General features: G+C 51.5%; 1 protein-coding gene and 1 long non-coding RNA gene across 2 annotated transcripts; both read left to right on the top strand.

Annotated features, from left to right (window-relative positions):
* The first annotated feature begins 5,151 nt into the window (after positions 1 to 5,151).
* Positions 5,152 to 6,468, top strand: LOC133353344 (uncharacterized). The gene is made up of 3 exons (XR_009756368.1): positions 5,152 to 5,257; positions 5,630 to 5,684; positions 6,416 to 6,468. It is a non-coding gene; the product is annotated as an uncharacterized LOC133353344 (long non-coding RNA).
* Positions 6,469 to 19,532: 13,064 nt separating this feature from the next.
* LOC133353241 (dual specificity tyrosine-phosphorylation-regulated kinase 2-like) lies at positions 19,533 to 49,503 on the top strand. The gene is made up of 8 exons (XM_061569327.1): positions 19,533 to 19,550; positions 20,284 to 20,420; positions 36,282 to 36,428; positions 37,753 to 37,891; positions 44,045 to 44,126; positions 47,029 to 47,201; positions 47,972 to 48,032; positions 49,382 to 49,503. The coding sequence occupies exons 1-8, from the start codon at positions 19,533 to 19,535 to the stop codon at positions 49,501 to 49,503; spliced, it is 879 nt and encodes a 292-aa protein (XP_061425311.1).
* Positions 49,504 to 72,089: the final 22,586 nt, after the last annotated feature.

Raw genomic sequence — 72,089 nt, 5'->3', positions numbered from 1 at the left:
CTTCCCAGCTTTGATAAAGGTCATTGACAGTTTCCCACAGGACATCGGTGCGCAAATGAAGCGTTATGCAACAGCTGAGGAATTTAACAAACGCTTTCGGGACTTCGCAGTTATAAGGACATGTTGCTTTTCTCTTCTCCCTTCTCCGTGGACCCTGATGATGCTCCTCCACAGCTGCAGCTGGAGCTCATTGAGCTGCAGTTTGACGATGAGTGCCGCGGGAAACACCAGCAGTGTTCTCTTGTTAACTTTTACCGGCAGCTGGACAAAAGCAGGTTTCCAGAAATGCGGTCATTTGCTAAGAAAATGCTGAGCTTATTCGGCTCCACATATTTGTGTGAGCAAACATTCTCAGTCATGAACTTAAACAAGAACCGATTGAGGTCAAGGATGAGTGACTCCCACTTGCGTGGCATTTTACGCATCTCAACCACTGCCCTCAAGCCAGAACTGGTCTCTTTACTGAAATCTAGATCTCAGTATCACCCTTCTCATTAGTGTCAGCAAGTTATCTGTTCCTTGATCAATCTGAAATTGAGTGTTTTGAACGGTAACATGTCACTATTAACAGTGAAAAGCCTAAAGCACCCTAATGCACTTGGACTTATGGCACTTGTTTTTATGAAACTCTTGAATAAGATTTGGTTATAACTGTTGATGTTATGTACCTGTAGATGTGACACAAACTCTTGCTTTCTGAAAGATCTTGTAAAAGACAAGGGCAAAATTCACTTGTTTTAAAGTTTAATGATAACAGACCACTTTGCATTACTTATAACTCCTGTTTAAAATGTTCATGAGGCAAATATATTTAACTCATGGAATTTTAAGGTATTCTATACAGTTTGTTCAATGTTATCTGACTGAATGAAAGGCAGAATTGTGTTTTTAGAGTTGTTCACGTCTGCCTGAGTGGCTTATATTTGTATACATTGTCATTTGAAAAATAAAGGTAATTGTGACAATGATAATTGTTTTATAACAGTGTGTTTTCACGTAACTTTAGTGGTAAAAATGTCAGAGGGAACTATTGGCATTTTCACTTTATCAAATTGGGCCCTCTTTGCAAAAAGTTTATACACCCCTGCCGTACGAGGTACTCATTTGAGGCCGAGTCAACCTAGGGGAGGTCCAGTACCGGTTCATATAATCGTCACCGGTGTTGGCGGCCGTGAGCGGGAATCGAACTCGGGTTGCCGGGTTCGTAGCGCAGCGTAGCGCTAACCACTGCACTATTGTGCACATGCAGGCAGATACACACAAACACCCTTACATATGTAGAGGTGTTACGGAGGGCAAACAAACACACTGGGCGTGGTTATGCCCGTACGCCGAGAGGTGCTTACATCCACGTCCGCACCGTTTAGCATGGGGGGCTAACACGGCGCTGGGATCCCCCACGGCCCCACCCCTCAGTGGGGGAGTTGCTATATAAGGCGGTGAGCCGGAGGGCTCGGGGCAGTGGCGGCTCCTGCAAAATCTCTCAGGGGGGGCAAATTTCTGGATGATTGATAACGATAAGGTCCACCCATGCAATGGATAAATTAACAGCTTAAGCATGTAAAGGCAACTTCACTTCTTTAATATTAATGAAAAATAAAGTGACTCTTACAATACATCTTGTTTGTTTCTATACTCACTATTAAAACAAACCACTCAAGTTTATTTTATTAAAGATTCCACTAGATTTTGATTTAAAACTTTCGTGACTGCAGGGATTCATCTTCTTGGTTATTTCGGTAAAGTCACGTAAAAGGGAAGTAATAAAATAATAAAAATAAAACATAATTAAATTATTCTCACGACGTTTCGGCCACAACGCAAGCAGCCGTCCTCAGGTGAAAACCAGGTCCGTCGAGGTGACAGAGTCTGAATGAAACAGCACACGAGCTTGGAGCATATATATAAGCTGGGCGCCTTGACAAAGGAATTTGCATATCAAGAGGAATTTAGCATATTTATGGGAAATGCAGGAATGTGATTAGTACTGCATATGCATGTGCATTATGCAGGATTAACAGCATCAAAGGGAGCTGCAGTTGCTGCTGCTGCTGCAGTTGCTGCTGCTGCAGTTGCTGCTGCTGCTGCTGCTGCTGCAGTTGCTGCCTTATCCATTTTAATATAACACTATGTATTATTCTACCGACCCTAATGTGTATCACACTGCTATATATTTACTATACAATTACGACACCATACATTACTCTGCACACTGCACCATGCCAGTGAGTGGAACGTTGTGGCCGAAACGTCGTGAGAATAACTTGCGTTGTGGCCGAAACGTCGTGAGAATAATTTTATTATGTTTTATTTTTATTATTTTATTACTTCTCTTCTACGTGACTTTACCGAAAGAACCAAGAAGAAGATTCCACTAAGTGGCGATAAATTATATTGTTGGATGAAACGTGCTTACGTATGATGACGTTAGCACGTATGATGACGTAAGCACGTTAGGGCTTGCCCTCCCGGAAGCCATAGAGAATGCATTGGAGCGCCCACCGTTCGAAAAAAACATCTTTCAATGTAAGTCTATGGGGCTACTCGGGGCGATTCTCAGCCGGAGTGAAATCGCCCAAAAAGAGGCGGTACTCCACAGAACGTGACATGACGCTGATTGGACTATATCCAGAGGCTGACAGTGACGGCTAGCGTGACTCTGTGGTTCAATGACATTGGTGGTGCGTCGCCCAATCGCCCTAATGAAGAAACCGCCCCTGGCTCGGGGTTCAGTGTTCAGCCTTAACCAGAGAAGCAAGAAGACCTGCTAGATAGGCCCTGGGACTCCCCTGGATCGCTGTCCTTCTCAAGACCGACCAGGGCAAGCCAGTGGCGTGGCCCCAAGAGCCCAGAGCCGATGCTCTTGTAAGAGCCGGTCTGGGGACTCGGGGTGCCGTAATCCCAGCTTAACCAGAGCTGGGTTAGCTAGCCTCCCCTAGCCCTGTAGTGGAGGACCTAGGAGTAAGGCTAGCTGTGACATAGAGTGTTGATTTCCCTGTTAGATGGGTGAAGGTGCCGATACCCCTTCGAGTGTTGTACATCTCGGCCTGTTATGTACTTTGTGCTTAATAAATGTGCCTCCAACTACGTCGTCCAAGTCTCCTGGAACTTACTACACATACACTCGTACGCGCGTGTGCACATAACGTGGCCATACGGTTGTCGTAGTTGTACCTTGCAGGTCGGGCACACAAACTCGCAGCCCGCGCGTGTGCCTTTGTCCTGCAGGCATGCTCCACACAAGACGCGTGTCCGCACACCAGCAGGTAGGGGTGGCTGTGTAACGTCCCAGGCTCCACTGGGAAACAGACAAATTTAAAATCCCAACCAAGGCATGGGATCAGAACAAGTGCTAAGGCAGCACCTGACGCGCAAAGACAGCGTCGACTTTTCCCATTTGAAAGCGACGACTCCTCGTCATCATCACAGATTAAGGACTTATGACGATAGACCTGATTTTCATTCAATCAGGTCTACGATTGAATGACAATCGTAGACCTGATTTTCATTCATTTAAGATTTTCTTTGGACGTCAGCTAATAAAGTACAGTAGATTATCGATTATCCGTGCTAATGACGGGGAGGACAGCCGCGGATAATTCAAAATCGCGGACATTAGATTAAAACATTTGAACTATAAACTTCATACATTAATAGTACATCTAGCAACTAATTTACCCGGTGGTATTGAAACAATTCTTACCTGCGTGTGTTGAACCAATGCTGCTTGAAATGATACAATAGCAGGCTTTGACGATGAGAAGCGTAAAAAACTATTCTGAGTTTATTGTCCGCTTATTTTATGGCCTACTCAGATCTTCTTTCGGGGACTCAATTCGCTACTTTTAGCTCTGAACATCAAGCGTAGCGGAGTGAGCCTCTATGAAGGCCAGCAGCGTGCTGTTAGTGGCCGTGTAAGCAGCAACACATCCGTCTTTGTCTCCCGTATCTACACTCGTAATGAACCGAGCACTCATTTAAGGTCGAGCTGACCTAAGGGAGGCTCCCAAGAATGGTTCATATTCGAGTTGCCGCTGTTTCTCCCCGTCAGAAATTAAATTCCCTTCACGCATCTTCATGTGGCGTCTCCTTGAGACGACTGTAACTGCACGAGCTAAAGGCGTGTCTTTCTGTAATCGCCACACTGCCTTACGCGAGACTTCAGTTTTACATTTTCCATCATCGACTCCTTTAACGGATGTAGAAACTTGAACTTATTTCGCACCGTACGTAGCCAACGGTGCTAATCCGATGTGCGGAGCAAGGACACTAAAACACAAAACGCGCGCGCATGGAGGCCGTGCTATAAACAATGACCTTTGATTTCCTGTGCGGGCAAGGACGATACAGTCCACTAAAACTACGAGCACGCGGCACACCACCAGTGGACCGTCTCCTGCCGCGTGTGCAGGCGGTGCAACTGCACGGGCCCACACGGGTGGGGAGTTGCTGCGGTGCCATGCCACGTGAGCAGAGGGCTGAGGTGTGGACTCGAGTCATGTGACTTGGACTCGAGTCAGACTCGAGTCATGAATTTGATGACTTCAGACTCGACTTGGACTTGCATAACAATGACTTTGTCCCACCTCTGAGGTGTGGACTCGAGTCATGTGACTTGGACTCGAGTCAGACTCGAGTCATGAATTTGATGACTTCAGACTCGACTTGGACTTGCATAACAATGACTTTGTCCCACCTCTGGCAGAGGGGGACATTGGCAGGTTTCATTCTTGTGTTTCTTGCACCAGGCCCAGACTCTCACACAGAGACCCAGAGACTCTCACAGAGATCCACAGACTCACCACACAGAGAGACCCACAGACTTACCACACAGAGACTCACCACACAGAGACCCACAGACTCACCACACAGAGAGTCCCGTGTAGGTACCTTCAGGCTGCGTCGACCTAGAGGAAGACCAAATAGGATTCAGATTTTCCCGCCACCGCCTCCAATCGCCCCGACCCGGAAGTAGAAGCGGGGGTGGTGGGTGGGTGCCCAGGGGAGAAGCTGTCGGTTGGGCGTGGTCGCGTTGTATGACGTCACTCGACGGGGCGTGGCTATAGGGGGCGTGGCTATAAGGGGGCGTGGTCACGTCATTCACGCTATTACGTCACCTGTGACGTTGCTTCAGAATTTGAGACGGGTGTGAAGGAGACGGCTGCTTCTGAATCTTCAGCTGCTTCATCTTCATCATCTTCATCATCAACTTTCGAACGGCTTCTGCCGAAGCCATCCAATCGAAAATCTTTACGAGGTGAGCTGTGTGGGTTCGTGGTGAGTATGTGGGTCCGTGTTGTGGGTTCGTGGTGAGTGTGTGGATCCGTGTTGCGGGTTCGTGATGAGTGTGTGGGTCTGTGTTGTGGGTTCTCGGTGAGGGTGTGAGTCCGTAGTGAGGATGCGGGTTCGTGGTGAGGTTACAAGTTCGTGATGAGGATGTGGGTTCATAGTGAGTGTGTGGGTCCGTAGTGAGAATGTGGGTCCGTAGTGAGGATGTGGGTTGGTGGTGAGGATGTGAGTTTGTGGTGAATGTGTGAGTCCGTGTTGACGATGTGAGTCCACTTGTGATAGCGGTGACATCGCCCTCCACTGACTCTCTCCTCCGTCCCCCTCTCCACTCTCCACGCAGAGACGCTGAGAGATTTACGGAGCACAACAACGCTACTCTCAGAATTAGCGCCATGGTATGCGTGACCCCCTTCACTCAATATATGAACCACACCAGGACTTACAAACACCACCCACACTGATGAACACCCTCACTTACAAACACCACACCAACACCCTCACTGACGAGCACCTCACTGACGAACATCCTCACTTACGAACACCACCCACACCTACAAACACCACCCACACCTACAAACACCACCGACACTTACGAACACCAACACTTACGAACACTACCCACACTTACGAACATTACCCACCTACGAACACCCACAATTACGAACACTACTCACACTTATGAACACCCACACTTACAAACACCCACACCTATGAACACATTTTTGTTACAGCCTCAAGGGGACCGTTGTCTTTGTGTGTGTGTTGACGAGTCTACTGCACCTTTGTCTATGTGTGTGTATGTGGGGAGCGGTAGTGTAGCGGTTAGCGCGCTGCGCTATGAACCTGGCGACCCGGGTTCGATTCCCGCTCACGGCTAACACCAGTGACGATTATCTGAACCGGTCCTGGGCCTCCCCTAGGTCGACTCAGCCTTAAATGAGTACCTGGTGCGGTGTGTAAACATCGCCACTAGGGAGACAAAGGCGGTCGGGCGTGGTGCTGGCCACCCACCCCCTCGTGTACCGTTCCGGCCTTCATAGGTGCTCGCTAACAGCACTTGCCCCTACAGTCTGTTCAGGCTATACCGGGGATCTTTGTCTTTATCTTTGTATATGTATGTGTGTAGACGAGTCGAGCTGGAGCGAGTGGGAGGCAGCCTCCGTCTATCACCACGTGGAGTGCGTTCACCTCCGGGACCGGATTAATCCGCAGCAAATCACCCAAAGGTGAGAGAGAGGAGCAGGAACATCATCAAAGTCTAAGAATGATAGCAGCTCAAATAGCAGCAGCTCAACCAAGTGGCCTGATATCAAATCATCATCATTGTAATCGCTTGGAAATGCACAGCAGCAGCGAAAAACATATTCTTGGTTCTTTCGGTAAAGCCACGTAGAATGGAAATAATAAAATAATGAAAATTGAACATTAATAAAATTTAATTCTCACGAAGTTTCGGCCACAAAGCAAGCAGCCATCCTCAGGTGAAGAACAGAGCTGTTGGAAAGACAGCGTCCTAATGAACACTGATAAGTTTCGATTTAAAGCTTTCGTGACTGCAGGGATTCATCTTCTTGGTTCTTTCGGTAAAGTCACGTAGAAGGAAAATAATAAAATAATAAAAATAAAACAATAAAATAATTCTCACGACGTTTCGGCCCCAACGCAAGCAGCCGTCTTCAGGTGGAGAACAGGTCTGTCAAGTAGACAGAGTCTGAAGACGGCTGCTTGCGTTGTGGCCGAAACGTCGTGAGAATTATTTTATTATGTTTTATTTTTATTATTTTATTATTTTCCTTCTACGTGACTTTACCGAAAGAACCAAGAATATGAATCCCTGCAGTCACAAAAGCTTTAAAGCGAAAAAACACTTTGATAAAAGCGTGGCGATGGTGATCCCTCAAAATGTGAAGGGGAACAAATCCACGCAATGACCACCACAGAGACCCACAGAGACACCCATATACACAGAGACCCACAGACACCCACAGAGACACACATAGAGACCCTTAGACCCACAGAGACACCTATAGACACATCAAGACCCACAGATATACCCATAGATACAGAGACACCCATAGAGACCCATAGACACAGAGATACCCAAGGAGACCCCAAAGACACATAGAGACACCCTAAGAGACCCATAAACACACAGAGACACCCCACAAAGAACTAGCTACGTGCAGTGTGAACGAAGTTCATTATCCGTACATGCATCCTGTACCGCTCAGTGGGTCTCTGAGTATCAGTCTCTGTGGGTCTATATGGTTTTATACGAGTATGGGTCTCTGTGGGTCTCTGAGGATCTTTGTGGTTCTCTGAGTCTCTACGAGTCTGTATCAACGTGCACTTAGAGCATATGGCTGCCACATGGCGATGACGATGATGACGACGACAATGATACTGATGATGACGATGATGATGACGATGATGATGACGATGATGATGATGATGACGGTGATGATGATGACGACGACGATGACGTTGATGATGTTGATGATAATGATGATGACGATGACGACGACCACGATGATGACAACAATGATGATGACAACGATGATCATTACGACGATGATGACAATGATGACAATATTGACAATGATGATGACGATGACAGTGATGACGATGACGACGATAATGATGATGATGACGACGACGATTACGATGATTATACCAGCCACTTCGGTGGGGGGCTTAACCTGGTGTGTGCGTAAACAAAATTAGTTTAAAGTTTAAGTTGTTGTTGTCACGTGTGCAGCGATCCTTAGTCTCTTCAAGCCTCACCTGACTGAGCGCCAGAAGCTGGAGCTGGCCACCATGCAGGAAGTTTGGTTCTTCACTCTGGATGGGGAAGGAAGCTCACGAGGGGGAGTGAAGAACGGAGAATTTGATGACGACGACAAAAACTACATCCTTGTGAGACTCACACACAGACACACACAAAGATACAGACACACAGACAATAACAACAACCGCCATTCGCCACTAAGTGGCGGTGATGCCACCACGACGCTTGTGCCAGGCCATGTGCACCTTGAGGCCACGTGAAGTGTCGAACGCCCGCTGGCAGGAGGTCACGGGACAGACCCAGGTGCCACGGGTTGACTGACTGAGACGACTGACTGATGTACCACCTGTGCCCCCTACTGTGCCAACTTGCTGTGCTCTAGCCACCCGGCGCTCCGCTCGTTGTTGTGAGCGTCGCTCCTCCGCCCTCTGTTGTTGTTAGAGGGCAACTGCGTCCAACTGCCCAGTAGCATCCTTCACGAGCCTCCTCCACGAGCCTCCTCCACAGAGGCCGATCTTGACACCGCTGGTACCAGTCATTGGCAAGTCCACTCAGTTCCACGTCCTCCTGTACCACATCACTCCATCTCTTTTCTAGCCCGTGCCGCGCCCGTTTAGCCCCCTCGATCCGGCCAAACAAAAGCTGTTTGGGCATGCGGTGATTGGGCATGCGGGCTACATGGCCCAGCCAACGCAGCCTTGCCTGCCGGAGGAGCTCACCGATGGGACTTTGTCCAGATCTTTCGAGGAATTGTGAGCTCCTCACACAATGCAGCCTGGTTAAACCCAGGATTGATTGTAGGTAGGCCAGCCTAAATGTTTCTAACCGGTGGAGATGTTCCATTAGGGGGGTCTACGTTTTGCAAGCGTAGAGAAGGGAGGGAATGACTGTGGCCGAGAAAACCCGAAGCTTCGTACAGAGCGATAGACCAGGTAGCTTCCACACAGCGTTAAGCAACCGATAAAAAGATAATGCCGCTCGACTGATTCGGAGTGAGACCTCTACTGTTAAACCGGAGTCGGTCATTAGCACACTGCCCAGGTATGGGAAACTCTCCACTCTTTCCACAACTGCCCTATCACCGATTGGGAGTTGTGGGGGTGGAGTGCCCGATGTTACAAAATATCCAGGCAGGTGCTTCGTTTTGGTGGGGCTGATGGTAAGACCCCACCTCTTAGTGGCACACTCCAGTTTCAGCAGCAGCGCCTACAACTCCTCCTCTGAGTGAGCCGCAATTACCAGGTCGTCGGCATACATAACGTGGTTGACCAATAGGGAGCCATCCCTTGACCGCATCCGGGCATCGATCAGCCTCCCATTGTATCTGTACCAGATGGAAATTCCTCCAGTACAGCTACTGAAGGCTTTACGAACTACGTGGTCGAAATGGATGTTAAATAATGTTGGAGCCAGAGGACATCCCTGTCGCACCTAAGGTGTACAGGGAATGGCTCTGACTCCCGGCCACGTAGTTTTACCCAGGCCTGCTCACCATCATGAAGGTCCTTAATGAGCGTGATCAGAGGGTCAGGGACTCTGAAAGCACGAAGAACAACCCAGAGCCCAGCCCTACTGATGGTATCATAGGCCTTGACTAGGTCAATAAAAGCAGAGATGTAAGTCTTGTTGGAATTCCCTACACCTCTGATGTAGCAGACAGACAGAAAATATGGCATCTGTGCAGGACCGCCCTTTCCTGAAACCGCAATGGGGCTCCGCAAGCCTCTCCTCAGCGTGCCTAGCAAGGTGATGTTGAATAATCCTTGCCAGGACCTTTCCCGGCACACTTAGGATTGAGATGCTCCTGTAGTCCCCCTTCTTGAAGAGGGGGACCACCAGGGCATCCTTCCAATCCTGCGGAACCCATCCAGTGGCCCAGACTGTTGTGATGATGTCATGTAGGGCAGTCTGCGCACAAACGCCACCCTCCCTCAGCATTTCGCTTGGGAGATCATCTCTGCCCGGTGCCTTTCCTGGTCTCAGACTCTGGATCGCCTTCAGTACTTCCTCAACGGATGACACCTCAGCCAGCCACTCACAGGGGGTGACTTCCTCCTTCAATATTTGAGGCACCGCAGCCTCAGCAGGGTCATCCCCACTTTGTCCCATGATGTTTTCCAGACTGAGGGATTCCCCCTCCCCCAGGACCTCACGGTAATGCTCAGCAAATCTGCAAACCTGTTCCTGGGAGTCACAGATTGGATCACCATTCTTTCCCCATTCTTTCCCCATTCATTCCCCTAATAAGGTGTGGCACTGCAGGTTACTTTTTTGATGGGAGTTAAATAGGGATTTGTGATCGCGGGCCATTGAGGCAGACTCCATCTCCTCAGCAACCCGCGACACCACCCATCCTTGCAGCGCCTCACGGCTCTCCGAACCTCCGAGCGAAGGCTGCGGTAAGCCTCCTCATTCTCTGACGTGGGATGCTGTAGACAATTAGAGTGGGCCTGTCGCTTTTTCTCAACCATCCGGAACACCTCCTCTGTCAGCCAGGGTCTCTGGGGAGGTCTGGACCGCGTACCCAAAGCAGCCATTGCATCTGCATGAGTCACCGTCCTAAACCTCGCCCATTTACCCTCGACATCAGGAGGAGTGGGGGACGATGTGTTGTACTTGTTGGGTTATGAAATTTTTATGAAAATAATAAAAATTAATAATTTTCCGAAAAATGCGCAAATCGCATTAATTATGTTAATGTGTGTATTAATATGCATAAATTATGATAATGAGTGTGATTATATGCATAACTTATGATAGTCGTAGTAATTTATGCGGAGGCTTGCGATTATGTTAATGTGTGCAGTTATGATAATTTGCTTAGTTTCGTTTATCCAGAGTTATCAATCAGGATAACACGATTATCATAGATTCATTTACCGATTATCCTAGTGTGTGTTATAATATTTTAGGTCTCCATTTTCATATCTCATCACAGGATACAGTTGTCAAGAATAAGACAGTTTTGCATGGACTTGGAAGGAACACTCGATATGCTTCTGTGATAACAATTTTATTCTAACAAGCACGTGACATTCTATCATGCAGGTCAAACATGCGTCAATAATTCATGGGCAAGATTATGCAATTAACTAATATGAACGACAAAAACTTATGCAGTTGCGAAATTATGCAATTATGCAATATGAATAACGAAAACTCTTATGCATTTATGTAACTCGACGGCAGCAACTGCTTTGCACGATCAGTTGATATTGAACGCACCACCTCGAAATGGCAACCCTTTTTGAAACGCAAAGATCACTTTTTGAAAGTCTTATTCGTGTGCGTGCTGTGTGTGCGTTGTCCCCTCGTAATATTAATTGTGTCGTTAGCTTGTGTGGTGTGGGAGGATACGAACAGCTCCTGCTGCTCCCTCGCTCGGCGTGTCGCTCGGCTTTTGCTCTCTCTCTCTCTCTCCACTGCTGGATTGAGCGGCGTTGGCACGATGTTCCTTGAAGAAACTTGCTTGCTTGGCGCTTGATGGTTCCGGGGGCTTGGTGCTGCTCGTGCGCTCTCTCTTTCTACTGCTAGATGACGAGTTGGCACGATGCTGTCCTTGAAGATGCTCGGTCGCTCGTGTCGCTCGGTGTCGCTCGGTGGCGCAAGGTGTCGCTCGTTGTCGCTCGATGGCGCGCGGTGGCGCACGGTGGCGCACGGCGGCGCACGGTGGCGCAAGGTGGCGCACGGTGGCGCAAGGTTGTTGCTCGTTGGCGCTTGTTCAGCGATCTCCGCCTTTCCTGCGGGTTGTTCGCTGGTCGTCACTCTGACGAGGAGCGATGCTTCGTTCGTGGCAGGGTGGACGTTGGCGTCTTTGTTGGCTTCACTCGCAGCTCTGCGACTCAGGGTAGCGATTCTTCTCAGGTGGTGCAGACCTCGGCTTGTAGCTACGCGTCGCTACTCCGCAAACCTCGTCATTCTGAATGACAGGAGCTTCTTCGTTGGCGGCGACGAGGAGAGATGGAGCCACAGCCCTGGAGATCTGTGATGGGGGCCAGAGCCCCTGTCGATCTGAGTTGTATGGATTTTCCTTCGGTTTATATCGGAAAATTCCACTCGGCTTCCCGAGTTGTTCAAAAGCTGTGTCATAAAACCTTCCTGTGGGGGTGGACCATCTGCGTCCGTGTGTGTGTCCGTCCGTGTGTTTCGCGTGCGTGTTTGTCCGTGTGTTTATTAGCTTTGAAGACACAGCTGTGTGTGTCGTTCTGGAAGAAAGGGGGTGGGGGTGGGGGCCTCGTGTCGGCTGCTTCAGAAGTTATCCATTAGCCAGACCGATGATTCGCGTTGAGTTAAAAAAAAAACATTCGAATCCATGTTTTGTTACTGAATAATATTTGTCGCGAAAACCTACGCGTTAAGCGAGCTTAACTATTCACTCCCTTGCTCTGGGATCACATCCTTTGTCTCACACAGCTTAAGTTGGTTTGGTTTGGAAGTTGAAATGCGACTTATTTGCTGCTTGGTTATGCCGAAACCGTGTTCACGATGTTTCATCGTGACCCAACCTTTATGGGTGTCATTTCCTGGCTTGGTGCCTGTGTGTGGAGATCCTCTCGGAAAGACAAAGGCGGTCGTGTTGCTCGCTTCCCATGGGTGTTGTGTTTGGTTAATTTTGAGAGCCTTCTCCGCCCTTGATTCCTCTTCTATTTTAATTCTGTACTTATTATTCGACTTCTTGTGATTATTTGATCTGATATCCCGGCTAGGAATTTGTTTTGGAGCGAAATAGATGCCCTAATTATTCTTTGATGCTTCGGCCCGGCCGTGTAGATATTCTTTAAAGGTAAATAATGTCAGTACTTAATTAACAATGATGGGTCGCGATTCTGGTGCAATTTTTGTCTGGTTTTCAATTGGAGTGAGGATGGATACTGTTTGCTTAATCTTTATGGTTAAGTTGGTAACTTGTGTATTTAACATGGTTCAAAGACCCATCTGTGCTTTTTGTCGTCGATGCTGTTTCTTTGTTAAGAATATAATTATCTCTTCCTCCGTGTCTCCTGGTTCTGTGGGGTTTTTTTTTTCAAAAGGGCGTCCTGCTGACCCCCCCCCCCCCCGCCTGCAATTCCCCCCTCCCTTGTTCCTCTTGTGTGAATTTAGGGGAGTTTATTACCTTATTGCCCCCCTTTCATGTCCTCTTTCCTTTGAAATGAGGTATGCGTGCATCTGTGGAAGTGTGGGGGCCTCTGTGGAAGTGTGGGGGCGTGTTCGTTCCCACGTGGCCGCGTCTCTTAAAAAGAACGATATTATCTATGTTGGCAGAATAATTCTTAAAAAAAATAATATTAAAAAAAATAAAAAGGGGGTACATACACAACAGTCCGCCCGTTTGAAAATTATCAGGGGTCGATTTGGCCACTGGCGAATTTTCAAACAAAGTAATGTCCCCTTTTTATGTCATGAATCCCATCAGCCGCCCTTACTCTTGGCGGTTATTTCTTACGACGCGCGTGCACGTATTACCATCTTAACCTGGTTACATCTGAAATAAGCAAAGAAAATAAACAACACGTTAACATCGATATTGCGTTACATCGGTTCTCATACATCATAACTCCGGCGAATATTCATTTTTGTTTTTGTTAAATCCTGGTTACATTTGAATTAAGCAAAGAAAATAACAACCCGTTAACATCGATATTGCGTTACATCGGTTCTCATACATCATAACTCTGACGAACATTCATTTTTGTTTTGTTAAATCCTGGGAAACGCTAGGTAGCGGTTTCGAACGCATTTATGCGTTACCTTCCTCATGTTGCCTGGTTTACCACTTATCACTTTGATAATTTGATCACGGTTTTCGGGTTCGTTTTTGTAGTTTCCTCTCTCACTCTCTCGCGTCGTGGGAGTGTGTGGTGAAAAATTGTGCTGCACGTAACCAGAATTCGCGCACACGACCCATTTTGACACTTGGTTCGTGGCATTCGCTCTCTCTGCGATTACATGCACATTTGCCGAGTCAGTGTGTCGACTTAATTCTGTGCCTCGTAATGTTGCCCTCTTTGTTTTTACGAGTGTGTTAGATTCCAACACCATTCCTGATATGTCATGAACATTCGTCTCCATTTTAGCACTCCGATCCACATACATTTTGGTTTCCCTTGGATATTTTCCATTCAAAGGCTCACGCCTGCGCTCCTCAGGGCGTGTCTCTGTGTTCTCTCTTTGTCTCTGCTGTCTGCTATCCACCGTCCGATCACACTTCAATTCAGCCCTGTCACTTGCAGCCTGCTCAGGGTTTAACACCTCGGCGGGTGGGGCGCGTGTTGGCCGCTCGCTCGCACTCACTGTGGATGGTTCATCACGTATTTGGACCGCATTCTGTGTTATTCCTCTATTCCCTCTTGGTATAGCCGGTGGAGGAATTGGTCGGAATTGGATCGATTGTGTTTGACCTCCCATCCTGCGATTCTGCTGAATGTTCGCATCCATACCTCCGCGGTCTGTGTAACACCTTCCCGCTAGGTGGTTATCTTGCCATCTCTGTGCGTAATTTGAACCTTGCGTGTGTCGTGGGATGGGGTGTTGATATGGTTCTGCTCTGAACCTCTCCCTCCTGCGATTCTCGTACATTTTTAGCCCAGTATTTCTCCCATTTGGGTGCCAAATTTTCCCTGGATTGTTACCTCGCCATCTTTGTGGGTAATTTTGATCTTGTGTGTGTCGTGGCATGGGGTGTTGGTATGGTTCTATTCTGAACCTCCCCCTCCTGCGATTCTCCTGAATGTTCGGCTTTGTGCCGCTCTCATTCTCGTGCCAACCTCTCTCTGGGTTATTTTGCCATGGGTGCGTGCGTTTCTGCTCTGTCCTGCATTGTGGGACTGCTCGGTGATTTTTATTCCTCTCTGAGAGGCTGGGTTCCTCATCCCTCTCCCTGTGTTCTGGATCCGAATTATGATTCTTAGCTCTGTACAACCATGCCATGTACGCCTTGCTCTCTATGCGGCGTAAGGATGCGGTTTCTGGATTCAAAACCATCCTCACCCTTTCTGTAATCTCTGGGCTCAAGGATTCAAAAAACATAATTTTGAACATTTTATCTCCTTCGTGGTATTGATTCACATCGCCTGCATAATACGCTCTTTTAAATTGGACGAGGTAGTCACGTGGATCTTGGTCCATGCCCTGGGTCATCGATTTTACAGCATAAAACCCCTCAGTGAGTGTCGAATATTCTCCAAACTTCCGAATCACTGCCAGGCTCAATTGTTTAAAATCATTTCTAACCTTGTGTGGTAGTGACTTTACCCATGGAATAGATTCTTTATGTAAGGTCCGTTTCAACAAACTCGCTTTTTCATCCCGTCTCCTCAGCCCTCTAATCATTGCCTCCTCTTCTACGGTTGCGATATGTGTGTGGATATCCATAGTCTTATTGTGGGGGTCAAAATCGGGAATTCTGACTAGAGCCTTGTCCATCAATTTAAGGGTTTTACTGGTGAATAGGTATTCCGAAAGTTGATTGCCGACAGCGTCATCATCAAACAAGTTATCATCAGGCAATCTGTCACTTTGGTCTGTGCTGTGTCGCTTGTGTTTAAGTGGTGTGCATTTTCTGTGTGCGCGCCCAGTGCCGTGTCGCTCGTGTTGCCATTTCCCTTCAGTTTTTGCCTCTGCCCTTAGTGTACCATGTCCTGGCGATTTTACTTTAACATTTTTCCTCCCTCTATCTGTGAAGTTGTCAGTCTCACATGTTTTTGTTTGCATATGTATCTCTCCATCCCTTCTCTCGAATTGTGAGGGTTTCCCTTTGTCAATGATTTTTTGTTCGATATCCATAATTTTTGTGCGATTAGTCCCTGGACTCTGTCCACGTACCCAAGAGTGTGATTTAATGTTACTTCCATATTTATTCTGTGGATCAACGTCTGTGAGTTTCGCTGGTGTCGCGAGCACTGATTTCTCTCCCGTTTCCTTTCCAAATTTTCCCTCATTCCACAATCCCTGTCCGTATGCCTGTGTGAGAAGGCATGAGTCCTGTCCTGCCTTTCCTGCAGTTTTTACATCGTGTTCGCCTTCGTTACCTTTTATCCAGTCAATTAGTTTCCCCCGAGGTGTGTTCGTGTTATCGATACCGCTCCCTTCCCATATGTCTCTCTGACTGTACTGCTTTGTAACAGATTGGTCGGTACGTTTAAATACGAGCTCCCCGTTTCCCGTAACCCATTCAAAAATTATTCTTAATCCTAGCATCTTAGGTATGGCGGAAGTTACTTTGACATTTCTTTTCAGAGTGCATATAAACAATTATCTCACAGAGTGTAGTCAATTCGACTCGAGCTATCTGTTATTTTCCGATTCAGAGTGCGTACCTCTAACACCATTTATCACAGGATGCAATTGGTTTGATACGATATTATCTTAATTCCACTGTCTCTGTTTTAACCTGCTATTCTGGGTTTTAACCTTAGAGGGCGTTTTTTTGTTTTCCGCCCGTTCACAATTACCATGCAATGTTCGATCCTGATATTCTGGTTAACACGAAGTGATTCATTCCATCATCCATGCAAAACACTGTCTGCGAGAGATCCCGGACGACGCCACCCATTATGTTGTATGTGTTGGGTTATGAAATTTTTATGAAAATAATAAAAATTAATAATTTTCCGAAAATGCGCAAATCGCATTAATTATGTTAATGTGTGTATTAATATGCATAAATTATGATAATGCGTGTGATTATATGCATAAATTATGATAGTCGAAGTAATTTATGCGGAGGCTTGCGATTATGTTAATGTGTGCAGTTATGATAATTTGCGTAGTTTCGTTTATCCAGAGTTATCAATCAGGATAACACGATTATCATAGATTCATTTACCGATTATCCTAGTGTGTGTTATAATATTTTAGGTCTCCATTTTCATATCTCATCACAGGATACAGTTGTCAAGAATAAGACAGTTTTGCATGGACTTGGAAGGAACACTCGATATGCTTCTGTGATAACAATTTTATTCTAACAAGCACGTGACATTCTATCATGCAGGTCAAACATGCGTCAATAATTCATGGGCAAGATTATGCAATTAACTAATATGAACGACAAAAACTTATGCAGTTGCGAAATTATGCAATTATGCAATATGAATAACGAAAACTCTTATGCATTTATGTAACTCGACGGCAGCAACTGCTTTGCACGATCAGTTGATATTGAACGCACCACCTCGAAATGGCAACCCTTTTTGAAACGCAAAGATCACTTTTTGAAAGTCTTATTCGTGTGCGTGCTGTGTGTGCGTTGTCCCCTCGTAATATTAATTGTGTCGTTAGCTTGTGTGGTGTGGGAGGATACGAACAGCTCCTGCTGCTCCCTCGCTCGGCGTGTCGCTCGGCTTTTGCTCTCTCTCTCTCTCTCCACTGCTGGATTGAGCGGCGTTGGCACGATGTTCCTTGAAGAAACTTGCTTGCTTGGCGCTTGATGGTTCCGGGGGCTTGGTGCTGCTCGTGCGCTCTCTCTTTCTACTGCTAGATGACGAGTTGGCACGATGCTGTCCTTGAAGATGCTCGGTCGCTCGTGTCGCTCGGTGTCGCTCGGTGGCGCAAGGTGTCGCTCGTTGTCGCTCGATGGCGCGCGGTGGCGCACGGTGGCGCACGGCGGCGCACGGTGGCGCACGGTGGCGCAAGGTTGTTGCTCGTTGGCGCTTGTTCAGCGATCTCCGCCTTTCCTGCGGGTTGTTCGCTGGTCGTCACTCTGACGAGGAGCGATGCTTCGTTCGTGGCAGGGTGGACGTTGGCGTCTTTGTTGGCTTCACTCGCAGCTCTGCGACTCAGGGTAGCGATTCTTCTCAGGTGGTGCAGACCTCGGCTTGTAGCTACGCGTCGCTACTCCGCAAACCTCGTCATTCTGAATGACAGGAGCTTCTTCGTTGGCGGCGACGAGGAGAGATGGAGCCACAGCCCTGGAGATCTGTGATGGGGGCCAGAGCCCCTGTCGATCTGAGTTGTATGGATTTTCCTTCGGTTTATATCGGAAAATTCCACTCGGCTTCCCGAGTTGTTCAAAAGCTGTGTCATAAAACCTTCCTGTGGGGGTGGACCATCTGCGTCCGTGTGTGTGTCCGTCCGTGTGTTTCGCGTGCGTGTTTGTCCGTGTGTTTATTAGCTTTGAAGACACAGCTGTGTGTGTCGTTCTGGAAGAAAGGGGGTGGGGGTGGGGGCCTCGTGTCGGCTGCTTCAGAAGTTATCCATTAGCCAGACCGATGATTCGCGTTGAGTTAAAAAAAAAACATTCGAATCCATGTTTTGTTACTGAATAATATTTGTCGCGAAAACCTACGCGTTAAGCGAGCTTAACTATTCACTCCCTTGCTCTGGGATCACATCCTTTGTCTCACACAGCTTAAGTTGGTTTGGTTTGGAAGTTGAAATGCGACTTATTTGCTGCTTGGTTATGCCGAAACCGTGTTCACGATGTTTCATCGTGACCCAACCTTTATGGGTGTCATTTCCTGGCTTGGTGCCTGTGTGTGGAGATCCTCTCGGAAAGACAAAGGCGGTCGTGTTGCTCGCTTCCCATGGGTGTTGTGTTTGGTTAATTTTGAGAGCCTTCTCCGCCCTTGATTCCTCTTCTATTTTAATTCCGTACTTATTATTCGACTTCTTGTGATTATTTGATCTGATATCCCGGCTAGGAATTTGTTTTGGAGCGAAATAGATGCCCTAATTATTCTTTGATGCTTCGGCCCGGCCGTGTAGATATTCTTTAAAGGTAAATAATGTCAGTACTTAATTAACAATGATGGGTCGCGATTCTGGTGCAATTTTTGTCTGGTTTTCAATTGGAGTGAGGATGGATACTGTTTGCTTAATCTTTATGGTTAAGTTGGTAACTTGTGTATTTAACATGGTTCAAAGACCCATCTGTGCTTTTTGTCGTCGATGCTGTTTCTTTGTTAAGAATATAATTATCTCTTCCTCCGTGTCTCCTGGTTCTGTGGGGTTTTTTTTTTCAAAAGGGCGTCCTGCTGACCCCCCCCCCCCCGCCTGCAATTCCCCCATCCCTTGTTCCTCTTGTGTGAATTTAGGGGAGTTTATTACCTTATTGCCCCCCTTTCATGTCCTCTTTCCTTTGAAATGAGGTATGCGTGCATCTGTGGAAGTGTGGGGGCCTCTGTGGAAGTGTGGGGGCGTGTTCGTTCCCACGTGGCCGCGTCTCTTAAAAAGAACGATATTATCTATGTTGGCAGAATAATTCTTAAAAAAAATAATATTAAAAAAAATAAAAAGGGGGTACATACACAACAGATGGCAACCCCAGCCACAAGCGATGATGAAATTCTCGCTTGCAACTTTCATCAGCTAGCTGAGACCAGGCCACCTTAGGTTGGAATGGGGTCCTGGGTGTACACCCACCACCGGAGTGGAAGAATGGCAGGCGCATCTTACAGATAACAAGTCGATGGTCAGAGGGCAGATCAGCTCCACGTTAGGTCCTGGTGTCAAGGACATGGGCTCGCATCCACTGGTCCGTCAATATGTAGTCCAGCAGATGTTTTTGCTTTGACCCGGCATGCATCCATGATGTTGTGTTGATGCGCCGATGCCAGAACAGCGTGTTGGTAATTTCAAGCCCATGGGCTGCACACAAATCTATTAGCCTCCTACCGTTGTTATTCAGCTGATTTGGCCCATGCCTTCCAATCACTCCAGACATTGAAGTCAGCCAACACACTCACACAGACACAGAGGCACACAGAGGCACACAGAGGCACTCAGACACACACAGACACAACCACACTCATTCTAGATTTGAAGTTTTCGTGACTGCAAGAATCCATACTCTTTAGTTCTTTCGGTAAAGTCACGTAGGTGAAAATAAAAATATAATAATAATAAATAACACACTCATACCCACACTCATACCCATAGAGACCCACAGAGACATCCACAGAGACTCGTAGAGACCCAGACCCATAGAGACACCCACAAAGACCCACAGAGACCCAGACCCACAGAGATGCACAGAGACCCACAGTTGCCCACACAGAGACACTGATACCCATAAAGCACCACAGATTGGCTACGTATGGTGCGAAATAAGTTGAACATACACACATACAGAGACACCCAGACACATAGAGACACCCACAGACACCCACAGACACCCACAGTGACCCACAGATTAGCACTGTTGGCTACGTGTGACCTCCCCGTGACCCCCACCCTGACCTCCCGTGACCTCCCCGTGACCCCTGCAGGTCCAGAACGAGCACTTTTATTACCGCTTCCAGCTGGACAGGAAGATTGGGCAGGGTGGGCAGAGCGTGGTGGTAAGGTGTCTAGACCACAAGACTCGGACGATGGTGGCTCTCAAGATCCTCGCCCCGCCCTCCACGTGAGTGGGCCCTGGCGCAGCAGTGCAGTCAACAACAACAATAACACCACCAACAACAAGAACAATAAACAAACACACACTATGGGACTGCTGCTGGCTGTGAACCACAACAACAATGACTGAACATCCTTTAATTGACTCTCCACCACCTCCCCACCACCACCTCCACCTCCCCACCACCCTCACCGCCACCACTGGTTGTGTGTTGGAGACTAACCCCACCACAACACTGATAATTGACTTTGACACTTTCCAACACAACAACCGGTTAAGTGCTGAGCAAGTAGCGAGCTGGCCAAGCATTTTTTGTTTAGGTGACAAACCACCTCAACCAATTGGGCGTGTGTCAGGTGGCGGATTTAACGACACAACATTTATATTTACATCATCCAACCCAAACTCACCTCTTGTGGATACTATTGGTCGCGACAGACCCACGACGACTACTCAGTGTTATACACACAGACCCACTACTACTACTCAGTGTTACACACACAGACCCACTACTACTGCTCAGTGTTACACACACAGACCCGCTACTACTGCTCAGTGTTACACACACAGACCCACTGCTACTACTCAGTGTTACACACACAGACCCACTACTACTACTACTCAGTGTTACACACACAGACCCACTACTACTCACTGTTACACACACAGACCCACTACTACTACTCAGTGTTACACACACATACCCACTACTACTACGACTACTCAGTGTTACACACACAGACCTACTACTACTACTCAGTGTTACACACACAGACCCACTACTACTACTCAGTGTTACACACACAGACCCACTACTACTGCTCAGTGTTACACACAGAGACCCCCTACTACTACTCAGTGTTACACACACAGACCCGCTTCTACTACTCAGTGTTACACACACAGACCCACTACTACTACGACTACTCAGTGTTACACACACAGACCCACTACTACTACTCAGTGTTACACACACAGACCCACTACTACTACTCAGTATTACACACACAGACCCACTACTACTACGACTACTCAGTGTTACACACACAGACCTACTACTACTACTCAGTGTTACACACACAGACCCACTACTACTACTCAGTGTTACACACACAGACCCACTACTACTACTCAGTGCTACACACACATACCCACTACTACTACTCAGTGTTACACACACATACCCACTACTACTACTCAGTGTTACACATACAGACCCACTACTACTACTCAGTGTTACACACACAGACCCACTACTACTGCTCAGTGTTACACACACAGACCCACTACTACTACGACTTCTCAGTGTTTCACACACAGACCCACTACTACTACTACTGCTCAGTGTTACACACACAGACCCACGACGACTACTTAGTGTTACACACACATACCCACTACTACTGCTCAGTATTACACACACAGACCCACTACTACTACTCAGTGTTACACACACAGACCCGCTACTACTGCTCAGTGTTACACACACAGACCCACTACTACTACTACTCAGTGTTACACACACAGACCCACTACTACTCACTGTTACACACACAGACCCACTACTACTACTCAGTGTTACACACACATACCCACTACTACTGCTCAGTGCTACACACACAGACCCACTACTACTACTCAGTGTTATACACACAGACCCACTACTACTACTCACTATTACACACACAGACCCACTACTACTACTCAGTGTTACACACACAGACCCACTACTACTACTCAGTGTTACACACACCCACTACTACTACTCAGTGTTACACATACAGACCCTCTACTACTACTCAGTGTTACACACACAGACCCACTACTACTGCTCAGTGTTACACACACAGACCCACTACTACTACTCAGTGTTACACACACAGACCCACTACTACTACGACTTCTCAGTGTTACACACACAGACCCACTACTACTACTCAGTGTTACACACACAGACCCACTACTACTACTCAGTGTTACACACACAGACCCACTACTACTACTCAGTGTTACGCACACAGACCCACTACTACTACTCAGTGTTACGCACACAGACCCACTACTACTACTCAGTGTTACACACACAGACCCACTACTACTACTGAGTGTTACACACACAGACCCACTACGACTCAGTGTTACACACAGACCCACTACTACTATTCAGTGTTACACACACAGACCCACTACTACTACTACTCAGTGTTACACACACAGACCCACTACTACTCACTGTTACACACACATTTCCACTACTACTACTCAGTGTTACACCCACAGACCCACTACTACGACTACTCAGTGTTACACACACAGACCCACTACTACTACTCAGTGTTACACACACAGACCCACTACTACTACTCAGTGTTACACACACAGACCCACTACTACTACTCAGTGTTACACACACAGACCCACTACGACTCAGTGTTACACACAGACCCACTACTACTACTCAGTGTTACACACACAGACCCACTACTACTACTACTACTCAGTGTTACACACACAGACCCACTACTACTCACTGTTACACACACATTTCCACTACTACTACTCAGTGTTACACACACAGACCCACTACTACGACTACTCAGTGTTACACACACAGACCCACTACTACTACTCAGTGTTACACACACAGACCCACTACTACTACTCAGTGTTACACACACAGACCCACTACTACTGCTCAGTGTTACACACAGAGACCCACTACTACTACTCAGTGTTACACACACAGACCCGCTTCTACTACTCAGTGTTACACACACAGACCCACTACTACTACGACTACTCAGTGTTACACACACAGACCCACTACTACTACTCAGTGTTACACACACAGACCCACTACTACTACGACTACTCAGTGTTACACACACAGACCTACTACTACTACTCAGTGTTATACACACAGACCCACTACTACTACTCAGTGTTACACACACATACCCACTACTACTACTCAGTGTTACACACACCCACTACTACTACTCAGTGTTACACATACAGACCCACTACTACTACTCAGTGTTACACACACAGACCCACTACTACTGCTCAGTGTTACACACACAGACCCACTACTACTACTCAGTGTTACACACACAGACCCACTACTACTACGACTTCTCAGTGTTACACACACAGACCCACTACTACTACTCAGTGTTATACACACAGACCCACTACTACTACTCACTATTACACACACAGACCCACTACTACTACTCAGTGTTACACACACAGACCCACTACTACTACTCAGTGTTACACACACCCACTACTACTACTCAGTGTTACACATACAGACCCTCTACTACTACTCAGTGTTACACACACAGACCCACTACTACTGCTCAGTGTTACACACACAGACCCACTACTACTACTCAGTGTTACACACACAGACCCACTACTACTACGACTTCTCAGTGTTACACACACAGACCCACTACTACTACTCAGTGTTACACACACAGACCCACTACTACTACTCAGTGTTACACACACAGACCCACTACTACTACTCAGTGTTACGCACACAGACCCACTACTACTACTCAGTGTTACGCACACAGACCCACTACTACTACTCAGTGTTACACACACAGACCCACTACTACTACTGAGTGTTACACACACAGACCCACTACGACTCAGTGTTACACACAGACCCACTACTACTATTCAGTGTTACACACACAGACCCACTACTACTACTACTCAGTGTTACACACACAGACCCACTACTACTCACTGTTACACACACATTTCCACTACTACTACTCAGTGTTACACCCACAGACCCACTACTACGACTACTCAGTGTTACACACACAGACCCACTACTACTACTCAGTGTTACACACACAGACCCACTACTACTACTCAGTGTTACACACACAGACCCACTACTACTACTCAGTGTTACACACACAGACCCACTACGACTCAGTGTTACACACAGACCCACTACTACTACTCAGTGTTACACACACAGACCCACTACTACTACTACTACTCAGTGTTACACACACAGACCCACTACTACTCACTGTTACACACACATTTCCACTACTACTACTCAGTGTTACACACACAGACCCACTACTACGACTACTCAGTGTTACACACACAGACCCACTACTACTACTCAGTGTTACACACACAGACCCACTACTACTACTCAGTGTTACACACACAGACCCACTACTACTGCTCAGTGTTACACACAGAGACCCACTACTACTACTCAGTGTTACACACACAGACCCGCTTCTACTACTCAGTGTTACACACACAGACCCACTACTACTACGACTACTCAGTGTTACACACACAGACCCACTACTACTACTCAGTGTTACACACACAGACCCACTACTACTACTCAGTGTTACACACACAGACCCACTACTACTACGACTACTCAGTGTTACACACACAGACCTACTACTACTACTCAGTGTTATACACACAGACCCACTACTACTACTCAGTGTTACACACACAGACCCACTACTACTACTCAGTGTTACACACACATACCCACTACTACTACTCAGTGTTACACACACCCACTACTACTACTCAGTGTTACACATACAGACCCACTACTACTACTCAGTGTTACACACACAGACCCACTACTACTGCTCAGTGTTACACACACAGACCCACTACTACTACTCAGTGTTACACACACAGACCCACTACTACTACGACTTCTCAGTGTTACACACACAGACCCACTACTACTACGACTTCTCAGTGTTTCACACACAGACCCACTACTACTACTACTGCTCAGTGTTACACACACAGACCCACGACGACTACTTAGTGTTACACACACAGACCCACTACTACTGCTCAGTATTACACACACAGACCCACTACTACTACTCAGTGTTACACACACAGACCCGCTACTACTGCTCAGTGTTACACACACAGACCCACTACTACTACTCAGTGTTACACACACATACCCACTACTACTATTCAGTGTTACACACACAGACCCACTACTACTACTACTCAGTGTTACACACACAGACCCACTACTACTCACTGTTACACACACAGACCCACTACTACTACTCAGTGTTACACACACATACCCACTACTACTACTCAGTGTTACACACACAGACCCACTACTACTACTCAGTGTTTCACACACAGACCCACTACTACTACTCAGTGTTATACACACAGACCCACTACTACTACTCACTATTACACACACAGACCCACTACTACTACTCAGTGTTACACACACAGACCCACTACTACTACTCAGTGTTACACACACAGACCCACTACTACTACTCAGTGTTACGCACACAGACCCACTACTACTACTCAGTGTTACACACACATACCCACTACTACTACTCAGTGTTACACACACAGACCCACTACTACTACTCAGTGTTACACACACAGACCCACTACGACTCAGTGTTACACACAGACCCACTACTACTACTCAGTGTTACACACACAGACCCACTACTACTACTACTCAGTGTTACACACACAGACCCACTACTACTCACTGTTACACACACATTTCCACTACTACTACTCAGTGTTACACCCACAGACCCACTACTACGACTACTCAGTGTTACACACACAGACCCACTACTACTACTCAGTGTTACACACACAGACCCACTACTACTACTCAGGGTTACACACACAGACCCACTACTACTACTCAGTGTTGCACACACAGACCCACTACTACTACGACTACTCAGTGTTACACACACATACCCACTACTACTCACTGTTACACACACAGACCCACTACTACTACTACTCAGTGTTACACACACAGACCCACTACTACTACGACTACTCAGTGTTACACACACAGACCTACTACTACTACTCAGTGTTACACACACAGACCCACTACTACTACTCAGTGTTACACACACAGACCCACTACTACTGCTCAGTGTTACACACAGAGACCCACTACTACTACTCAGTGTTACACACACAGACCCGCTTCTACTACTCAGTGTTACACACACAGACCCACTACTACTACGACTACTCAGTGTTACACACACAGACCCACTACTACTACTCAGTGTTACACACACAGACCCACTACTACTACTCAGTGTTACACACACAGACCCACTACTACTACGACTACTCAGTGTTACACACACAGACCTACTACTACTACTCAGTGTTACACACACAGACCCACTACTACTACTCAGTGTTACACACACAGACCCACTACTACTACTCAATGTTACACACACATACCCACTACTACTACTCAGTGTTACACACACATACCCACTACTACTACTCAGTGTTACACATACAGACCCACTACTACTACTCAGTGTTACACACACAGACCCACTACTACTGCTCAGTGTTACACACACAGACCCACTACTACTACTCAGTGTTACACACACAGACCCACTACTACTACGACTTCTCAGTGTTACACACACAGACCCACTACTACTACGACTTCTCAGTGTTTCACACACAGACCCACTACTACTACTACTGCTCAGTGTTACACACACAGACCCACGACGACTACTCAGTGTTACACACACAGACCCACTACTACTACTCAGTGTTACACACACAGACCCACTACTACTACTCAGTGTCACACACACAGACCCACTACTACTACTCAGTGTTACACACACAGACCCATGACTACTACTCAGTGTTACACACATAGACCCACTACTACTACTACTGCTCAGTGTTACACACACAGACCCACGACGACTACTCAGTGTTACACACACAAACCAACTACTACTACTCAGTGTCACGCACACAGACCCACTACTACTACTCAGTGTTACGCACACAGACCCACTACTACTACTCAGTGTTACGCACACAGACCCACTACTACTATTCAGTGTCACGCACACAGACCCAATACTACTACTCAGTGTTACACACACAGACCCACTACTACTACTCAGTGTCACGCACACAGACCCACTACAACTACTCAGTGTTACACACACAGACCCACTACTACTACTCAGTGTTACACACACAGACCCACTAATACTACTCAGTGTTACATACACAGACCCACTACTACGCAGTGTTACACACACAGACCCACTACTACTCAGTGTTACACACACAGACCCACTACTACTACTCAGTGTTACACACACAAACCCACTACTACACAGTGTTACACACACAGACCCACTACTACTACTCAGTGTTACACACACGTACCCACTACTACTACTCAGTGTTACACACACAGACCCACTACTACTACTCAGTGTTACACACTCAGACCCACTACTACGCAGTGTTACACACTCAGACCCACTACTACTACTACTCAGTGTTACACACACAGACCCACTACTACTACTCAGTGTTACACACACAGACCCACTACTACTACTCAGTGTTACACACACAGACCCACTACTACTACTCAGTGTTACACACACAGACCCACTACTACTGCTCAGTGTTACACACACAGACCCACTACTACTACTCAGTGTTACACACACAGACCCACTACTACTATTCAGTGTTACACACACAGACCCACTACTACTGCTCAGTGTTACACACACAGACCCACTACTACTGCTCAGTGTTACACACACAGACCCACTACTACTGTTCAGTGTTACACACACAGACCCACTACTACTACTCAGTGTTACACACACAGACCCACTACTACTGCTCAGTGTTACACACACAGGCCCACTACTACTACTCAGTGTTACACACACAGACCCATTACTACTGCTCAGTGTTACACACACAGACCCACTACTACTGCTCAGTGTTACACACACAGACCCACTACTACTACTCAGTGTTACACACACAGACCCACTACTACTACTCAGTGTTACACACACAGACCCACTACTACTACTCAGTGTCACGCACACAGACCCACTACAACTACTCAGTGTTACACACACAGACCCACTACTACTACTCAGTGTTACACACACAGACCCACTAATACTACTCAGTGTTACACACACAGACCCACTACTACGCAGTGTTACACACACAGACCCACTACTACTCAGTGTTACACACACAGACCCACTACTACTACTCAGTGTTACACACACAGACCCACTACTACTACTCAGTGTTACACACACAGACCCACTAATACTACTCAGTGTTACACACACAGACCCACTACTACGCAGTGTTACACACACAGACCCACTACTACTACTCAGTGTTACACACACAGACCCACTACTTCTCAGTGTTACGCACACAGACCCACTACTACTACTCAGTGTTATTGCGCACAGACCCACTACTACTATTCAGTGTTACACACACAGACCCACTACTACTATTCAGTGTTACACACACAGACCCACTACTACTACTCAGTGTTACACACACAGTCCCACTACTACTACTCAGTGTTACGCACACAGACCCACTACTACTACTCAGTGTTACACACTCAGACCCACTACTACTACTCAGTGTTACACACACAGACCCACTACAACTCAGTGTTACACACTCAGACCCACTACTACTGCTCAGTGTTACACACACAGACCCACTACTACTACTCAGTGTTACACACACAGACCCACTACTACTACTCAGTGTTACACACACAGACCCACTACTACTACTCAGTGTTACACACACAGACCCACTACTACTACTCAGTGTTACACACACAGACCCACTACAACTCAGTGTTACACACTCAGACCCACTACTACTGCTCAGTGTTACACACACAGACCCACTACTACTACTCAGTGTTACACACACAGATCCACTACTACTACTCAGTGTTACACACACAGACCCACTACTACTACTCAGTGGTTACACCACAGATCCACTACTACTACTCAGTGTTACACACACAGACCCCTACTACTACTCAGTGTTACAACACACGACCCACTACTACTGCTCAGTGTTTACCACACAACCCACTACTACACAGTGTTACACACCAGACCCACTACTACTACTCATGTTACACACACGTACCCACTACTACTACTCAGTGTTACACACACAGACCCACTACTACTACTCAGTGTTACACACTCAGACCCACTACTACTCAGTGTTTACACACTCAACCCACTACTACTACTACTCAGTGTTACACACAGACCCACTACTACTACTCAGTGTTACACACACAGACCCACTACTACTACTCAGTGTTACACACACAGACCCACTACTACTACTCAGTGTTACACACACAGACCCACTACTACTGTCTCAGTGTGACACACACAGAACCCACTACACTACTCAGTGTTTACACACACAGACCCACTACTACTATTCAGTGTTACACACACAGACCCACTACTACTGCTCAGTGTTTACACACACAGACCCACTACTACTGCTCAGTGTTACCCACACAGACCCACTACTACTGTTCGTGTTACCACACAGACCCTACTACTGCTCAGTGTTACACACACAGACCCACGACTACTGCTCAGTGTTACACACACAGACCCACTACTACTACTCAGTGTTACACACACAGACCCACTACTAACTGCTCAGTGTTACACACACAGACCCACTACTACGACTCATGTTACACACACAGACCCACTACTACTACTCAGTGTACACACACAGACCCACTACTACTGCTCAGTGTTACACACACAGACCCACTACTACTACTCAGTGTTACACACCAGACCCACTACTACTACTCAGTGTTACACACACAGACCCACTACTACTACTCATTGTTACACACACAGACCCACTACTACTACTCATGTACCACACCAGACCCACTACAAGACTCAGTGTTACACACACAGACCCACTAAACTACTCAGTGTACACTACACAGACCCACTACTACTACGCAGTGTTACACACACAGACCACTACTACTACTCAGTGTTACCACACAGACCCACTACTACTACGCAGTGTTACACCACACAGACCCACTACTACTACGCAGTGTTACACACTCAGACCCACTACTACTACTCAGTGTTACACACACAGACCCACTACTACTCAGTGTTACACACACAGACCCACTACTACTACTCAGTGTTACACACACAGACCCACTACTACTACTCAGTGTTACACACACAGACCCACTACTACTACTCAGTGTTACACACACAGACCCACTACTACTACTCAGTGTTACACACACAGACCCACTACTACTCAGTGTTACACACACAGACCCACTACTACTACTCAGTGTTACACACACAGACCCACTACTTCTCAGTGTTACGCACACAGACCCACTACTACTACTCAGTGTTACACACACAGACCCACTACTACTATTCAGTGTTACACACACAGACCCACTACTACTACTCAGTGTTACACACACAGACCCACTACTACTACTCAGTGTTACACACACAGTCCCACTACTACTACTCAGTGTTACGCACACAGACCCACTACTACTACTCAGTGTTACACACTCAGACCCACTACTACTACTCAGTGTTACACACACAGACCCACTACAACTCAGTGTTACACACTCAGACCCACTACTACTGCTCAGTGTTACACACACAGACCCACTACTACTACTCAGTGTTACACACACAGACCCACTACTACTACTCAGTGTTACACACACAGACCCACTACTACTACTCAGTGTTACACACACAGACCCACTACTACTCAGTGTTACACACACAGACCCACTACTACTACTCAGTGTTACACACACAGACCCACTACTACTACTCAGTGTTACACACACAGACCCACTACTACTACTCAGTGTTACACACACAGACCCACTACTACTATCAGTGTTACACACACATACCCACTACTACTCAGTGTTACACACACAGACCCACTACTACTACTCAGTGTTACACACACAGACCCACTACTACTACTCAGTGTTACCCACACAGACCCACTACTACTACTCAGTGTTACACACACAGACCCACTACTACTACTCAGTGTTACACACACAGACCCACTACTACTACTCAGTGTTACACACACAGACCCACTACTACTGCTCAGTGTTACACACACAGACCCACTACTACTACTCAGTGTTACACACACATACCCACTACTACTACTCAGTGTTACACACACAGACCCACTACTACTACTCAGTGTTACACACACAGACCCACTACTACTGCTCAGTGTTACACACACAGACCCACTACTACTACTCAGTGTTACACACACAGACCCACTACTACTGCTCAGTGTTACACACACAGACCCACTACTACTACTCAGTGTTACACACACAGTCCCACTACTACTGCTCAGTGTTGCACACACAGACCCACTACTACTACTCAGTGTTACACACACAGTCCCACTACTACTACTCAGTGTTACACACACAGACCCACTACAACTCAGTGTTACACACTCAGACCCACTACTACTACTCAGTGTTACACACACAGACCCACTACTACTCAGTATTACACACTCAGACCCACTACTACTACTCAGTGTTACACACACAGTCCCACTACTACTACTCAGTGTTGCACACACAGACCCACTACTACTACTCAGTGTTACACATACAGTCCCACTACTACTACTCAGTGTTGCACACACAGACCCACTACTACTACGCAGTGTTACACACTCAGACCCACTACTACTACTACTCAGTGTTACATACACAAACCCACTACTACTACTCAGTGTTACACACACATACCCACTACTACTCAGTGTTACACACACAGACCTACTACTACTACTCAGTGTTACGCACACATACCCACTACTACTATTCAGTGTTACGCACACAGACCCACTACTACTCAGTGTTACACACACAGACCCACTACTACTACTCAATCTTACACACACAGACCCACTACTACTACTCAGTGTTACACACACAGACCCACTACTACTACTCAGTGTTACACACACAGACCCACTACTACTACTCAGTGTTACACACACAGACCCACTACAACTCAGTGTTACACACACAGACCCACTACTACTACTCAGTGTTGCACACACAGACCCACTACTACTACTCAGTGTTACACACACAGACCCACTACTACTGCTCAGTGTTACACACACAGACCCACTACTACTACTCAGTGTTACACACACAGACCCACTACTACTGCTCAGTGTTACACACACAGACCCACTACTACTACTCAGTGTTACACACACAGACCCACTACTACTACTCAGTGTTACACACTCAGACCCACTACAACTCAGTGTTACACACACAGACCCACTACTACTGCTCAGTGTTACACACACAGACCCACTACTACTACTCAGTGTTACACACACAGAACCACTACTACTACTCAGTGTTACACACACAGACCCACTACTACTACTCAGTGTTACACACACAGACCCACTACTACTACTCAGTGTTACACACTCAGACCCACTACAACTCAGTGTTACACACACAGACCCACTACTACTGCTCAGTGTTACACACACAGACCCACTACTACTACTCAGTGTTGCACACACAGACCCACTACTACTACTCAGTGTTACACACACAGACCCACTACTACGCAGTGTTACACACACAAACCCACTACAACTTAGTGTTACACACACAGACCCACTACTACTACACAGTGTTACACACACAGACCCACTACTACGCAGTGTTACACACTCAGACCCACTACTACTACTACTCAGTGTTACATACACAAACCCACTACTACTACTCAGTGTTACACACACAGACCCACTACTACTACGCAGTGTTACACACACAGACCCACTACTACTACTACTCAGTGTTACATACACAAACCCACTACTACAACTCAGTGTTACACACTCAGACCCACTACTACTACTCAGTGTTACACACACAGACCCACTACTACTACTCAGTGTTACACACACAGACCCACTACTACTGCTCAGTGTTACACACACATACCCACTACTACTACTCAGTGTTACACACACAGTCCCACTACTACTACTCAGTGTTACACACACAGACCCACTACTACTCAGTGTTACACACTCAGACCCACTACTACTACTCAGTGTTACACACACAGTCCCACTACTACTACTCAGTGTTACACACACAGTCCCACTACTACTACTCAGTGTTGCACACACAGACCCACTACTACTACGCAGTGTTACACACTCAGACCCACTACTACTACTCAGTGTTACATACACAAACCCACTACTACTACTCAGTGTTACACACACAGACCCACTACTACGCAGTGTTACACACTCAGATCCACTACTACTACTACTCAGTGTTACACACACAAACCAACTACTACTACTCAGTGTTACACACACATACCCACTACTACTACTACTCAGTGTTACACACACAGACGTACTACTACTACTCAGTGTTACGCACACATACCCACTACTACTATTCAGTGTTACGCACACAGACCCACTACTACTACTCAGTGTTACACACACAGACCCACTACTACTACTCAGTGTTACACACACAGACCCACTACAACTCAGTGTTACACACACAGACCCACTACTACTACTCAGTGTTGCACACACAGACCCACTACTACTACTCAGTGTTACACACACAGACCCACTACTACTGCTCAGTGTTACACACACAGACCCACTACTACTACTCAGTGTTACACACACAGACCCACTACTACTGCTCAGTGTTACACACACAGACCCACTACTACTACTCAGTGTTACACACACAGACCCACTACTACTACTCAGTGTTACACACTCAGACCCACTACAACTCAGTGTTACACACACAGACCCACTACTACTGCTCAGTGTTACACACACAGACCCACTACTACTACTCAGTGTTACACACACAGAACCACTACTACTACTCAGTGTTACACACACAGACCCACTACTACTACTCAGTGTTACACACACAGACCCACTACTACTACTCAGTGTTACACACTCAGACCCACTACAACTCAGTGTTACACACACAGACCCACTACTACTGCTCAGTGTTACACACACAGACCCACTACTACTACTCAGTGTTGCACACACAGACCCACTACTACTACTCAGTGTTACACACACAGACCCACTACTACGCAGTGTTACACACACAAACCCACTACAACTTAGTGTTACACACACAGACCCACTACTACTACACAGTGTTACACACACAGACCCACTACTACGCAGTGTTACACACTCAGACCCACTACTACTACTACTCAGTGTTACATACACAAACCCACTACTACTACTCAGTGTTACACACACAGACCCACTACTACTACGCAGTGTTACACACACAGACCCACTACTACTACTACTCAGTGTTACATACACAAACCCACTACTACAACTCAGTGTTACACACTCAGACCCACTACTACTACTCAGTGTTACACACACAGACCCACTACTACTACTCAGTGTTACACACACAGACCCACTACTACTGCTCAGTGTTACACACACATACCCACTACTACTACTCAGTGTTACACACACAGTCCCACTACTACTACTCAGTGTTACACACACAGACCCACTACTACTCAGTGTTACACACTCAGACCCACTACTACTACTCAGTGTTACACACACAGTCCCACTACTACTACTCAGTGTTACACACACAGTCCCACTACTACTACTCAGTGTTGCACACACAGACCCACTACTACTACGCAGTGTTACACACTCAGACCCACTACTACTACTCAGTGTTACATACACAAACCCACTACTACTACTCAGTGTTACACACACAGACCCACTACTACGCAGTGTTACACACTCAGATCCACTACTACTACTACTCAGTGTTACACACACAAACCAACTACTACTACTCAGTGTTACACACACATACCCACTACTACTACTACTCAGTGTTACACACACAGACGTACTACTACTACTCAGTGTTACGCACACATACCCACTACTACTATTCAGTGTTACGCACACAGACCCACTACTACTACTCAGTGTTACACACACAGACCCACTACTACTACTCAGTGTTACACACACAGACCCACTACTACTACTCAGTGTTACACACACAGACCCACTACTACTACTCAGTGTTACACACACAGACCCACTACTACTACTCAGTGTTACACACACAGACCCACTACTACTGCTCAGTGTTACACACACAGACCCACTACTACTACTCAGTGTTACACACATAGACCCACTACTACTACTCAGTGTTACACACACAGTCCCACTACTACTGCTCAGTGTTGCACACACAGACCCACTACTACTACTCAGTGTTGCACACACAGACCCACTACTACTACTCAGTGTTACACACACAGACCCACTACTACTCAGTGTTACACACTCAGACCCACTACTACTACTCAGTGTTACACACACAGACCCACTACTACGCAGTGTTACACACACAGACCCACTACAACTCAGTGTTACACACACAGACCCACTACTACTGCTCAGTGTTACACACACAGACCCACTACTACTACTCAGTGTTACACACACAGACCCACCACTACTACTCAGTGTTACACACACAGACCCACTTCTACTGCTCAGTGTTTCACACACAGACCCACTGCCCGCATAATTGTGGCCATTTCTATATTAAAGTCTAAACTCTCTGTCTCCGTCTGTCTCTCTCTCTCTCTCTCTCCCTGTCTCTCTGTCTTGATCTCTGTTTCTTTATGTCTCTGTCTCTTTCTGTTTCGCTCTTTCTCTCTATCTGTCTCTCTGTCTCTCTCTCGTTCTGTGCACTCGCTCACTCGCTCGCAGCTCCAGGGAAGAAAAGCACCAGACAACGGAGCTGCAGATGTCCATGGAGCTCCAGAGCGACTGTAGCGACGTGGACTATAATGTAGCCAGGGTCCTGGAGACTTTCTACTTTCGAGGACACAAATGCCTTGTCATGGAGCTATTGAAGTACGCACACCACCAGTACCGCTACTACCACTCACTCATTCACTCGCCACCAACACTCACTCACTCGCCCACTCACTAATTCACTCACTCATCATCACCCACTCATTCACCACCACCACCGACTTACTCACCATCACCACCTCCACCCACTCACTCATTCACCACCACTCACCCACTCACCACCACTCACCACCACTCACTCACCCACTCACTCACCACCACTCACCACCACTCACCCACTCACTCACCACCACTCACCGCCACTCACCACCACTCACTGACTCACTCACCACCACCACTCACCCATCAACCCACCCACTCAGTCACCCACTCACCCTCCACCACCCACCCACCACACCACCCACCCAACCACCCACCATCACCACAGCCACACCCACCCCCCACCACCCATCCACCACCACCCACCACCAAACACCACCACCACCACAACACCACCACCACCACCACAACACCACCACCACCCATACAGACCCATAGACACCCATACATTAGCACAGTTGGCTACAAATGGTGCAAAAGAAGTTCAAAATTCGAACATAGAGACCCACAGACACCAGACCCAGAGACCCACAGACACTAACAGAGACCCATAAAACCACAGAGACACCCATAGAGACCCATACATTAGTACGGTTGGCTACGTATGGTGCAAAATAAGTTCTGCATACGTTTACACACAGAGATCCACAGACAACTAGACACAGAGACTCATTGGGACCCACATAGACACCCACCCAGACACCAATAGAGACCCACACATTAGCACGGTTGGCTACATATGGTGCGACAGAAGTTCAACATATGCACACACACAGAGAAACACAGACACCCAGACCCACAGAGACCCATAAAAACCCACAGAGACACCCACACAGACACCCATAGAGACCCACACATTAGCACGCTTGGCTACGTACGGTGTGCATGAATTTCAACATACGCACACAAAGATCAAAGATCCCCCATAAAGCCTTAACAGATGTAGCGGCAAGTGCTGTTAGCGAGCACCTATAAAGGCCGGAACGGCACACGAGGAGGTGGGTGGTCAACACCACACGCGGCCACCTTTGTCTCCCCAGTGGTGATGTTTACACATCGCACCAGGTACTCATTTGAGGCTGAGTCGACCTAGGGTAGGCCCAGGACCGGTTCAGATAATCATCACTGGGTGTTGGCCATGAGCGGGAATCGAGCCCGGTTCGCCAGGTTTGCAGCGCAGGACACTAACCGATGCTGTCACTGATGTCGTCGCTGACGTCGTCGCTGACGTCACTGACGTGGTCGCTGTCTCTTCGCATGGCAGGGCGAAACTCCATTGTGTGCTCAGAGAGATGACGCTGTGGCAAAGTTACGAGGACGCGGTGAGGTCGTACACTAGGTCCATCCTCCACTTCTTGGCCCACACCAAGTCCCGGGGCATCGTACACGGAGACATCAAGCCCGTGAGTGGAGTGCACGCTGTGTATGGGTGTCTGTGTGTATGGGTGTCTGTGTGTATGGGTGTCTCTGTGTGTGGGTGTCTGTGTGTGGGTGTCTGTGTGTGAGTGTGTGTGCTTGTGTGTGGGGGCGTTTGTGTGTGAGTGTGTGTATGTGGGTGTTTGTGTGTGTGGGTGAGTACATGCTGGGGCGCTGATGCTCGCTCTGCAGATTTAAATGCCACTGGTTTTTCATGTTCTGCAGATGTAGATTTTACTGGTTCTTAATGTTCTGCCAATGTAAATGCCACTGATTATTCAAGTTCTGCAGATGTAGATGTCACTGGTTCTTCATGTTCTGCAGATGTAAATGCCACTGGTTTTTCATACTATTTGGGTCTTTCGGTAAAGTCACGTAGATAGAAAAAATCAAATATTAAAAAATCACGACGTTTCGATCGCAACAAAAGCAATCGTCTTCAGGTAAAAAAAAAATAAATATAGCGAGAGAGCTATTGCAGCCATAGGTTATAAAGGTTTGAGATGGGTACTACCCAAGGGTAAGTGGGCGGGGCTAGAGATGGTATTTGCAAATAAATGTAAGATCGCAGAGCTAGGTAAACCTCGGCCATTACATTGCTAGAGATTAGCATGTCAATCTGTTAATGTAACCCCCCACGGTTACGGTGCTGAAGAAGCCATTGTTTTGCTCGAGATTAGAGATTAGCATGTAAATGTGAGACGGTTCTTCACGTTCTGCAGATGTAGATGTCACTGGTTTTTCACGTTCTGTAGATGTAGATACCACTGATCTAGATTTGAAGTTTTTGTGACTGCAGGGATCCATACCCTTTGGTTATTTTGGTAAAGTCACGTAGATATAAAATAAAATAAATTAAATCATGACGTTTCGATTGCAACACAAGCAATCATCAGGTGGGAAAACCACAGCAATAATTTTTTTTGCTAAAGTGGGAGAGAGAGAGTTGCCGTGGTAAGAGGTTATACAGGTGTAGAGGTGTTACGGGAGGGCGAACAAACACACCAGGGGTGGTTATGCCCGCACATGGAAGGGTGGTTATGCCCGCACATGGAAGGATGCTTACATCCACGTCCGCATCGTTTAGCCTGGGGGGCTGAAATGGCACTGTGATCCCCCACGGCCCCACCCCTCGGTGGGGGAGTTGCTATATAAGGCGGTGAGCTGGTGGACTCGGGGTTCAGTGTTTAGCTTAAACCAGTGAAGAAGGAAGGCCGGCTAGATAGGCCCTGGGACTCCCCTGGATCGCCGTCCTTCTAAGGACCAACCAGGGCAAGCCAGTGGCGTGGCCCCGAGAGCCCAGAGCCGATGTTCTTGTAAGAGCCGGTCTGGGGACTCAGGGTGCCGTAATCCCAGCTTGGCCAGAGCTGGGTCAGCTAGCCTCCCCTAGCTCTGTAGTGGAGGACCTGGGAGTAAGCTAGCCGGGATAGATTGTGGGATCTCCCTGTTAGACGGGTGAAGGGGCCAATACCCCTTCGAGTTTCGATTTAAAGCTTTCGTGACTGCAGGGATTCATCTTCTTGGTTCTTTCGGTAAAGTCACGTAGATAGACGTGACTTTACCGAAAGAACCAAGAAGATGAACCCCTTCGAGTGTTGTATACCTTGGCCTGTATAGAGTGGAACGGTTAATAAATAAGTGTGCCTCCGACTACGTCATCCAAGTCTTTTTGAACCTACTACACAGGCAAGATTGGGGGAGGAGCAAGGGGGGAGAGGGAGGGGAAGCTCTGCGTGGACACCAGGAGAGTGATGCGAGGCTGGGGGGGAGGGAAGTGGGCGGGGCTGGGAGTTGGTGACCGTGAGAGCTGGGGATGCGGAGAGGAACAAAATAGAGTAGTAGTACCCGACAGATATGATAGACGATAACCACTACAAAGCAGTTAGGGTTTTACCTGGTTAATAACATCCTTCCAATAATTGCTCAATTTGTATCCATCTTCTCGGTTGATGTTATGTCTATGTTTATATATCTGGATGGCTTCATGAACAAACCTTTGATAGTAGCCCGAAGGTTTGCAGAGTACCTTGGTCTCGGAAAAAAACAATATCATGCGAGCCCACAGCGTTATAACAATGGTCAGCTACGGCAGAGGTATTGGTTCTGCCGGGTTTCAGATCTGCATTGTGTTCGCGAACACGGTCCGAGATATGTCGTTTCGTTTCCCCAATGTAACAGCCACCACAGGTGCAACTTATTTTGTAGACTCCAGGATATTGCATGTCAGCAATGACATCCTTCACAGATGGGATTAGATAACAGATTTTGTGTACTGTATTGAATCGGACCTGGATCTTGTGTTTGTTTAAGATTTTGGAAATCTTTTTGGTAACACCTGCTATGTATGGTAACTTGATGGTTTTGATTGGCATCTCAGGGGGTTGTTTCTCCATGGTTGGAGAAACAGCTTTGCGAATAATGTGGTCCAAGTACCCATTCATCTTGAGGGCCTGGTGTCCGTGTTCCAGTTCACTGGCTAGGTGGTGTTGGTCAGAAATGCAGTGGGCCCTATAGTGTAGTGTTTTGACGAGGGAATTAGTCTGTGCCAGGTGGGGGTGGTAATCAGGTTTCAGATAGGAATCTGTGTGGGTGGCTTTCCTGTAGACAGTGTCCCAACGAGCCGTCAGGCCTCTTCTCAAACAAAACACCCAGAAATGGTAGCTTAACATCCTTCTTCACTTCCATGGTGAATTAGATGGATGGGTGTATGGCTGTTACATTGGGGAAACGAAACAACACATCTCGGACTGTGTTCGCGAACACAAGGCAGATCTGAAACACGGCAGAACCAATATCTCTGCCGTAGCTGACCATTATTATAACGCTGTGGGCTCTTATGATATTGTTTTTTTCCGAGACCAAGGTACTCTACAAACCTTCGGGCTACTATCAAAGGTTTGTTCATGAAGCCATCCAGATATATAAACATAGACATAACTTCAACCGAGAAGATGGATACAAATTGAGCAATCATTGGAAGGATATTATTATATACGTAAAACCCTAACTGCTCTGTAGTGGTTGTCGTCTATCATATCTGCCGGGTACTACTACTCTGTTTTGTTCCCCTCCGCATCCCCAGCTCTCTCGGCCTCCCACTCCCAGCCCCGCCCACTTCCCCCCCCCCCCTGCCTCGCGTCCCTTTCTTGGCGTCCACGCAGCGCTTCCCCTCCCCCTACCCCACATGCCCACACCTCCCTCTCCCTTGCTCCTCCCCCTTTCTTGCCTGGAAAACCTCTTACTACAGCAACTATCTCTCCCACTTCAGCAAAACATTTTCTTGCAGTGGTTTTCCCAGCTGATGATTGCTTGTGTTGCAATGGAACGTCATGATTTCATTTATTTTATTTTATACCTACGTGACTTTACCGAAAAAAACAAAGAGTATAGATACCACTGGTTCGTTACGTTCTGCAGATGTGGTTTCCACTGGGTTTTCACGTTCTGCAAATGTAGATGCCATTGGTTCTTCATGTTCTGCGGATGTAGCTGTCACTGGTTCTTCATGTTCTGTAGATGTACATACCACTGGTTCTTTACGTTTTGTAGATGTAGATGCCACTGGTTCTTCACGTTTTGTAGATGTAGATGCCACTGGTCCTTCACGTTCTGTAGATGCCACTCATTCTTCACGTTCTGTACATGTAGATGCCACTGGTTCTTCACGTTCTGTAGATGTACATGCCACTGGTCCGTCACTTTCTTTAGATGTAAATGCCACTGGTTCTTCACGTTCTGTAGATGCCACTCTTTCTTCACGTTATGTATATGTAGATGCCACTGGTTCTTCACGTTCTGCAGATGTAGATACCACTGGTTCTTCACATTCTACAGATGTAGATGCCACTGGTTTTTCATGTTCTTTGGATGTAGATGCCAATGGTTCTTCACGTTCTGTAGAGGCCACTGGTTCTTCACGTTCTGTAGATGCCACTGGTTCTTCGCGTTCTGCAGATGTAGATGCCAGTGGTTTTTCACGTTTTGTAGATGCCACTGGTTCTTCACATTCTGCAGATGCAGATGCCACTGGTTCTTCATGTTCTGTAGATATAGATGCCACTCATTCTTCATGTTCTGCAGATGTAGATGCAAATTGTTCTTCATGTTCTGCAGATGTAGATGCAACTGATTCTTCACGTTCTGCAGATGTAGATATCACTGGTTCTTCCCGTTCTGTAGGTGCCACATGTTTTTCCTGTTCTGTTGATGTAGATGCCACAGGTTATTCACGTTCTGCAGATGTAGATGTCACTGGTTTTTCACGTTCTGTAGATATAGATGCCACTGGTTCTTCACGTTCTGTACATGTAGATGCCACTGGTTCTTCACGTTCTGTTGATGTAGATGCCACAATGTCTTCACGTCCTGTATATGTAGATGCTACTGATTCTTCACGTTCTGTAGATGTAGATTCCACTGGTTCTTCACGTTCTGTAGATGTAGATGCCACTGGTCTGTCACGTTCTGTAGATGTAGATGCCACTGGTTCTTCATGTTCTGTAGATGTAGATGCCATTCGTTCTTCATGTTCTGCAGATGTAGATGCAAATGGTTCTACATTTTCTGCAGATGTAGATGCCACTGGTTCTTCACGTTCTGCAGATATAGATACCACTGGTTCTTCACGTTCTGTAGATGTAGATGCCACTGGTTCTTCACGTTCTGTAGATGTCGATTCCACTGGTTTTTCCTGTTCTGTTGATGTAGATGCCACAGGTTCTTCACGTTCTGCAGATGTAGATGCCACTGGTTCTTCATGTTCTGCAGATGTAGATGCCAATGGTTCTTCATGTTCTGCAGATGTAGATGCCACTGGTACTTCATGTTCTGCAGATGTAGATGCCACTGCTTCTTCATGTTCTGCGGATGTAGATGTCCCTGGTTCTTCACGTTTTGCAGATGTAGATTCCACTGGTTCTTCACATTCTGCAGATGTAGATGTCACTGGTTCTTCACGTTCTGCAGATGTAGATGCCACTGGTTCTTCATGTTCTGCCGATGTAGACACCACTGGTTCTTCACGTTCTGTAGATCTAGATCCCACTGGTTCTTCACGATCTGCAGATGTATATGTCACTGGTTCTTCACGTTCTGCAGATGTAGATGCCACTCATTCTTCGTGTTTTGCAGATGTGGATGCAAATGGTTCTACATTTTCTGTAGATGTAGATGCCACTGGTTCTTCACGTTCTGCAGATGTAGATTCCACTGGTTCTTCACGTTCTGTAGATGTAGATGCCACTAGTTTTTCACGTTCCGCAGATGTAGATGCCACTGGTCCGTCACGTTCTGTAGATGTAGATGCCACTGGTTCTTCACGTTCTGTAGATATAGATGCCACTGGTTCTTGACGTTCTGTAGATGTAGATGCAAATGGTTCTACATTTTCTGCAGATGTAGATGCAAATGGTTCTACATTTTCTGCAGATGTAGATGCCACTGGTTCTTCACGTTCTGCAGACGTAGATACCACTGGTTCTTCACATTCTGTAGATGCCACAGGTTCTTCACGTTCTGCAGATGTAGATGTCACTGTTTTTTAAATCCTTTATATTAAGTTCGCATGCTTGCTTGCGTGCTTGCTTGCTTACGACCGTGCAAATCTTTCGGTCGTTTTTTAACCCACTTCCCGTTATCCAATCGAGCTGACATTTTCCACACAGACTCGTTGTGCCAGACACTTAATGTTCGTGAAAAAAATTCCCAAAATTTTACACTTTTTAGGCAAAAAAAAATTATTTTACATATATTCAAATAGAACTCATTATTGGCTTTGGTTGAACGTCACAGTATAAGAGCCCAGAGCATAACCCCTCCACAGGCCGTGGCGGAGTAGCGTAGTTGGTAGCGCCCTCGCTTCCCATGCCAAAGGTCGCGGGGTCGATCCCCGCGTCCTCCACAGGTGAATATATTTTTAAATCCTTTATATTAAGTTCGCTGCCAGGCATATAAAGGATTTATAGTGAAAAACTTAGTTTTTACGGGTTATACTTATTTTGCGCATATCTCTGAAACGTCCGTAAGTCCAACGTTTGTGAGCGGAGGCAGTCCCCCTGCACAGACGCTCGGTCGTAGACGACACTCACCGCCTTGACCATTCTGGGTGTGAATTTCCTCCCTGCCGCTCGCTCCCCGTCCAGAGCAACGTTCTGTTGACGAACATCGCGGACGGCATCGTCAGGGTCAGGAACTTCGCCTCAAGCTTTTTTGTGGACGGCAAAAGTGAGTGGACACCCCCCACACGCACAAACATGTGTGAGTGGGTGTGGATTGGTGGAGACACACACACACACACCCACCCATCCATCCACCTACTCACTCACCCACCCACCTACTCATCCACCCACTGACACCCTCACACACCCACCCATCCATCCACCCACTCACTCACCCACCCACCTACTCATCCACCCACTGACACCCCCACACACCCATCCACCCACCCATCCACCCACCCATCCATCCACCCACCCACCCACCCATCCACCCACCCATCCACCCAGCACATCCACCCACTAATCCACCCACCTATCCACCCACCCACTGGCCCATCCACCCACCTACTTACCCACCCACCCATCCACCCACCTACACATCCATTTGCCCATCAACCCATCTATCCACCCACCCATCAACTCACCCACCGACCCACCATCAAGCCACCCACCCATCCACCCACCCATCCACCCACCCATCCACCCACCCACCCACTCACCCACCCACCCATCCATCTATCCATCCATGCACCCACCCACCCAGCCATCCACCCACCCAGCCACTGACCCATCCACCCACCCACCCATCCATCTATCCATCCATTCATCCACCCACCCACCCAGCCATCCACCCACCCAGCCATCCACCCACCCACCCATCCACCCATCCACCCACCCACCCACCCATCCACCCATCCACCCACCCACCCATCCACCCACCCACCCACCCACCCACCCATCCACCCATCCACCCACCCATCCATCCATCCACCCATCCATCCATCCACCCATCCACCCACCCATCCACCCGCTCAAACCCGCCCATCCACCCGCTCACCCACCCACCCACACATCCATTCACCCATCAACCCATCCACCCACCCATCCACCCACCCACCCAGCCATCCATCCACCCACCCACCCAGCCATCCACCCACCCACCCAGCCATCCAGCCACCCACTCACCTACCCACCCACCCGGCCATCCACCCACCCACACACACACCCAGCCATCCACCCACTCACCTATCCACCCACACACCCACCCACCCATCCACCCACACACCTATCCACCCACACACCCACCCACCCATCCACCCAACCACCCATCCACCCACCCACCCATCCACCCATCCACCCATCCATCCATCCACCCATCCATCCATCCATCCACCACCATCCATCCATCCATCCACCCACCCACCCACCCATCCACCCACCCATCCACCCGCTCAAACCCGCCCATCCACCCGCTCACCCACCCACCCACACATCCATTCACCCATCAACCCATCCACCCACCCATCCACCCACCCACCCAGCCATCCATCCACCCACCCACCCACCCACACACACACCCAGCCATCCACCCACTCACCCACCCACTCACCCACCCAGCCACCCAGCCATTCACCCACCCACGCAGCCACTGACCCAGCCACCCAGCCACTGACCCAGCCACCCAGCCACTGACCCAGCCACCCACTCACCCACCCAGCCATCCATCTATCCATCCATCCACCCACCCACCCACCCATCCATCCATCCACCCACCCACCCATCCACCCACACACCCACCCACCCATCCACCCACCCATCCACCCATCCACTCACCCATCCATCCACCCACCCACCCATCCATCCATCCACACGCAGAACCACCCACCCATCCACCCATCCACCCATCCATCCACCCGCTCAAACCCGCCCATCCACCCGCTCACCCACCCACCCACCCACACATCCATTCACCCATCAACCCATCCACCCACCCATCAACCCATCCACCCACCCATCCACCCACCCAGCCATCCATCCACCCACCCACCCACCCAGCCATCCATCCACCCACCCACCCACCCAGCCATCCACCCACCCACCCACCCACTCACCTACCCACCCACCCGGCCATCCACCCATCCACACACCCAGCCATCCACCCACTCACCCACCCAGCCAGCCAGCCATTCACCCACCCACGCAGCCACTGACCCAGCCACCCAGCCACTGACCCAGCCACCCAGCCACTGACCCAGCCACCCACTCACCCACCCATCCATCCATCTATCCATCCACCCACCCACCCACCCACTCATCCACCCACTCATCTACCCACCTATCCACCCACCCAGCCATCCACCCACCCACCCAGCCATCCACCCACCCAGCCATCCAGCCACCCACTCACCTACCCACCCACTCAGCCATCCAGCCACCCACTCACCCACCCACTCACCTAGCCAGCCAGCCAGCCATCCATCCACCCACCGACCCCCCCATCCAGCCACCCACCCCCCCATCCAGCCACCCACCCACACACCCATCCACCCATACACCCACTCACCCATCCATCTATCCATCCACCTACCCAGCCATCCATCCACCCACCCAGCCATCCATCCATCCACCCACCCACCCAGCCATCCACCCACACACCTACCCATCCATCCACCCACCCAGCCATCCACCCACCCATCCAGGCATCCACCCACTCATCCACCCAGCCATACACCCACCCACCCATCCATCTATGCACCCACCCACCCATCCACCCACTGACCCATCCAGCCACCCACCCACTCACCCACTGACCTGCCCATCCAGCCACCCACACACCCATCCCCCAACCACCCACTCACCCACCCACCCACTCACCCACCCACCCACCCAGCCATCCACCCACCCATCCACCCAGCCAGCCAGCCATCCACCCACCCATCCACCCAGCCAGCCATCTACCCACTCACCCACCCACCCACTCACCCACCCAACCATCCACCCACCCACCCAGCCACCGCCCCAGCCACCCAACCCACCCACCCACCTACACACACTTACCCACCTACACACACGTACCCAGTCTACATTCATCATCATCATCACCGCTGCTGTTGTTGTCGTCTGCACAGCCTCGCACGTGGGAGCAACCCTCGCATACGTGGCCCCTGAGGTGCTTCTCGGCTACCCGGCGACCTGTGCTGTGGACACATGGTCGCTGGGATGCACCGTAGCCAAGCTGGCCACCGACAGGGACCTCTTCCTCTCGTTCAGCCGCGACGACCACCTGGCATGCTGTATCGAGGTGACTGGAGAGCCTCCCTGGGGGGCATCGAGCGACGACCTGGCGCACAGCCAGCCAGTCACCCAGCTAGTCACTCAGTCAACCAACCCTGTCAGCCAGTCACCCAACCAGCCACCCAACCACCCACCCTCCCACTCACCTACCTACCCACCCACCTACCTACCCATCCACTTACTCACCCACCCATCTACCTACTTACCCTCCCACTCACCCACCTACTTACCCAGCCACCCACCCACCTACACACCCACGTAACCACCCACTCACCCACCTACCTACCCACCCACTCATTCATCCACCTACCCACCCACTCACCCACCCCCTCACCCACCCACCCACCTACTCGTTGACCCACCCACCTACCCACCCAGTCACCCACCCACCTACACACCCACCGACCTACCCACCCACTCACTCACCCACCTACCCACCCACTCACCCATCCACTCACCCACCCACTCATCCACCCACTCACCCACCCACTTACCCACCCACCTACTCACCCATGATGCTAGATGCGCTGAGCAACAACGATAATGTCACGTTCAGGTCTTCCGTCGTACGGCCGATGAAAAACGTAGCTCAGTGGGGCCTTACTTGGTGAAATAAAAATAATTCAGTTTTAGTGTGGGTCTCTGTGGATTCCAATGATTATATATGAGTCTCTGGACCTCTGGGTCTCTCTATAGGTCCCCGTGTGTAACACGCGTGTAACATCCGTGTAACATGCGTGTGTCTCTCTGTGTCTTTGTCTTGAAACGGTTGCATAGATCCTGGGCATGCCTCCAAAAGAAATGGTGGAGAAAGCTCGCAAAAGAGCGGCCTACTTTGGTGAGTTGAAGGGTGGTGTGATGGTGGTGTGGTGATGGTGTAGAGGTGGTGTGGTAGTTGTGGTGGTGTAGAGGTGGCAGTGGTGAGGTGGTGGTGAGGTAGTGGTGAGGTCGTGGTGGAGAGGTGTTGGTGGTGGCGATGGTGGTGGTGGTGTGGTGGTGGTGAGGTGGTGGTGTTGTAGGGGTAGCGGTGTGGTGGTGAGGTGGTGATGGTGTGGTGGTAGTGTGGTGGTGGTGGTGAGGTGGTGTTGTAGGGGTAGCAGTGTGGTGGTGAGATGGTGGAGAGGTAGTGGGGGTGAGGTGGCGATGGTGGTGGTGTTGTAATGGTCCTGGTGGTGGTGTAGAGGTGGCAGTGGTGGTGGTGAGGTGGTGGTGTAGTGGTTGTGGTGATGTGGTGGTGTTGCAGGGGTAGCAGTGTGGTGATATGGTGGTAGTGGTGGTGTAGAGGTGGCAATGGTGGTGGCGAAGTGGTGGTGAGGTGGTGGTGGTGTAGGGCTAGCGGTGTGGTGGTGTGGTGGTGAGGTGGTGGTGGTGTGGTGGTGGTGAGGTGGTGGTCGTGGTTTGGTGGTGGCGTAGAGGTGGTAGTGGTGAGGTGGTGGTGTTGTAGGGGTAGCGGTGTGGTGGTGAGGTGGTGGTACTGGTGGTGAGGTGGTGGGGTGGTGGTGAGGTAATGATGGTGAGGTGTTGGTGGTGGCGATGGTGCTGGTGTGTTGGTTGGGGGGGCCTGGGGGGAGGGAGAGGGAAGAGCTGGGGGTTTGGGCCCACTCAGTAACGACCTGGGTGGGTCGATGAAGAACTGTCGCGTGGGTGGGTAGATGGGTAGATGGGTAGGTGGATAAGTGTGTGCGTGGGTGGGTAGGTTGTTGGTAGGTTGGTGAGTGGGTGGGTAGGTGGGTAAGTGGGTGGGTAGGTGGGTAGGTGGGTGGGTGGGTAGGTGGGTCAGAGGGTCGGTGGATAGGTGGGTGAGTGGGTGGGTGAGTGTGTGGGTGGGTGGGTGGGTGGATGGGTGGGTAGGTGGGTGAGTGGGTGGGTAGGTGGGTGAGTGGGTGGGTAGGTGGGTGAGTGGGTGGGTAGGTGGGTGAGTGGGTGGGTGGGTAGGTGGGTGAGTGGGTGGGTGGGTAGGTGGGTGGGTAGGTAGGTGGGTAGGTGGGTAGGGGGGTGAGTGGGTGGGTAGGTGGGTGAGTGAGTTGGTGGGTATGTGGGTGGGTGAGTGGGTGGGTGGGTGGGTGATGTGGTGGTTGGTGACACTGTGCGTGGCTCTCTCTGTGTGTCTCTCTTTCTGTCTCTATGTCTATATTTCCATCTCTCTCTCTGTGTGTGTATGTATATCTCTCTGTCTCTGTCCTACAGACGAGGCCGGCCAGCCTCACTGCCCGGCCAGGAAACGACTCCCGGCAAGTGTCCCCCTGCATTTGGTGCTACGGGGATGTGGAGCTCAGCTGGTGGCCTTCATTAGCAGCTGCCTGCAGTAAGAACACAGACAAAGACCCCCCATGTAGCCTCAAGCAGACTGTAGGGGCAAGTGCTGTTAGTAGTAGCGAGTAGCAGCACCTATACACAAAAATCCCCGTGTTGCCTCTAACAGGCTATAGGGGCAAGTGATGTTATCAGTAGCGAGTAGCAGCACCGCCTATGAAGGCTACTGGCACTGTGGCACACACAGAGGAGGTGGGTGGCCAGCACCACCACGCCCGGCCACCTTTGTCTCGCCAGTGGCGATGTTTACACACCGCTAAACCAGGTACTCATTTGAGGCTGAGTCGACCTAGGGGAGGCCCAGGACCGTTTCAAATGATAGAATCGCTGTCAATGGTGTTGGCCATGAGCAGGAATCTAACTCGGGTTTCTGCCGGGTTCATAGCACCACCGCTCTCCATTACACACACACACACGTACACACACGTACAGATGGGAACGTCAAATCCTCACCTCCCCTCTCACCATCCCCCCCCCCCCCGCCACCCCAGGTGGGATCCAGAACTCCGCATGACACCGGAGCAGGCACTGAGTCACAGCTGGCTCCAGAACGAGGCCACCCCCACCACCATCGAGGCCACCCCCACCACCATCCAGACCACCCCCACCACCATCCAGACCACCCCCACCACAATCGAGGCCACCCCCACCACCATCAAGGCCATACCCACCACCATCGAGGCCACCCCCACCACAATCGAGGCCACCCCCACCACCATCGAGGCCACCCACACCACCATCCAGGCCACCCCCACCACCATCCAGGCCACCCCGACCACCATCCAGGCCACCCCCACCACCATCGAGGCCACCCCAACCACCATCGAGGCCACCCCAACCACCATGGAAGCCACCCCCACCACCATCGAGGTCACCCCCACCACCATCGAGGCCACCCCCACCACCATCGAGGCCATGCCCATCACCATCGAGGCCACCCCCACCACCATCGAGGCCACCCCCACCACCATCCAGGCCACCCCCAACACCATCGAGGCCACCCCCACCACCATCGAGGCCACCCCAACCACCATCCATGCCACCCCCACCACCATCCAGGCCACCCCCACCACCATGCAGGCCACCCCCACCACCATGCAGGCCACCCCCACCACCATCCAGGCCACCCCCACCACCATCGAGGCCACCCCCACCACAATCGAGGCCACCCCCACCACCATCGAGGCCATGCCCATCACCATCGAGGCCACCCCCACCACCATCGAGGCCACCCCCACCACCATCCAGGCCACCCCCACCACCATCCAGGCCACCCCCACCACCATCGAGGCCACCCCCACCACCATCCAGGCCACCCCCACCACCATCGAGGCCATGCCCATCACCATCGAGGCCACCCCCACCACCATCGAGGCCACCCCCACCACCATCCAGGCCACCCCCACCACCATCGAGGCCACCCCCACCACCATCGAGGCCACCCCCACCACCATCCATGCCACCCCCACCACCATCCAGGCCACCCCCACCACCATGCAGGCCACCCCCACCACCATGCAGGCCACCCCCACCACCATCCATGCCACCCCCACCACCATCGAGGCCACCCCCACCACAATCGAGGCCACCCCCACCACCATCGAGGCCATGCCCATCACCATCGAGGCCACCCCCACCACCATCGAGGCCACCCCCACCACCATCCAGGCCACCCCCACCACCATCCAGGCCACCCCCACCACCATCGAGGCCACCCCCACCACCATCCAGGCCACCCCCACCACCATCGAGGCCACCCCCACCACCATCCATGCCACCCCCACCACCATCGAGGCCAATCCCACCACCATCGAGGCCACCCCCACCACCATCCATGCCACCCCCACCACCATCCAGGCCACCCCCACCACCATGCAGGCCACCCCCACCACCATCCATGCCACCACCATCCAGGCCACCCCCACCACCATGCAGGCCACCCCCACCACCATCGAGGCCACCCCCACCACCATCCAGGCCACCCCCACCACCATCCAGGCCACCCCCACCACCATCGAGGCCACCCCCACCACCATCGAGGCCACCCCCACCACCATCGAGGCCACCCCCACCACCATCGAGGCCACCCCCATCACCATCCAGGCCACTCCCACCACCATCCAGTCCACCCCCACCACCATCGAGGCCACCCCCACCACCATCGAGTCTATCCCCACCACCATCGAGGCCACCCCCATCACCATCGAGGCCACCACCAGCGAGGCCACCCCCACCATCAGCGAGGCCACCCCCATCAGCATCGAGGCCACCCCCACCACCAGCGAGGCCACCCCCACCACCATCGAGGCCACCCCCACCACCATCCAGGCCACCCCCACCACCATCCAGGCCACCCCCACCACCATCGAGGCCACCACCATCGAGGCCACCCCCACCACCATCGAATCTATCCCCACCACCATCGAGGCCACTCCCATCACCATCGAGGCCACCACCAGCGAGGCCACCCCCACCATCAGCGAGGCCACCACCATCAGCATCGAGGCCACCCCCACCACCAGCGAGGCCACCCCCACCACCAGCGAGGTCACCCCCACCACCAGCGAGGTCACCCCCACCACCAGCGAGGCCACCCCCACCACCAGCGAGGCCACCCCCATCACCATCGAGGCCACCCCCATCACCATCGAGGCCACCCCCACCACCAGCGAGGCCACCCCCACCACCAGCGAGGCCACCCCCACCACCAGCGAGGCCACCCCCATCACCATCGAGGCCACCCCCATCACCATCGAGGCCACCCCCACCACCAGCGAGGCCACCACCAGCGAGGCCACCCCCACCACCATTGAGGCCGCCCCCATCGCCATCACCATCGAGGCCACCACCAGCGAGGCCACCCCCACCATCAGCGAGGCCACCCTCATCAGCATCGAGGCCACCCCCACCACCAGCGAGACCACCTCCATCACCAGCGAGGCCACCCCCACCACCAGCGAGGCCACTCCCATCACCATCGAAGCCACCCCCACCACCAGCGAGGCCACCCCCACCACCAGCGATGCCACCCCCACCACCAGCGAGGCCACCACCAGCGAGGCCACCCCCACCACCAGCGAGGCAACCCCCACCACCATCGAGACCACCATCGAGGCCACCCCCACCACCATCGAGGCCACCCCCACCACCATCGATGCCACCCCCACCACCATCGAGGCCACCCCCATCACCATCACCATCGAGGCCACCACCAGCGAGGCCACAACCACCACCAGCGAGGCCACAACCACCACCAACGAGGCCACCCCCACCACCATCGAGGCCACCCCCACCACCAGCGAGGCCTTTGGAGCTACGGATCCACGGTGAGACGCCCTCTGTATGCTCAGTGCAGGGTCTCTGAGTATGGGTCTCTGTGGGTCTGTATGACACCGGAGCAGGCACTGAGTCACAGCTGGCTCCAGAACGAGGCCACCCCCACCACCATCGAGGCCACCCCCACCACCATCCAGACCACCCCCACCACCATCCAGACCACCCCCACCACAATCGAGGCCACCCCCACCACCATCAAGGCCATACCCACCACCATCGAGGCCACCCCCACCACAATCGAGGCCACCCCCACCACCATCGAGGCCACCCACACCACCATCCAGGCCACCCCCACCACCATCCAGGCCACCCCGACCACCATCCAGGCCACCCCCACCACCATCGAGGCCACCCCAACCACCATCGAGGCCACCCCAACCACCATGGAAGCCACCCCCACCACCATCGAGGTCACCCCCACCACCATCGAGGCCACCCCCACCACCATCGAGGCCATGCCCATCACCATCGAGGCCACCCCCACCACCATCGAGGCCACCCCCACCACCATCCAGGCCACCCCCAACACCATCGAGGCCACCCCCACCACCATCGAGGCCACCCCAACCACCATCCATGCCACCCCCACCACCATCCAGGCCACCCCCACCACCATGCAGGCCACCCCCACCACCATGCAGGCCACCCCCACCACCATCCATGCCACCCCCACCACCATCGAGGCCACCCCCACCACAATCGAGGCCACCCCCACCACCATCGAGGCCACCCCCACCACCATCGAGGCCACCCCCACCACCATCCAGGCCACCCCACCACCATCCAGGCCACCCCCACCACCATCGAGGCCACCCCCACCACCATCCAGGCCACCCCCACCACCATCGAGGCCATGCCCATCACCATCGAGGCCACCCCCACCACCATCGAGGCCACCCCCACCACCATCCAGGCCACCCCCAACACCATCGAGGCCACCCCCACCACCATCGAGGCCACCCCCACCACCATCCATGCCACCCCCACCACCATCCAGGCCACCCCCACCACCATGCAGGCCACCCCCACCACCATGCAGGCCACCCCCACCACCATCCATGCCACCCCCACCACCATCGAGGCCACCCCCACCACAATCGAGGCCACCCCCACCACCATCGAGGCCATGCCCATCACCATCGAGGCCACCCCCACCACCATCGAGGCCACCCCCACCACCATCCAGGCCACCCCCACCACCATCCAGGCCACCCCCACCACCATCGAGGCCACCCCCACCACCATCCAGGCCACCCCCACCACCATCGAGGCCACCCCCACCACCATCCATGCCACCCCCACCACCATCGAGGCCAATCCCACCACCATCGAGGCCACCCCCACCACCATCCATGCCACCCCCACCACCATCCAGGCCACCCCCACCACCATGCAGGCCACCCCCACCACCATCCATGCCACCACCATCCAGGCCACCCCCACCACCATGCAGGCCACCCCCACCACCATCGAGGCCACCCCCACCACCATCCAGGCCACCCCCACCACCATCCAGGCCACCCCCACCACCATCGAGGCCACCCCCACCACCATCGAGGCCACCCCCACCACCATCGAGGCCACCCCCACCACCATCGAGGCCACCCCCATCACCATCCAGGCCACTCCCACCACCATCCAGTCCACCCCCACCACCATCGAGGCCACCCCCACCACCATCGAATCTATCCCCACCACCATCGAGGCCACTCCCATCACCATCGAGGCCACCACCAGCGAGGCCACCCCCACCATCAGCGAGGCCACCACCATCAGCATCGAGGCCACCCCCACCACCAGCGAGGCCACCCCCACCACCATCGAGGTCACCCCCACCACCAGCGAGGTCACCCCCACCACCAGCGAGGCCACCCCCACCACCAGCGAGGCCACCCCCATCACCATCGAGGCCACCCCCACCACCAGCGAGGCCACCCCCACCACCAGCGAGGCCACCCCCACCACCAGCGAGGCCACCCCCACCACCAGCGAGGCCACCCCCATCACCATCGAGGCCACCCCCATCACCATCGAGGCCACCCCCACCACCAGCGAGGCCACCACCAGCGAGGCCACCCCCACCACCATTGAGGCCGCCCCCATCGCCATCACCATCGAGGCCACCACCAGCGAGGCCACCCCCACCATCAGCGAGGCCACCCTCATCAGCATCGAGGCCACCCCCACCACCAGCGAGACCACCTCCATCACCAGCGAGGCCACCCCCACCACCAGCGAGGCCACTCCCATCACCATCGAAGCCACCCCCACCACCAGCGAGGCCACCCCCACCACCAGCGATGCCACCCCCCACCACCAGCGAGGCCACCACCAGCGAGGCCACCCCCACCACCAGCGAGGCAACCCCCACCACCATCGAGACCACCATCGAGGCCACCCCCACCACCATCGAGGCCACCCCCACCACCATCGATGCCACCCCCACCACCATCGAGGCCACCCCCATCACCATCACCATCGAGGCCACCACCAGCGAGGCCACAACCACCACCAGCGAGGCCACAACCACCACCAACGAGGCCACCCCCACCACCATCGAGGCCACCCCCACCACCAGCGAGGCCTTTGGAGCTACGGATCCACGGTGAGACGCCCTCTGTATGCTCAGTGCAGGGTCTCTGAGTATGGGTCTCTGTGGGTCTGTATGACACCGGAGCAGGCACTGAGTCACAGCTGGCTCCAGAACGAGGCCACCCCCACCACCATCGAGGCCACCCCCACCACCATCCAGACCACCCCCACCACCATCCAGACCACCCCCACCACAATCGAGGCCACCCCCACCACCATCAAGGCCATACCCACCACCATCGAGGCCACCCCCACCACAATCGAGGCCACCCCCACCACCATCGAGGCCACCCACACCACCATCCAGGCCACCCCCACCACCATCCAGGCCACCCCGACCACCATCCAGGCCACCCCCACCACCATCGAGGCCACCCCAACCACCATCGAGGCCACCCCAACCACCATGGAAGCCACCCCCACCACCATCGAGGTCACCCCCACCACCATCGAGGCCACCCCCACCACCATCGAGGCCATGCCCATCACCATCGAGGCCACCCCCACCACCATCGAGGCCACCCCCACCACCATCCAGGCCACCCCCACCACCATCGAGGCCACCCCCACCACCATCGAGGCCACCCCAACCACCATCCATGCCACCCCCACCACCATCCAGGCCACCCCCACCACCATGCAGGCCACCCCCACCACCATGCAGGCCACCCCCACCACCATCCATGCCACCCCCACCACCATCGAGGCCACCCCCACCACAATCGAGGCCACCCCCACCACCATCGAGGCCACCCCCACCACCATCGAGGCCACCCCCACCACCATCCAGGCCACCCCACCACCATCCAGGCCACCCCCACCACCATCGAGGCCACCCCCACCACCATCCAGGCCACCCCCACCACCATCGAGGCCATGCCCATCACCATCGAGGCCACCCCCACCACCATCGAGGCCACCCCCACCACCATCCAGGCCACCCCCAACACCATCGAGGCCACCCCCACCACCATCGAGGCCACCCCCACCACCATCCATGCCACCCCCACCACCATCCAGGCCACCCCCACCACCATGCAGGCCACCCCCACCACCATGCAGGCCACCCCCACCACCATCCATGCCACCCCCACCACCATCGAGGCCACCCCCACCACAATCGAGGCCACCCCCACCACCATCGAGGCCATGCCCATCACCATCGAGGCCACCCCCACCACCATCGAGGCCACCCCCACCACCATCCAGGCCACCCCCACCACCATCCAGGCCACCCCCACCACCATCGAGGCCACCCCCACCACCATCCAGGCCACCCCCACCACCATCGAGGCCACCCCCACCACCATCCATGCCACCCCCACCACCATCGAGGCCAATCCCACCACCATCGAGGCCACCCCCACCACCATCCATGCCACCCCCACCACCATCCAGGCCACCCCCACCACCATGCAGGCCACCCCCACCACCATCCATGCCACCACCATCCAGGCCACCCCCACCACCATGCAGGCCACCCCCACCACCATCGAGGCCACCCCCACCACCATCCAGGCCACCCCCACCACCATCCAGGCCACCCCCACCACCATCGAGGCCACCCCCACCACCATCGAGGCCACCCCCACCACCATCGAGGCCACCCCCACCACCATCGAGGCCACCCCCATCACCATCCAGGCCACTCCCACCACCATCCAGTCCACCCCCACCACCATCGAGGCCACCCCCACCACCATCGAGTCTATCCCCACCACCATCGAGGCCACCCCCATCACCATCGAGGCCACCACCAGCGAGGCCACCCCCACCATCAGCGAGGCCACCCCCATCAGCATCGAAGCCACCCCCACCACCAGCGAGGCCACCCCCACCACCATCGAGGCCACCCCCACCACCATCCAGGCCACCCCCACCACCATCCAGGCCACCCCCACCACCATCGAGGCCACCACCATCGAGGCCACCCCCACCACCATCGAATCTATCCCCACCACCATCGAGGCCACTCCCATCACCATCGAGGCCACCACCAGCGAGGCCACCCCCACCATCAGCGAGGCCACCACCATCAGCATCGAGGCCACCCCCACCACCAGCGAGGCCACCCCCACCACCAGCGAGGTCACCCCCACCACCAGCGAGGTCACCCCCACCACCAGCGAGGCCACCCCCACCACCAGCGAGGCCACCCCCATCACCATCGAGGCCACCCCCATCACCATCGAGGCCACCCCCACCACCAGCGAGGCCACCCCCACCACCAGCGAGGCCACCCCCACCACCAGCGAGGCCACCCCCATCACCATCGAGGCCACCCCCATCACCATCGAGGCCACCCCCACCACCAGCGAGGCCACCACCAGCGAGGCCACCCCCACCACCATTGAGGCCGCCCCCATCGCCATCACCATCGAGGCCACCACCAGCGAGGCCACCCCCACCATCAGCGAGGCCACCCTCATCAGCATCGAGGCCACCCCCACCACCAGCGAGACCACCTCCATCACCAGCGAGGCCACCCCCACCACCAGCGAGGCCACTCCCATCACCATCGAAGCCACCCCCACCACCAGCGAGGCCACCCCCACCACCAGCGATGCCACCCCCACCACCAGCGAGGCCACCACCAGCGAGGCCACCCCCACCACCAGCGAGGCAACCCCCACCACCATCGAGACCACCATCGAGGCCACCCCCACCACCATCGAGGCCACCCCCACCACCATCGATGCCACCCCCACCACCATCGAGGCCACCCCCATCACCATCACCATCGAGGCCACCACCAGCGAGGCCACAACCACCACCAGCGAGGCCACAACCACCACCAACGAGGCCACCCCCACCACCATCGAGGCCACCCCCACCACCAGCGAGGCCTTTGGAGCTACGGATCCACGGTGAGACGCCCTCTGTATGCTCAGTGCAGGGTCTCTGAGTATGGGTCTCTGTGGGTCTGTATGGGTCTCTATGAGTATGGGTCTCTGTAGGTCTATGTGGTTCTACACAAGTCTCTGGATATCTATGGGTCTCTATGAGTACGGGTCTCTATGCATCTATATGCATTTAGAGTATTTTGGCTGCCGCTATGAATCCCCACGTGACGATGATGATGATGATATCGGCCACTTGGTTGAGCTGCTTTCATTTGTGATGGCCAGGTCCACTTCTGGCCGTGGGGACCGACTGCGACCGACTGCGACCGACTGCGACCTCTGGTTGTAGTAGCAGCGTGACGATGATGATGCGCCGCTGTGGTGCTGCTGCCTCTCTCTCCACAGAGCTGAGTTGGAGAAGAAGCCCCCATCATCATCATCACTGGAGGAGGATGAGAAAGAGGAGGTGGAGGATAAGGAAAAGGTGGAGGAGGAGGTGGAGGAGGAGGTGGAGGAGGAGGTGGAGGAGGATCAGACCGAGGAGGAGGAAGAGGAGGAGAATGAGACGGAAGAAGAGGAGAAGATGCAAGTGGAGGAGAAGACAGAAGAGGAGCAGATGGAAGAGGAGGAAGTGCAACAGCAGCAGCAGGAGAAGAAGAAAAAGAAGCGAGGGGGCCTGGCCCAAATGGGCAGGGCGCTCCGCTCTCTCTCCTCGATCTTCCACCTGCTGCTGTGTGGTGGGCGGCCCACGGCAGAGTAGCGGTGTGGTGGTGGTGGAGTCGGTGCCAACCACCACGACCACGAGCAGCAGCACCGCACAACCCACCCAGCCACACACACACACTCACCCCACACTCACCCCACACACACACTCACTCACCCCACACACACACCCACTTACCACACTCACTATCGTGGGGACCAGCTGTGGAAGACGACTGAAGAGCGGCCGCCAGACATGGACTGGACACAGCCACTCACTGCACTCACACCACACGCTCACCCCACCACACACTCACCACACGGGACTAAGCCCAGTAGCTTACCCAGGACCCCCCTTATCTCAGGCTACAACCCTACCACGTGGTGTGTGTTAAAATAGCATTGTACGTGTGTAGTTGTTTTGTATGTTATTATTGTAAATATGATTGTTATCATTGTATATGAAGTCACCAGGATGTGAAAAAACGTTGCAGACGATTTTTTTTGTGGGGTTTGGTGCCTTCGATCGTCAGTGCCGTGTGGGTCTGGGTTCATAATGTCCAGGTAGGGTGGGTTATAATGGCCAGGTAGGGTGTATTCATAACGGCCAGGTAGGGTGTATTCATAATGGCCAGGTAGGGTGGGGTTATAATGGCCAGGTAGGGTGGGGTTATAATGGCCAGGTAGGGTGGGGTTATAATGGTCAGGTAGGGTGGGGTTATAATGGCTAGGAAGGGTGGGTTCATAATGCCCAGGTAGGGTGGGCATCATGGTGGTTGGGCACCTTCCCCACGTAAGATGGTGGTAGGGCAACGTCCCTACCTAAAATGGCAGTTGTGCGGCAAAGCCCCTACCTAAGATGGCGGTTGGCCACATTCCCCTCGAAAAATGGCGGTTGGGCGCCATCCATACATAATATGGTGGTTGGGCAGCTTCCCTACATAAGATGGTGGTTGGGCGTCTTCCCCATGCAAAACGGCGGTTTGCTGTTTTCCCTACCTAAGAGGGCGTTTGTGCGCCTTCCCTACCTAAGATGGTGGTTGGGCGCCTTTCCCGTATATAAGCTAGATCAGTGGTTCTTAAGCTGGGTTCGATCGAACCCCAGGAGTTCGGTGAGTCAGTCTCAGGGGTTCGGCGGAGGTTAAGACACACACCCGACTCATATGATTCGTGATGACACGTCCGGCTTGGCCATCATTGGCTGCAAGTGATCACGCTACATCGCTTGGCCTATCTGTGCTGCAGGGAATTTGGTGCGCTCGGTAGTCGACTTGTGACTGTCGTGATGGTACGTCGTGTGATTTCTTTCTTAATATTTTAATCCCTTCATACTAACTATGTCGAGCAAAAAAAGAAAGTGGTCGGACGAATATGCACAATATGGATTCACATGTATAACGGAACGTGATGGGAGTCAGCGTCCTAACTGCATGATTTGCAATGCCAAGTTGAGCAATTCTAAACTAAGGGAACACTTCCTTAAGCTGCATGGAGATGGGGAATACAAGAACACAACGCTCGCTGAATTCAAGGTGAAGAGAGCCAGATTCGATGAAAAGGCTACTCTGCCTGTTCTCAGCTTTGCACCCATCAACATACCGATCCTCACAGCATCGTACGAAGTTGCTTACCTGATCGCAAAGCAGGGCAAACCACACACCATTGGTGAAACTCATAAAACCAGCTGTGTTGAAGATGGCGAATATCATGCTGAAGTTAAGTTATCCCAAATTCCTCTTTCAAATGACACCATCAGCGACAGAATAGAGGACATGAGCAAAGACATCTTGGCTCAAGTAGTTGCAGATCTGATTTCAAGCCCGGCAAAATTCAGCCTGCAACTCGACGAGACCACAGACGTTTTCAATCTAAGGCAGCTTGCTGTATTCGTGCGCTATGTGAAAGACGACGTGATAAAGGACATTTTTTTATTTTGTAAGCCTCTTACAACAACAACTAAGGCAGCCGATGTGAAGAAACTTGTGGATGACTTCTTCAAAGACAACAATCTTTCATGGGATATGGTTTCTGCAGTTTGTTCGGACGGAGCTCCAGTCATGCTGGGAAGAAAGTCTGGTTTTGGTGCGCTAGTGAAAGCCGATGCACCACACATTGTTACGCATTGTATTCTGCACAGGCATGCGTTGGCAACAAAAACCTTGCCTCCAAAACTGACAAGTATTACAAATTGTAGTGGAATGCGTGAACTATGTGCGAAATAGTGCTCTGAGGCACCACATCTTCAGTGAGCTGTGTAAAGAAATGGGGTCTGAATTCGAGGTACTTCTGTACCATTGTAACGTTCGGTGGTTATCCCGGGGACAGGTGCTGAATCGTGTTTTTGCCATGCGTGTGGAATTAGACCTGTTTTTGCAAGAGCACCAACATTGTCATGCAGATTGCTTCAAAAATTCTGAGTTCATTCTCATTTTAGCATACATGGCTGATATCTTCGCAGCTCTCAATCATCTCAATCAGCAGATGCAGGGCGGTGGAGTCAACATCATTGAAGCGGAAGAAAACCTGAAGGCTTTTCAAAAAAAGCTACCGTTATGGAAACGACGAACAGAGAACGATAACTTAGCAAACTTTCCCCTGCTGGACGACTATGTAAGTAAGATCGAAGATGTATCTGGAATCGGAGACATTTCTGTACTCGCGGAACTGAAGTAAGCAATTGCCACGCACTTAGATGAGCTTGCAAAGTCTGTCGACAGATACTTCCCTACAAGAGAGTCATATCCAGCATGGGTGAGGCAGCCGTTCACGTTTAGTGTTGAGAGAGCAGATGTCAATGATGAATACCTCGACGAAATCATTGAAATTTAGCAGAGCCAGGTTCAACAGCAACTTTTCAGAACAACAACGCTCTCAACGTTTTGGTGTCAACAAGTGGTAACGTACCCTGTTATTGCTAAGAAAGCCCTGGAGATTTTCATACCGTTTGTTACAACATATCTTTGCGAGCAATCCTTTTCGAGGATGCTGGACATAAAAACGAAGAAAAGAAACAGACTTTGTTGCGAAAATGACACAAGAGTGGCACTTGCCAAGGTGAAGCCGCGCATTTCTGAACTGGTCTCTGAAAGGCAACAGCAGAAGTCACACTGATTTGCAGTAAGTATTCATTATACTGGTAGGAACGAAGTGGACCAGACGACCAATAGATTAATGTGTCCGTCCGTCCGACTGTCCGTCCGTCCGTCTGTGTATCAACATCGCCCCCTACTGCAAACACTTGGCATGACCCTACAAAAACCTTTAGACTCAGTGACGCTATCCTGGTAGCAACATCGCCCCCTACTGCAAACACTTGGCATGACACGTGTAACATTCCCTTATTCCCTGAGATAGCTTTTAATTAAAACTTTGAAATTAAATAAAAAAAACTCACAGCCTACAGCTAGGCCTAAAGCCTAGAACTAGGCCTGAAACTCTCCCTTCGTATCGTACCCCCGCGTGTGTGAAAGGGAGTTATGTTTAACAATGTTACATTCCCTCATGTTTTTAAATAGAAACATTTACATTTAAAGCTTTTACATAAATCATTAAAACATTTAAATTAAAAATTAACTCACAGTGCCCTAAAGCCTACAGCTAGGCCTAAAGCCTAGAACTAGGCCTCAATCTCTCCCTTCGTATCGTCCGATTTGGTGTAGCAACATCGCCCCCTACTGCAAACACTTGGCAGGACCCTACAAAAACCTTTTGACTCAGTGGGGCTTTCCTGGCTTAACAAGTGTAATAATAAACTTCGCTTCAAATTTACTTTACTGAAACGCAGCACGTTTTTTTAACACAGAGACAAGATACATTTATTAACACAGAGACAAGATACATTTAATCGCCTTATTTGTGCACAAAAAGCACGGCACGAGGCCTAGTGCGGCAGGCTTCGCGAGGCCTAGTGCGGCAGGCTTTGCGAGGCCTACTGCGGAAAAGGCTTTGCGAGGCCTACTGCAGAGAAGGCATCGCGAGGCCTACTGCAGAGAAGGCTTCGCGAGGCCTACTGCAGAGGCTTCGCGAGGCCTACTGCAGGGAAGGCTTCGCGAGGCCTAGTGCAGAAGGCTTCGCGAGGCCTACTGCAGGAGGCTTCGCGAGGCCTAGTGCAGGAGGCTTCGCGAGGCCTACTGCGACAGGCTTCGCGAGGCCGTCCGTCTGTCTGACAAGATGGGCGCCCGCTCCCCCTGCGATCCATGAACTAAATGAACTAAACAAGATGGCCGTCGCATCCGGCGCAGCCAATGACATCGCCTGTTGCAATCCTTGCTCTGTGGGCGCGCGAGTCAGTGGGGAGGGGGGTGTGGACGTCATCGCTCTGTGGGCGCGCGAGTCAGTGGGGAGGGGGGTGTTGACGTCATTGCTCTGTGAGCTCGCGAGTCAGTGGGGAGGGGGGTGTGGACGTCATCGCTCACCCCCCATGCACAAATCATTTTCTTTTTAACTCCTCTATACCCGGTCGATATCCCTGTACCGGTATTAGTATTATTCCTACCAGCCCACCCCGCAGGGTCCTGTTTATGTTTTTGTGTGAAAATCATGTTTTGCTGGTTTTGTTCTTTGAACACAGTGATGTTGATGCACGGTTCATTTTGTGCACCAGTAAAACATACCTATGTTTTGAATTTGAAAAAAATCATATTTTATTTTTCCAATTAAGAAGGGTTCGGTGAATGCGCATATGAAACTGGTGGAGTTCAGTACCTCCAACAAGGTTAAAAACCACTGCGCTAGATGGTGGTTGGGAGCCGGTACCTCGCAACGATTATCCAAGCTCTACTGCCCTCTACACATGATGGGTGTTGTCAGATAGAGAAGAATTTAACAAACTAAACATGAAACGCAGCTTCTAAAGAAACGAGTTTTCCACCTGTAGAGTTTTCAATCTATGTGAGTCTATAGGTTCTACACAAGTCCATGGCTCTCTGTGAGTATATTGGTCCCTTTCCAAGTTAATGGGTCTCTGTGAGTCTCACAGCGTCTGTTGTCAGTCTATGGGTGAGATCTATGAGCCTACGGGCGTCTGTGTGAGTCTGTGGGTCCCCCATGTTACGTCGAAACGTCTTTCGCACCCTACACGTAAGCCGAGTGTGCGGTGCAACATCGGGGAGGTGACGGGGAATCGCCTCCCGTGGACAGGCAACGGGTGGAGTCCACGCCTCGTTGCCGTGTCGCCATCTCCTGGCGAGCCAGGGGGTCGCGCGGCTCCTCGTCGATTGACGCCCACGGTGAAGGAAGTTGCAACAGCATCTGTGTGTGTGTGGTGATAATCCATCCCTCGCCTGGCTTACAGGCGTCCATCACCACCGGGACTGTTGCACTTCTATAAACCTGCGCTACCCCCTCGAGCCTTCCCCAAATCGCAATGGGACTCATTCACTCACCCACCCATCCACTCACCCACCCACTCAATCACTCACCCCCCCCCCCCCCGTCTCGCCCCTGCCCTCCAGCGATGGCGGCTGTTTCTGAATCGTCCTCGCAGCCTCTTCCGCCCGCGTGGGGCCCCAGCGCCGCTTTCGCGCGCCCCATCGCGATGCCGCCCACGAGCACCGTGGGGGCCACGCTGATTGCTATCGACATCTGTAAGGGGGGAATCTGCGTCTCGTTGCTCCTCACCACCCTCACCACCTGGTCAACCTCACCCATCACCTCACCTATAACCTCGTCTCTCCTCACCCACCACCTCATCTGCCTCCTCACCCATCACCTCATCTGGTCTCTCCTCACCCATCAAGTCACCTCGTCTGCCTTCTCACCCATCACCTCACCTCGTCCCCCACCTCAAATATCACCTCACCTCGTCCCCCTCCTCACTCATCCCCTCACCTCGTCTCTCCTCACCCATTACCTGGTCTCTCCCCAATCACCTCACCTCGTCTCCCTCACCCATCAACTCACCTCGTCGCCCTCCTCACCCATCACCTAACCTCGTCTTTCCTCACCCATCACCTCATCTCGTCTTTCCTCACCCATCACCTCACCTCATCCCCCTCCTCACCTATCACCTCACCTCATCTGCCTACGCACCCATCACCTCGTGTCTCCTCCCCCATCACCTCACCTCATCCCTCATCACCTCACCTCGTCCCCCACCTCAAATATCACCTCACCTCGTCGCCCTCCTCACCCATCAACAAACCTCGTCTTTCCTCGCCCATCACCTCACCTCATCCCCCTCCTCACCCATCACCTCGTCTCTCCTCCCCCATCACCTCACCTCGTCTCTCACACACAACCTCACCTCGTCCCCCTCCTCACCTATCACCTCACCTCGTCTGCCTCCTCACCCATCATACCTCGTCTCTCACCCATCACCTCACCTCGTCACCCTCCTCACCCATCACTGCACCTCGTCTCTCCCCACCCATCACCTCGTCTCTCCACACCCATCACCTCACCTCATCCCCCTCCTCACCCATCACCTCGTCTCTCCTCCCCCATCACCTCACCTCGTCTCTCACCCATCACCTCACCTCGTCCCCCTCCTCACCTATCACCACATATCTCGTCTCTCCTCACCCATCACCTCACCTCGTCTGCCTTCTCACCCATCACCTCGTCTCTCCTCACCCATCACCTCACCTCATCCCCCTCCTCACCCATCAACTCGTCTCTCCTCCCCCATCACTTCACCTCTTCTCTCACCCATCACCTCACCTCGTCCCCCTCTTCACCTATCAATTCACCTCATCTGCCTCCGCACCCATCACCTCATCTCGTCTTTCCTGACCCATCACCACACCTCGTCTCTCCTCACCCATTACCTAACCTCCTCCCCCTCCTCACCCATCACCCCATCTCTCTTCCCCCATCACCTCACCTCGTCTCTCACCCATCACCTCACCTCGTCCCCCTCCTTACCTATCACCTCATCTCGTCTCTCCTCACCCATCACCTCACCTCGTCTGCCTTCTCACCCATCACCTCATGCTCTCACCTCGTCTCTCCTCACCCATTACCTGGTCTCTCCTCACCCTTCACCTCACCTCGTCCCACTCCTCACCCATTACCTCAAGTCGCCCCCCTCCTCACACATCACCTCGTCTCTCCTCCCCAATCACCTCACCTCGTCTCTCACTCATCACCTCACTTCCTCCCCCTCCTCACCCATCACCACAGCTCGTCTCTCACACATCACCTCACCTCATCCCCCTCCTCACCCATCATCTCACATCATCTGCCTTCTCACCCATCACCTCATATAGTTTCTCCTCACCCATCACCTCATCTCGTCTCTCCTCCCCCATCACCTCACCTCGTCCCCCTCCTCACCTATCACCTCATATCTCGTCTCTCCTCACCCATCACCTCACCTTGTCTGCCTTCTCACCCATCACCTCGTCTCTCCTCACCCATCACCTCACCTCATCCCCCTCCTCACCCATCAACTCGTCTCTCCTCCCCCATCACTTCACCTCTTCTCTCACCCATCACCTCACCTCGTCCCCCTCTTCATCTATCAATTCACCTCATCTGCCTCCGCACCCATCACCTCATCTCGTCTTTCCTGACCCATCACCACACCTCGTCTCTCCTCACCCATTACCTAACCTCCTCCCCCTCACCCATCACCCCATCTCTCCTCCCCCATCACCTCACCTCGTCTCTCACCCATCACCTCACCTCGTCTGCCTTTTCACCCATCACCTCATGCCCTCACCTCGTCTCTCCTCACCTATTACCTGGTCTCTCCTCACCCTTCACCTCACCTCGTCCCACTCCTCACCCATTACCTCAAGTCGCCCCCCTCCTCACACATCACCTCATCTCTCCTCCCCAATCACCTCACCTCGTCTCTCACCCATCACCTCACCTCGTCGCCTTTCTCACCCATCACTGCACCTCGTCTTTCTCCACCCATCACCTCGTCTCTCCACACCCATCTCCTCACCTCGCCCCCCTCCTCACCTATCACCTCATCTCATCTGCATCCTCACCCACCACCTCATCTCGTCTCTCCTCCCCATCAGCTCACCTCGTCTGCCTTCTCACTCATCACCTCACTTCGTCCCCCTACTCACCCATATCCTCACCTCGTCCCCCACCTCAAATATCACCTCACCTCGTCCCCCTCCTCACTCATCACCTAACCTTGTCTTTCCTCACCCATCACCTCTCCTCGTCTCTCACACACAACTTCACCTCATCCCCCTCCTCACCTGTCACCTCAACTCATCTGCCTCCTCACCCATCACCTCACCTCTTCTCTCCTCACCCATCACCTCACCTCATCCCCCTCCTAACCCATCATCTCACATCATCTACCTTCTCACCCATTACCTCATATAGTCTATTCTCACCCATTACCTGGTCTCTCCTCATCCTTCACCTCACCTCATCTCTCTCCTCACCCATCACCTCGTCTCTCCTCCCCAATCACCTCACCTCGTGTCTCACCCATCACCTCACCTTGTCTCTCCTCACCCATCACCTCACCTCATCTCTCTCCTCACCCATCACTTCGTCTCTCCTCCCCAATCACCTCACCTCGTCTCTCACCCATCACCTAACCTCGTCTTTCCTCACCCATCACTGCACCTCGTCTCTACCCACCCATCACCTCGTCTCTCCACACCCATCCCCTCGCCTCACCCCCCTCCTCACCTATCACCTCATCTCGTCTGCCTCCTCACCCACCACCTCATCTCGTCTCTCCTCCCCATCAGCTCACCTCATCCCCCTCCTCACATGTCACCTCACCTCATCTGCCTCCTCACCCATTACCTCACCTCTTCTCTCCTCACCTATCACCTCATCTCATCCCCCTCCTCACCTATCACCTCGTGTCTCCTCCCCCATCACCTCACCTTATCTCTCACTCATCACCTCACCTCGTCCCCCTCCTCACCTATCACCTCACCTCGTCTGCCTCCTCACCCACCACCTCATCTCGTCTCTCCTCACCCATCACCTCACCTCATCTGCCTCCTCACCCATCACCACACCTCTTCTCTCACACATCACCTCACCTCATCCCCCTCCTCACCCATCCCCTCACCTTGTCTCTCCTCACAAATCACCTCACCTCACCTCGTCGCCCTCCTCACCTATCACCTCGTCGCCCTCACCTATCACCTCACCTCGTCTGCCTCCTCACCCATCACCTCGCCTCGTCTCTTCTCACCCATCACTTCACCTCGTCCCACTCCTCACCCATTACCTCAAGTCGTCCCCCTCCTCACATCACCTCGTCTCTCCTTCCCAATCACCTCACCTCGTCTCTCGCCCATCACCTCACCTCGTCGCCCTCCTTACCCATCACTGCACCTCGTCTCTCCCCACCCATCACCTCACCTCGTCTGCCTTCTCACCCATCACCTCACTTCGTCCCCCTACTCACCCATAACCTCACCTCGTCCCCCACCTCAAATATCACCTCACCCAGTCCCCCTCCTCACTCATCACCTAACCTCATCTTTCCTCACCCATCACCTCACCTCTCACACACAACTTCACCTCGTCCCCCTCCTCACCTATCACCTCACCTCGTCTGCCTCCTCACCCACCACCTCATCTCGTTTCTCCTCACCCATCACCTCACATCATCTGCCTCCTCACCCATCACCTCACCTCGTCTCTCACACATAACTTCACCTCGTCCCACTCCTCACCCATTACCCCAAGTCGTCCCCCTCCTCACACATCACCTCGTCTCTCCTTCCCAATCACCTCACCTCGTCTCTCACCCATCACCTCACCTCGTCGCCCTCCTTACCCATCACTGCACATCGTCTCTCCCCACCCATCACCTCACCTCGTCTGCCTTCTCACCCATCACCTCACTTCGTCCCCCTACTCACCCATAACCTCACCTCGTCCCCCACCTCAAATATCACCTCACCCAGTCCCCCTCACTCATCACCTAACCTCATCTTTCCTCACCCATCACCTCACCTCGTTTCTCACACACAACTTCACCTCGTCCCCCTCCTCACCTATCACCTCACCTCGTCTGCCTCCTCACCCACCACCTCATCTCGTTTCTCCTCACCCATCACCTCACATCATCTGCCTCCTCACCCATCACCTCACCTCGTCTGCCTCCTCACCCACCACCTCATCTCGTTTCTCCTCACCCATCACCTCACATCATCTGCCTCCTCACCCATCACCTCACCTCGTCTCTCACACGTAACTTCACCTCGTCCCACTCCTCACCCAATACCTAAACTCGTCCCCCTCCTCACACATCATCTCGTCTCTCCTCCTAAATCACCTCACCTCGTGTCTCACCCATCACCTCACCTCGTCGTTTTCCTCACCTATCACCTCAACTCGTCTCTCCTCACCCATCACCTCGTCTCTCTCCCATCACCTCCTCACCTCGTCTCCATCCTCACCCATCACCACACCTCGTCCCCCACCACAACTATCACCTCATCTCGTCCCCCTCCTCACCCATCCTCTCACCTCGTCTCTCCCCACCCATCACCTCGTCTCTCCTCACTTTTCACCTCACCTCGTCCCACTCCTCACCCAATACCTAAACTCGTCCCCCTCCTCACACATCATCTCGTCTCTCCTCCTAAATCACCTCACCTCGTGTCTCACCCATCACCTCACCTCGTCGTTTTCCTCACCTATCACCTCAACTCGTCTCTCCTCACCCATCACCTCGTCTCTCTCCCATCACCTTCTCACCTCGTCTCCATCCTCACCCATCACCACACCTCGTCCCCCACCACAACTATCACCTCATCTCGTCCCCCTCCTCACCCATCCTCTCATCTTGTCTCTCTTCACCCATCACCTCACCTCATCCCCCTCCTCACCCATCACCTCGTCTCTCCTCCCCCATCACCTCACCTCGTCTCTCACCCATCACCTCACCTCGTCCCCCTCCTCACCTATCAAGTCACCTCATCTGCCTCCTCACCCATCACCTCATCTCGTCTCTCCTTACCCATCACCTCAACTCGTCCCCCTCCTCACCCATCACCTCACCTCGTCTTTCCTCACCCATCATCACGGTTGAAGTTATGTCTATGTTTGAATATCTGGATGGCTTCATGCACAAACCTTTCAACCGTGATGATAGGTACAAATTGAGCAATCATTGGAAAGATGTTATTAACCATGTAAAAAAGATTTAACTACGCATATTTGTACCATCTTATTTGACAGGTACTAGTCCATTTTACCGAGTTGTTGACATCCCCAGCGTTTAACAGTGCTATATTTTGGTTTTGGAAGCAACATCGGCCGTAATTCTTGCGGAGGTGCCTTAACCTGTACCTTCTCTTCTATCCCCGCCCACCTCCGCTCCCACCCTCCCAATGCCTGACTGCCACATTTAGATAATTTCCTCCCCCCTCCCTGAACCAGTATATAAGATCTTGTCTCTTGGATTTCTCTTCACTTGATACAGTAAATTTGGCTGTGACGGTCCAACCTGAAGACAGAGACTTGTGTTGCATCTGAAACGTCGTGATTTAATTTAGTTATTTTCATTTATTATTATTTTATTGTATTATTATTTTTTACCTACGTGACTTTACCGACAAAACCTAAGAGTATAGAGGAGATCCCTGTCACACCCCAAGGTGTAGAGGGAATGGCTCTGACTGATGGCCACGTAGTTTGACGCAGGGCCGCTCACCATCATAAAGGTCCTTAAAGATCGTGAGCAACGGGGGAGGGACTCCGACAGCATGAAGAACAACCCAGAGGCCAGGCCTACTGATGGTATCATAGGCCTTGACCAGGTCAATAAAGCACATACATTCAGTCACACGTACACATAGACCTACAGACACGCCAAGAAATGGACTTACACTGACTCACATGGAGCCATGCACACAAAGCGACTAACACACATGCCCATTGACTGACACACACGGACATATCGACTCACACACGCATAGACATCCACTTTAGATACAAATGACCCTCACAATTTTCGCACTGACTGGTGTTCTGCGTAATAACCTTAGTGATCACTCCTTCATTTTTGGGGTGAGATCATCAGCCAGACCCAAAGCCCCCCCTAAATTGGTTGAGAAGCACTCCATGAGACACTTCAGCACTCAGGAATTTACTAATGATGTGCTTCACTCGGATATTGACAAGGTCTGTGATATCCCAAACCTGACTACAGCTTGGAAGACTTTCAGGTACACATTTCTCCAAATTCTTAACAAACATGCTCCGTTGGTTAAATTTAAAACTAAAGGCAACCGTCCACCATGGTTTGATCCCTTGATTACAAAGCTCATGAAAACTAGGGACAAGGCTTGGGCATGTGCTCAGAAAAGTAATTTGGTCAATGACTGGCTAGAATACAGGATTTTAATGAATAGATGTGTCAAAAAAATACGGCATGCAAAAAATTACTACTTTTCTTCCACTCTCCTGGAATCACATGGAAATGCCAGGATTTTCTGGAAAACAATCTAATGTATCGAAAAGTCATCCAAAACAGATAATCTGCCCGTTGAGCTTAACCGAAATGGGGAATATTTTTCAGATCCCCAAAAAGTAGTTGACAATTTTAACCTTCATTTTTCTGAAGCTGGTACCCTATTTGATAATGCATTGGGAGTCACCCCTGCTCATGCAAATTCCTACACCCCTATCCAAACATTAAACGAATTTAGTTTTCAGCCAATCCACGAAAGTAATGTTCTGAAACAACTGTCCTACCTCAAAGGGTCCTCCTCTACCAGAGCAGATAATATTCCTGTCTTTGCTCAACTAACTGTTGGTCACCTAATATACAAACCTACAGCCCATATTTTAACATGTCTATCAAAGAAGCATCAGTTCCTCTAGAATGGAAACATTCCTATGGTCGTCCACTTCACAAAAATGATCCAAATAACTACCGACCTATCTCAATGTTGTCCCCGTTGGTGAAAATTTTTGAAAAATTATTGAACTACCAAATTAGCAGTTTCCTGTCCGCCAACAATCTATTACATCTAAAACAATCTGGGTTCTGAAAAAAATTACAGCACCACATATGCTGCATTAGACTCTCTGAATCACATTTACAGTAGCCTTGATAATAAGCAGTACTGCGCCTAAATTTCGATTTAAAGCTTTCGTGACTGCAGGGATCCATCTTCTTGGTTCTTTCGGTAAAGTCACGTAGAAGGGAAGTCATA

Source organism: Lethenteron reissneri, chromosome 43, assembly GCF_015708825.2.
Source record: "Lethenteron reissneri isolate LAM-NWPU_2019-01 chromosome 43, ASM1570882v1, whole genome shotgun sequence".
Lineage (NCBI taxonomy): Eukaryota > Metazoa > Chordata > Hyperoartia > Petromyzontiformes > Petromyzontidae > Lethenteron > Lethenteron reissneri.
This window is presented reverse-complemented; position numbering and strand designations above follow the sequence as displayed.

Bases quoted from the DNA above. Each gene is read 5' to 3' on its own strand.
- LOC133353241 (XM_061569327.1), top strand. The intron at 37,892-44,044 runs GTGAGTGGAGTG...CTCCCCGTCCAG, and splicing joins TACACGGAGACATCAAGCCC to AGCAACGTTCTGTTGACGAA. The intron at 44,127-47,028 runs GTGAGTGGACAC...TCGTCTGCACAG, and splicing joins CTTTTTTGTGGACGGCAAAA to CCTCGCACGTGGGAGCAACC.